We start from the raw sequence: 70,093 nt of genomic DNA on the forward strand, positions 1-70,093 counted from the left end.
ATGGGGTTTTGGTTTGGTTTGGTTTGGTTTTTTGAGACAGGGTTTCTCTGTATAGCCCTGGCTGTCCTGGAACTCACTCTGTACACTAGGCTGGCCTCGAACTCAGAAGTCCGCCTGCCTCTGCCTCCCGAGTGTTGGGATTAAAGGCGTGCGCCACCACTGCTGCTGCTGCTGCAGTTGCCACCACAACACCATCACCACCACCTCCACCACCACCTCCACCACCACTACCCAGCAACTTTCTGGTTTTTAATAGACAACTGAGAACAAAATAAAGGTAAAGAGAAAAATATGGCAATTAAGGTGTCAGAAAAAGGCTGGGCATGGTGAAATCTCAGCACTCACGAGACTGGGGAAAGATTAAGAAGTCAAGGCCAGCTTGGGTTGCATAGCAAGACTCTACCCCCACCCACCAAAAGAAATAGGGTCAGGAAATCAGTGCCCAAATCAGAAAATTGGCTCTTGTCTCCTGAGTGGAAGTTAGGGACACTCCCAGGATGCTGTTCAGGCTGTGGGGCTTTGCACCATCTCCACAGGAAGATGACAAACTTCCCAGGGGAACCTGGTCTGTCCTCAGCCTCGCTTCTCTGCCTCTTTTGTGTTATGGAATCTCTACTTAATTTAGGGAAATGTTCTCTAAAAGATGAGACTGCTGAAGCCAGGTCAATAGATATGGTGCCATATGACACTTCAGGGACTCTTGTCACCGGTCGGAGCTTTTCCTATTTTCCCATCCATCACATTTCAGAACACCCAAGACTCTGCTTATCTACATTTTACAGGTCATGATAAGGCTCAGGAGAAGTTAAAAGGATCTGCTATGATCATATAACAAACTAAAGGCGAGAAAGCCAAGCTGTAGAGTGCATTCCAGTCTGGCTCTCACCATGGCTCCCAGCACTCCGTTCACAGTGAGTGCTCTTCCACTCTGCACAGCTTGGTCTAGTGCTACATGGCCCAAAATTATTTTCAATTTGTTGTGTTAATGTTGCCTGGAGAGACCCAAGCAAGTGTTCTCTCAAGATAGGGCAGCAACAACGGACTAAGTGACAATTCCATCTAATTCCATCTCAGTGAGCCCGTGTTTGTTGGACTGCTTATAGGAGCATGGGTGAGGAGGTTCGAGGGTAGGTGACCTCAGATCGGCTGTGTCATGGAAAAGTCTCACCCCAGCATGGGTAATAACCTCCTGAAAGCTTCATAGAGTCTCTGCTTCTTTTACCCTTCCATCTAGCATACACTCTGCGTGCTCAGGATGGAGCGCAGCTGTGGCAGAACTACAGATAGCTGGGAGGGGGTGGGGATGGGGGCGGGGGTGGGGGCGAAGGCAGAGTGAGGCTCCGATGGTCCTCCCTCACTCCTACCAGGGGCTCACGAGTGAGGGAAATCATGGCTGTTCCGCATCAAATGCCTAGAGGATAGCATCCTACGATGCGTTTGTTAATTGTTGTCCCAGCAGACTCCAGCGAGGCTCAAAGTGCCACATTCACAATTTGGGTGTTGGTTCTGATTTCAAAAGCTTCATCCAGTCTAGGAAGAGGGATGTTGAAGACAGAAGTAAGTGCACGTACCATAATTCCCGCAGGGTGTGCACTTTTGGACTAATTATCATTCCACTGAATTTGCCCAAACCTTCCATTTGACAGGTGAGGAAGATGAAGTTCAGAGTCCTGAGTGACACCACTAATTAGCGGCCAAGCTGAGCTTTTGAACAGACAAGGCCTGACTTTCACTTTCCACCGTACTTGATCGCTCCCAAGAAATCCAGTTTATTCTCGAATTTCAGAAACTGGGGTTTCTAGGGGGCTGGCGAAATGGCTCAGCGGGTAAGAGCACCACTGACTGCTCTTCCAGAGGTCCTGAGTTCAATTACCAGCAACTATATGGTGGCTCACAACCATCTGCAATGGGATCTGACGCACTCTTCTGGTATGTGTCTGAACACAGCTACATACATATATGTATGTATGGTATATGTGTGTACATATTACAGCACCGCGCACAACATGTGTGTGAAGGTCAGAGGACTACTTGACTTGCGAGAGTCAGTTCTCAACTTCTACCGTGTGGGCTCCAGCGATTGAACTCAGACGACTACACTTGCACGGCAAATGTTTCTACCCACTGAGGCATTTCACTGGCCCAGGACACTAACTCTGCTTAAAGTTCTTTTTCTATTATTAAGTTTGAAGTGGCGAGAAGTACTTCATTCTGCCTTCCGCTATCATTTGAGAATCTCTTTAAATGAAAAATAAAAATTACATTTTGAAGATGGAAGGAAACCTGACTCCGATGGCGTTTTTGTACTCTTGGGGTTTTTTTCTGTGTATAAATGCTTTCTCCACATGCATGTATGCACACTGCATGCCTGGTGCCAGCAGAAGTCAGGACTTTCGATTCTCTGGAACTAGAGTTATGGATGGCTGTGAGCTACCATATGGGTGCCTGGAATTGAACTTGGGCCCTCTGTAACAAGTGTTCTTAACGGCTGAGCTATCTCTCCAGCCACTAATGGTGCTTTTAAATTTGAATTTTGTTTTCGACAGGGTCTCACTGTGTAGCCTGGCTGGTCTGGAACTCTCTATGTAGACCAGATTTGGTCTCGAACTCAGAGATCTGCTTTCGTCTGCCTCCTTAGAACCGGGATTGAGGGCATGTGCTATCACTCCTGGCTTACATGCAGTTTTCTTTTGTAATATATGTTAACATATGGCTGCTTAATTTTTGTCAGAGAAACCAAAAAAAAATACTAAATGTTGACAAATTTAATAGATTTAGTGATAGGACCTTAACTTATCTCAATAAGTACTCCATTAATGGAAGTCAGAGTAATATATGGTAGTAACTTTGTTTGTTTGTGACAGGGTCTAGGTAGCCAACTTGGCCTTTTTTCCTTTTTTTAAGGTCTTCATGAGCTGAGCTACTCATGATCCTGAAACACATGATTCTCCTACTTCAATCTCTGAAGTTCTAGGCAGCCTGGTTTACAAAGTAAGTTCTAGGACAACCAGGGCTGTTACACAGAGAAACCCTGTCTTTTTTGTTGTTGTTGTTTTGTTTTTTCGAGTCAGGGTTTCTCTGTGTAGCCCTGGCTGTCCTGGAACTCACTCTGTAGACAAGGCTAGCCTTGAACTCAGAGATCCACCGGCTTCTGTCTCCCAAGTGCTGGGATTAAAGGCGTGCACCACCACCTCCTCCTGGAAACCCTGTCTTAAAAAAAACAAAAGCAACAAAATAATTAGTATTATCTATTTTAAGCTCAGCATAATGGCTCATGTCTTTAATCACAGAACTTCAAGGCACAGGCCTCTGAGAGTTCAAGGTCAGCCTGGTCTATCTACATAGTGAGTTCCAGGACGGCCAGAACGACATCATAAGACCCCGTCTTAACGTCCCTGCCCCCAAATAGTATTATCTATTTTATATAATACTGTGGTATTTTCAAATAGTATTATTTTACATAATATTATATGTGTACCTCCTGATATATATGGTATGTGGTAAAACCAGGGAAACTCCTTTAATAATAGCATCTGGCCATTTCCTCTTCCACAACCCTATCGGTTTTTATATCCGTGTCTTTCTTCAGTTCACTTTCTGCTCTAAATTAAGAATATTTCACTTAAGGTAATTTTGTGCTTTCACGGAGACGTGTGCAATTATGAGACATTTATGAGGGTTGCTCAGTAGGGACAGCCTGAGACCCTAGTCAGGATCCCAACCAGAGAACTGCTGCAAATGCCTAGCCTGCTTCCTTAGAGACGTCCCCCTTTTACTCGCTCCTGTGCGGTGCGTGGTCGCCGCCCCTGTCTTCGAGTGACCCCGAAATTGGCTTTTCTGGGTCAGTACCTACGGCCGAGTTGCCCTCAACCACCTGAGTCCTAACGAAGTTCTCCACTTCAAGGAAGGGGTAGTGCCTCTCCCTTAACTGTGAACGCGTGCGTGAGACCCGCGGCCACAGGGGCGGAGTCAGCGTGCGGCAGGGGCGGAGTCCACAAGCGCTGGGGGCGGAGTCAGTGGGGGCGCGGTCAGTAGGCGGCGGGGGCGGGGCTCGTGCTAACGGTCGGGGACACCAGGCGGTTCGCCCACCGGGCTGTGGGAAGGCCTAGAGCGTGACCGGCCTCAGGTGGAACCCCGTGGGTCACCTAGCTGGCCCGGAAGTATCCGGTGAGCCGCGACCCAGACTGCCTGTTGCGGCATCCGGCCGGCGGCGCGGGACCGCGCTCCGGTTCTGAGAGCTGGTGCCTGAGCTGAAGGGGAAACTCGCGCGGGGTCGCACGCGCCGACGTCCCCAAGGCTCACCGCGGAGCGCGCGGCCCTCGGTCTGTCAGGTCCCTTCCAGTCAAGACTCACTCATTCGGGTCTCTTCTGCCCTGCGGGGTTGCTTCTAGTCAGGTTCTACCCTGCCTGTCCTCTCCTGTCAGCTCCCTCCCAGCCCGTCCATTTCCTGTCAGGTTTCTCGCTGTCGCGGTCCCAGGTTGTTAGTGTCCCAGGTCACCGTGTCTCTCGAGGTCAGAGCCGTACTGTCAGGTTCCATTGCGGCAGATGGCTCCCATGGAGTTGCTTTCGCTCCACATCCTCACCCTGTCAGCCTCCCCAGGACAAGAATGAATCCCGTAGGCAGGCAGGGGTGGTGGACGCCTTTAACCCCAGGCATGCAAGAGGGGAGGCAAAGGCAGGCAGATCGCAGAGTTGCAAACCAGCGAGTTCCAGGGCCGCCAGAGCAACACAGAGAATCCCTGTTTCGAAAAAAACAAAACAAACAAAACAAAATTCCAGAGACAGGCCTTTTTAGTTATTTATTTATTTATTTAGTTTGTTTGTTGAAACAGGCTCTTCCTATGTAGCTCAGGTTAACCTTGAACTTGTGATTCACCTGCCTCTGCCTCCTGTGTTTGGATTACAAGCCAGCACCACTCCAAGCATCAGAGGAAATGGAGAAAAATGTTCTCTTTCTCCCTTTCGCCTCTCCCTGCTTACCTTTCTCTTCCTTTCTTTCTCCCTTCCTCCTTCCTTTTCACCTTCCCGGAATTGTCTGGTTCTTTCTTTCCTTTCAAATCCTTCCTCCCTCCCTCCCTTCTTGAGACAGGGACTCAGGTAGCCCAGGGTGGCTTCAAAATTCACTGTGTAGCTGAGGTTAGCCTTGAACTCTTGATTCTCCTACCTTCACTTTCCAAATGCTGAGATTGCAGGTTTATGTCACCATATCTAACTGGGAGAGAGGTTTTAAGGAGGAAGGGAGCCTGTCAGGTTCTCAAGGATAGGGACAGGATATATCAGAAGCCTACATGCAGTATGCATGTATATCATATAGGATCCTGGAGGATAGAGTATGTATTATATATATATGTATATACACATATATATATATAATGTTATATATATATATTATATGTTAAAACAGCTATATAAAACGAGTAAAACATATAATACCTATATTCCTACAATTACTTTTCCTGACCTCATGTTCCACTTGTTTCCCCTTACTTCTACCTATAACACCCCCTGGTTACCACATTATATCCAGGATTTTGCCTTTTCCAGAATGACACACAGTTGGAATAATCAGAAACATGTTAAAATACTGAGTGGGTGGGAATGGAAAGATGACTCAAGGGATGAATGCTTATTCCAAAGGGATGCAGATGTGATGAATTTGGATCCTAGCACCCACATAAAAGTGGGGCATGGCTGCACTTCTGGGGGTTGGAGATAAGAGATCACTGGTACTTCCTAGCCTTTAGCCCGTCTGGCTTTAGTTTCAGTGAGAGGCTCTGTTTCAAAGAAATAAGGCAAAGAGAAATAGAACTGGCTTCTTCCTCTGGCCTTTGTGTACATTCATGTACACACATGTGCATGTAAACTATACATACCGCACATGATGATGATGTAAAGATGTCAGGTGCCATGATGGATGTGTAGAGGTCAGAGGACAAGTTTTGGGAGCTGATTCTCTCCTTGCATCATGTGATTTCTGGTGATCAGATTCAGGTTGCCAGTCTTGGTAGCAAGAGCCCTTACTCAGTGAGCCATCTTATTGACCACCCCCTAAATTTTTACGTTTAAAATTTTTATTTATTTATTTTTTTGACAAAAGCAGTGCTAGGTACTACCATAGAAAGTTACTAACACTTTCTTCTGTCTCCAGTGTGGTAGCCAGGAGGTCAGCTTTCTAATGGACAACTCAAGAGTGTTTGGAAGAAAGGAGACTTGTTGCACTAAGAGAAACAAATCCTAGTCTTATAAAACATTGTTACAAAACTTGTGGTTTGTGGTGAGAGGTTGCAAAGATGCCCTGTATAGAAATAACATCATGGAGAACTCTTCCTTAGCATAGATCTGTAGAATAAAACAGAGAACAGAGGAAAGTCATTTCCAAAGTCTGAAAGCTTCCTTTACCTAGAATAGCAAGCTATAAACCACACCTGTTCTTCAACTAGAATTCATATTTATCTAAAAAGTTAGCCGTAACAATATTATCTTCAAAATATAAAATGATTTTTGTTTAGGACTTCATTTAATCCAGTCTACAAACAGTAGCAACTATGTGTGATACCCTGAAGTACCTAGTCCTTTGTGGTTACATTAGAGGAAGAGACAAGGTACAGCTCTGATCTAATGAAGCAGCCTTATAAGGAGGAGGCAGACACAGAGAATGAGTAGCAGGAAAGGCCTCATCTTGGGACTAATATAGAAGAGCCTGTCCTTGGAAGATTGGAAGGTGGTGTGACTGGGGGAAAAAAAAGAAAAAGGCAGCTGCTTTTTGCCTAATCCCACATCTTCTCTGGTCTAGGGGAGTAAGGCACTGGAGGGTGGTTTGAAGAGAGGTGGAGACAGTAAAGGCTCTTCACACTGCAGGCTATAGCAAGTTTAGACTTTGTTCTCAATGCTCTGGAAAGGTTTATAAAGCAAGGAAGTGACATGATCTAAAAGATGGTTTGTCATGTGGAAAAGAGACAGACAGATGGAGAAGATCAGAACAGAAGCCGAGTATTGGGCATAATGGGCTAGAGAGATGGCTCAATGGTTAAGATCACTTGCTGCTCCTCCAGATGACCTAGGTTTGATTCTCAGGGTGTTTCACAACCATCTATAACTCTAGTTCCAGGAGATCTGACACTTCTGGTCTCCTTTGGCACCAGACACACAAGTGTTACACAGACATATGTGTAGCAAAACGCCCATAAACATTTTTTTAAAAGCTGGGCATAGCGTCACATTCCTCAATTCCATTCTAGAGGCTGAGGTTGTTGGGGTTGGGTAGATAGAGTTGGGTGTATAGAGATGGCTAAGTGGATAAAGATGCTTGCTGTGGAGCCTGGTGACTTGAGTTCAATCCCTCAAATCCACGTGGTAGATGGAGAGAACTGATTCCCACCAGTTGTCCTCTGACTTCCACCTTCTAGTAAGGAAATAAATATAATTTTTTTAAAAACCCAAAGTCAGCCGGGCATGGTGGTGTACGCCTTTAATCCCAGCACTTGGGAGGCAGAGGCAGATGGATTTCTGAGTTCGAGGCCAGCCTGGTCTACAGAGTGAGTTCCAGGATAACCAAGACTACACAGGGAAACTTTGTCTCGAAAAACCAAAACCAAAAACAACCCCCCCTAAAAAACAAACAAACAAACAAACAAACAAAAAAACAAACCAAAGTCAGCCTAGGATATATGGCCAGAATTTGGTGTGTATATATTTGGGGGCAAGGGTTGCTATTTCTAAGACTGGCCTTGAACTCCTTGTTCTCTTGCTTCTACTTCTCAAATGTTGATATCAAAGGTGCACACCACAGTGATCCCACAAAGGGATAGAAATGTTAGCAATGAAGTGAAAGGGAATGGAACTTTTTGGTCGCAAAGTCTGAGGTAGTTCTAAGGCATCAGTGTAGCTCCTAGTTTTTAGCCTGGAGGACAGTCATGACACTGAAAAGTGCAAGCAGTCCAGAAAGGCATTAGTGTACTCGTGCACACGCACATGCACAGCATGAACATGCTTGGGCTCACTAGCATGATAAATGCAGCAAAGCTCTTCCTTATTTCTACTCTACCACTCCACTCAGTTCACTCACTTAATCCAAGTAACTACATTTCTCAGAATTTGTTCTAGCCTCAAAATTAGAAAATCATGAGTTCAAGAGCTGACCGACAGTCTCAGATGATGGATAAGTGAATGGCAAGGATTTCAAAAAGTGAAATTGCATAATAAATTAGCACAGACCAGTCAAAAGCATAAGAAATTAAAAAACAAAACAAAACAAAAAACAAAAAGGCGTAAGAAATTTAACACTTTAATTGCTAATAGTTTCTTCTGGGATTGGAAGGCCTAGGATGCAAAAACCTTGGATATTATTGAAAAGAAGTGATGTCATTCCTTGAGAACCTGTGAACATCTAGACACACTGTACACAGTTTCTAATTCTTATTATGTACAAGGTAGATAGTAATCACATTTTAATGATCAGGAAATTAAAGTAATGTCAAAATACATGGCCACAAACTAGTGGTGCTGGGATGCAAAATATTTCTTTTTATTAAGTCTACAAGCTTCCTGAATTCCAAGCTCCCTGCAAGTGTTGGGGTTACTTCCTGGTACTGAATGTAGCCAGGACATGAGGACAGTCATAGCATTAAAGATTCAGAATTGGTTACTGTCCTGTTGCTGTGATTTATTATCATAAAAATGCAACATGAGGAAGAAAGAGATAAACAATACATCATGGTGAAGGAAGCATGGTATGGCAGTAGGAGCAGGAACATTTCTAACATCCACACAGGAAGCAGAAAGAGAGAGAGGATAGGGAGAACAGGGAAAAAGTGGGCGGGCAAGCTATGAATGGATGGATAGAAAGATAGGTAGGTAGATAGACAGACAAGCAAACAGACAGAGACTGAGAGACAGACAGAGAGACTGAGACCGGAAAGACAAAAACTAGGCCTAGTGAGAGCTTTTGAAGCCTGTGGGGGCTATTCTCCTTCAAACAACCACAATAAGGACAGTCACTTAAAAATATTTTATGTGTATTGGTGTTTTGCCTGCTTATATGTTTGTGCATCAGTTGTGTGTCTGGGGCCTGTGGAGGCCAGAATAAGGCAATGGATCCCTGCAGCTGGAGTTCTAGACGGTTGTAAGTTGCCATGTGGGCTTATCATGGTGCTCTGGAAGATCAAGTGCTCTTAACTGCCATCCAGATACTATGGAGTCTGAGGCAGGAGGTTGCCTTAAGCTCAAAAAATCTTGGGCAAGGCCTTTGTTATGTCTGTCAGGCTGTTCTGGAACTCTGTTTCTTGAGCTGCAAAGCAGCTAAAATAAGAATGTGCCAATTTGCCCAGGGTTACCTTTGTCATTCTAAAAGAATGCTTTGCACTTGAACAGGGTTCCCTTATTTCTTTTGAGACAGGTTCTCACTATGTAGCCTTGGCTGTCCTGGAGCTCAATACATAGACCAGGATACCCTCAAAATCATAGAGACTCACCTGCCTCTGCCTCCCAAGTGCTGGGACTGTAGGTATGTACCTGCACAGTCAGCTTTATTTTTTGAGGTGGTCTCATGTCCCACAGCCTGCCCTGGGAGATGTTATATGTCAGATGGAGGGTGGAACTCCTGATCATCCTTTAAGGCTGTGCCACCATGCCCAGCTTTATTTAAAAATTTAAGATCTATTTTTATTTTATGTGTATGGGTGTTTTGTCTACTTGTGTGTTTGTGCATCACCTGTGTACTGTGCCTGTAGAGGCCAGAAGAAGGTATCTGATCCTCTGGAAATTAAATTATAAATGATTGTCACGTGAGTGCTGGAACAAAATTTGGGTCCTCTGGAAGAACAACAAGTGATCTTAATTTCTGGCCTATTATCTTTCCAGTCCCCATGCCTGGGTTTTGTGGTTGCTTTGTTTGTTTTTGAGACAGGTTCTCACTGTCTTTTACAGGTTGGCCTGTACTAGAGCCCAGTGGATCTTGAATTTATGTTAATCATCCTGTCCTAAGTTCCCAAGTGGTGGAGTTAAAGAAATGAGCCACCATACCTAGCTTGGACATGTTTTCTACTGTTTTTAAAAAATTCCAAATGATAATTAAAGTTTATTTTGTGAAGTGAGGTAGTGGCATGGCCTTTATAGCACAGGTGTTGAAGTTACAGGACAACCCACTGTAATTGGCTTTCTCCTTCCATTATATGGGGTCCTGAGGATGAGCGCAGATTATCAGGCTGGAGAGCAAGTCCTCCCCCCGCCCTTTTATCTGACAAACCAGTTGTTCAGTGGTCCTGTTGCTGGCACTCCTCCACTTCCTCCTCTTCCTCCTCTTCCTCCTCCTCCTCCTCTTCTTCCTCCTCCTTCTCCTTTTTCTCTTGCACATGAGTGTGTATGTATGTCTAAGATGTGTGTATTGGAATGGGTGCATATGTGAAGTTCAAAGGCAATTTTTGAGAGTCAGTTTTCTCTTTTCACCTTTTTTGAGGTAGGATTTCTTTTGTTTCTCCCTAGCTAAGTACTCCAGGGCAGCCTGGAACTTCTAGGTGGTTCTCCTGTCTCAGGCTCCCATCTTACCCAGGACTGTTGGGACTGCATATGTGACCCACCACCCGTTACTTTTTTCAATGGGTTCCAGAGATCTAACTCAAGTGTAAAGCTTGTGAGGTGCTTTCTCCAATGAACCATCTCATTAGTGCCTGGGGACCTGTCTTCTACAGGTTAAATCTGAATTAGTTATATTTCACTGTTTCAAAAATTTTCAGGAGATAATATCTAGTGCTTCCTTGGTTAATTTTATGTTTGGGATTTATTTTTTAACTATTTGTTTTCAATATTTAATTTATATATATATAAATTATATTTTTAAGACAGATTTAAAGCATGGCAAAGTTCTTTGCATTGCAGAACTTCACTGCACTTTCCGATCTTCATCCAAATATGGCTAATCTGGTAGGTTTTCACAACTATCTTACTGATATTTAAGTATTTGCTCGTGAAATTTTGTGTGACAACATTATATTATATCACCATTAGTGTTACAGCTTGGGTAGAAAGGTATCCTGGAAGTCAGGAACCAAGGAATATCACAAAGTCACATCACACAACAAACCTCACACAAAATATTTACTGCGAGGGAAAAACCCAAGAGGGTGGCAGCCTTTGCTCAGGAGAGTAGCAGCAGAGAACTGGGCAGAACACAAGGTGTAAATAGGGTTTCTGGGGAGGGCCGGCAGAGCTTTCCAGGGTGGCCTGTATTGGAGAGACTATGAACCGATCCTGCCACAATCTCAGGGATTGGTGAGATTTTATTTTTAGGGCAGTGGCTGGCCACTTTCCTGCCTTGAGGGCCTTTACTGCCAAAGTCTAGAGATGGGGTGGGGTGGGAGCTGCTGTGTCTGGCCATTAGAGCTCCCCAGGTGTGGGGCAACAGGCTATGCAAAGACAGCCAGGTCTCCAGTTGAGCTTAGGTCTTGAACCCTGGAGGGACCTGGTGGGTGGTAATTTTTACCTACATGGGACAAAAGGCATTCAATCATATCTCCTGGACCCCTGGCTCCTGTTGAATTACCACCCCCACAGCCCCCACTGGAAAGGTGCGTGGCTATCAGTCACCCACCTGGTCCCCTGACTGTATTTTAAATGTATTTTAAATGTCACAAATTATTGCAAGGTTGAAAACAGTTGCTAGGAATCTTCATTAGAGTTTCATTGTTTTCTTTTCAGAAAGATACTTTTGTTTCTTCTTTGTTTGTTTTTCTAGGGTACTTTTATTTTTAAGGCATATTTTTAATATTTATTTTTTCTTTGGCCTTCACAGAAGAGAGCGTTAAAACTTTTGAGATGTTAGTATCTCCAAGATTTAAGGTCTAGAACTTTAAAATCTAAGTTTGTTACAGTATATGTTATTGCCCAGCATATTTGGATTAAGAAGCTAAGCAGTTTTATGTTCGAAAGCCCTATGTAAAGGAAAGCTTTGAAGACTATGGCAAGTTAAATTTCATTATACATGTGTTTTGGATGAGTTCTGTAAGGATTGATAGCTCCCTCTACTGATTGAAAATAAAGTAAAAACATGTTAAGTAAATGATTATATTTGTAATAGTAGTTAACTGTCTCATTACTTTGTATTATTCCTTGGAGAACTAAATATTTATGAAGATTGTTAGCTGTTTGTCTGGAATAAATGCATTTAAATATTTCCTAGTCAAAAATGTTTGTTAAAGCTAGTAAAATACAACAAGTCCATGAAATTAAATTTGCCATCTACATCTGTGTTTAATATTGGTCTTCTATTATTCTTTTGTTTTTCAGAAAATAATCGGAATAGTTATTGGGAAAACAGATGTCAAAGGCTTTCCAGACAGAAAAAGCTGAGTTCTATTTAACTCTTTCTTAATTTTTCATTAAGTGTGGCTTATTACTGCAAAAAAATTACATTTAACTGACTAAAATTCTAGTGTGTTTAATATCTGAAGGGCAAAGGCCAGGCCTCCTACATATGTGTGTATGATCACACTCCATTCAAGAGTGTAATATGAAGACACAGTGTTTTCAGTGATATAATATCATAGTCTCCAACTATATTTTAAAGGCTTTAACAAATAGTTAATCAAATTTATCAATTCATTAATTTGTAGTTTCATATCATCAGATACAATAGTGTCTAAGAGTATGAGAGTATGAATTTCCAACTAGATTTACTGGCCTTAGTCACTAAGTGATCTAAAATCTCTCAATCTCTCTCTCTCTCTCTCTCTCTCTCTCTGTTGAGATGGGGTTTTTCTGTATCTGTGTGTCCCTGGCTATCCTGGAACTGCTTTGTAGACCAGGCTGGCCTCAAATTCAGAGATCCTCTGCCTCTCTGCCTCTCTGCCTCTCTGCCTCTCTGCCTCTCTGCCTCTCTGCCTCTCTGCCTCTCTGCCTCTCTGCCTCTCTGCCTCTGCCTGAGTGCTGGGGTTAAAGGTATGCATCAACACTCCCTGGCTTCTAAGATCTTTCTTACGTGCACCTATGAAGAGGGAATTCAACTGATATAAGAGTTTGATAATTCATTCTCTCTCTCCCCCTCACCTTTCTTTTTAAAAGAATTCTTTATTTTATGTATATGAGTACACTGTAGCTATCTTCAGACACACCAGAAGAGGGCATCAGATCCCATTACAGATGGTTGTGAGCTACCATGTGGGTGCTGGAACTCAGGACCTCCGGAAGAGCAGTCAGTGCTCTTAAATGCTGAGCCACCTTTCCAGCCCCTTGTATTACTTTTTTTTTAAACCCTTGTATTACTTTTTTCTCTTTTTAAAATATTTTTATTAGGTATTTTCTTCATTTACATTTCAAATGCTATCCCAAAAGTCCCCCATACCCTCCCCATACCCCTTGTATTACTTTTTAAATTAACAAAAGCAACAGAAAAATTTCATTCTGGAAAAAAGTACACTTGCTGACCTCTAGTGGTCCCTTAGTTGCATACAAGTTGTTTTGAAACAACTATTTAGGTATGAATTATGACTTTGGGGAAAGCATTTCTTAATCTTGTTGGGCCTTACCTATGAAATAATTCATACCAAATTAGGTTTTTGTGAGTATAATAATTGAAAAATAGGAAATGTAAGCTAACAGCTGGACTATTCCGGGCTGAATGTCACTTTGTTTTGAATACACAGCTCTGGGAGATAAGGGCCGTAGTGAGATCTAGCTACCGTGGCCCTTTGCTCCACTGTACTTGGAAGTGCATGGAAGCACAGTGCAGTGTAATGTATATTAGGGAATGTGTTAGTTGCTAGTCATCAAAAGTCCACGACTGACTTGCTCTACCCTGTCTGAAAAACAAAGCAAAAATGAAACATGCAAAACCAAAACTAAATAAAACAAAGTAAACATAGGAAATGTCTACCATGTGTTTCAGTAGTCTAAGTATTTTATCATAATAATGATAATAACTGATTATTTTTAAGTAATGATTTGTTCAAAATCATATTCATCTGGAATATAAAAACGTTGGTTTTCCTCAGATATTGGATCAGAAAGATACACTTTCAGTTTCACCATTCGTGACTCACCATGTCACTTTGTGAATGTGTCCTCCTGGGGCAGTGAGGACTACATCCGCTCGATGTCCGAGAGCTTCAGGGTTGCTGAGTGTGGTAAGCGGGCAGGATTCTTTTGTTTGTTTGATTTCTTAAATCCCAGCACTTGGGAGACAGAGGTAGGTAGGTCTCTATGAGCTTGAGGCCAGCCTAGTCCACATAACCAGTTTCAATCCAGCCACTCTTATATAGTAAAACCCTATCTCAAAAACAAACAAACAAACAAACAAAACTGGGGGGGCGGAGAGACAGCAATAGAGATAGAGACAGAGAGACAGACAGAGACCAAATGAGACTTGCTAGGTAACTTCCTTTGAAGTGGTAGCTCTCTTGCCTCGGCCTCCCAAGTGCTGAGATCACAGGCCTGTCCTCTCATGCCTAGCAGCACTTAAAAAGTATTCCTTTTACAGTACTGTTCTTGTGATAAGTTTGTGGCTGAGTGCAGTCATAACAAAGTAACACGCAGTTATTCTGATGCCTATCAAAGAAAGCCAGCATTGACGGAACAGTGCACCACGCCATGCTGCCTTCCACGTTTCCTGGTACAGAAGTGGCACTCTAATTAGATATTTTGCCACCTTTTGTTTATTTCATGTTCCAGCTGGCCTAAGCCCCATCATTGCTATTATAACTCTGTATCTTTCTATAGACATATATTAGGGTTAGTAGTTACTTACACTGTGGCTCTAAGAACAAAGTCTTGTTGGTTTTCACCCATGAAATAAGACCCATTAGTTTTTTTGTGACTGTTAAGGAAAGAGTACTAGTATAAAGTATACAAGTTCACAATAGATGACAATTTCAGCTTAGACAAGGAATAAGAGGCCTGTGTTCCAGTTTTCCCTTATGACAGAAAAAAAGAGGGAAGAGGGGGTAGGGAGTCAGACCACTCATCTCCAATGCTGCAGTGCCAAACACACTGCACATGGCAGGTAACAGTATCCAGTAATGTGTACTCAACCATTGTACCATGTATGCCCCAGGGATGTGAAATGAATAATGTTGCCAAACATGTGACCTATAAAGACAGAAAACCTTGAAAACTTCACCAGCCTAGTACAGTTATAAATATTCTTTGAATGAATGCCAGAACATCCAGTGTACAGAGAAATTTAAGTATTAAAATGTTATAGGTTGATGGCTGTGAGAATAAATAAAGAATTGTTTGTGAAGTTAGATGTGGGGTAAAGGTCAGGTAAACATTGGTTTTTCTGAAGGTTGTGTTGTAACCAAATCAAATGTTGGATGAAAGAAAGTCAATAAAGTAATAGTATAGGTCACATGTTGGGACTTAAAACGCAATGCCCTGCAAATGCTATGTGGTGCTAACTGATGACTACATTCCAGGATCCCTCTTCTCACAGTGACATGAAAAGATGCCTGTGGAGGATGGAACCCCCAGAGTGAAGGTCGTTGTTTTGTATACTTAGCTCTGATTAATCTTCTGGTGATTTTTGTGATGTTACTATACTTTGCCCTCTGTTTTAGTGATAATTGAAAATCCCCTGATCCAAAGAAAGGACACAGAAAGAGAAGAAAAGTTTAGCCCTGCAACTCCTAGGTAAATATCTGTCCACCCAGAGAACAAAAATTTTTGTGCTAGAATGATATTAATAATTTTATATCAAATTAGCAGAAAACTTTCAGAAGTTGCCCTATTTCAATTTGAAAAGAGTTGATGAATTCTTTCTTGGAATCTTTATCTTTAAAAAAAAGAGATTTATTTATTTATTTATTTATTTATTTATTTATTTATTTAATGTATATGAGTACACTGTAGCTGCACAGATGGTTGTGAGCCTTCATGTGGTTGTTGGAAATTTAATTTTTTTTTAGGACCTCTGCTCACTCTGGTCAACTCTGCTCGTTCATTCCCTGCTTGCTCTGGCCCAAAGATTTATTTATTATTATTCATAAGTACACTGTAGCTGTCTCCAGACATACCAAAAAAGGGTATCAGATCTCATTACAGATGGTTTTGAGCCACCATGTGGTTGCTGGGATTTGAACTCAGGGCCTCTGGAAGAGCAGTCAGTGCTCTTACCCGCTGAGCCATCTCACCAGCCCAGAATATTTATCTTTAAGATAATTACATAATTTATAATTTTTATAATCACAAAAAGCTAATTTTCTCTTGGTATCTGTGTAGGGTTAAATCAAAAAGTCTCCCAGGCTACCAAAATCCATGGGTGTTCAAATCCCTTACACACAACTTAAACACAACTTCCTCTATATTTGAAATCATTGTTACACCTAATGTCATATAAGTGCCATGTGAGTAGTTATGCTATATTTGTATTAGTTATAGTGTTTTTTTTAAATTTGATACATGATTGTTTGGGTTTGTGGATGCAGAATTTTCAGATATGGAGTCTGAATGCTTAGGTTTGTAAAAACAAGACTCTAGTTAGAATAAAACTAAGCAATTAGAAGGGCTGGAAAGATGGCTCAGCAATTAAGAGCACTTGCTGCCCTTGCAGAAGACCTGCATCCAGTTCTAGCATTCCTATTAGGCAGATAGGTCCAGGGAAGCTCACACCCTCTTCTGGTCTTTCTGCACACCACAAAAACAAATGGCATAGACTTCCATAGATGAAAACAAATACACACAAAAATAAATATTTTAAAAAATCTCTAAACAAAGATAAACACTGGCAGTATATAATATTGTATCCCGCTCTTAATCCTCTCATATGCCCTTTGTCTTAGGTCAGGTTCCCTGGAGGGAGAACTTGATAGAAAAATTCTTTCCGAGTGGCCTATTGAGGGAGGGCTCTTAGGAGAACCCTGCAAGGATGGGGTTGGGGATCGGCTGCTGCTGGAGCTCAGGAGGAAGCAAGCTCTGGAGTGTGCTCTTCTTGGAGCATAACCTTATGCAGAGGGTCAGAGCTTTTGTATCCTGAATTATCCATTGCCTGTAGTTCATTTCTTATCAGGATGGGGTAGGGAATGAGAGAGGAAGCCTTACTTCCAAGGTGATTCTGTACAGGGGCAATTCTGTGCCAGCTAACTCCATGCTGGTCTATAAATGGCTCTTGACTCTTTGCAGCCACTGAGAATTTTCCTTTTAATGAACACCTGGACTCACTCTGCCCTAAGATACATTCTGCTTTCTAGTCCCTCTGCACAGAACACTCTCCTATCTACCTGAATGTGTGATTCTTCAGGTTGAATGTTAACTCATTTAACCCTTCCAGTCACTCAGCAGGACTTTCTCCCTACTCTTAGTGTTGGAATCCAGATCACATTCTGAGATGAGATGATTTTTTTATGATTCCTGCTCACATATATGAGCTTATGAGATTAAGTGTATTTTGTATCATGTTCTACCCATGCCTAGATTAGAGACAGTCACATAATTGATTGATTTTTAGTAAATATGTATGGGAGGTGGGAGGGACATGTTTGGGAGACCCAACAAATGTGAAACCTCTTGGCATTTTCCAGAATATCTTGAATAATTAACTTTTAGGTTGAGCAACAGCACACTGCTGACATTTAACAAACATTCACCTAAAATAGCAATTTCATAGCCTAATAACCTGGCATAGCGGGACTACAGAGCAGTGAGGAAAGGGAGAAGCAGAGACACTTCTTAGTGATGTTCACTTCTCAGGGAGAAGTAGGAACAGGAAGTCTTTTAGCTGGAAAATAATATCCTGCTTAGGAAGACCAAGTTGGCTGTAATGTGAAGGATGAGTCCCTGAGGAGATGAGTCAGGGGACCAGGGCCAGGACTGGAGGCATGACATCGTGAATAACTAAGGCAAAGAGCTCTGTGAAGGAGGTTTGTGAGAGGATTGGCTACCGGGAAAGGGGAGCATCACTGGAGTCCTCCACACTCTAAAACTCTGAATCTGCTTCAGGTATTAGCGATACAAAAGTAAGCAAACAGAGTTCTTGACTTGAGGCACATAGATAAAGCAATCAGCATCATAGAAGAAATAACAATGGTCAGAAACCCGGTGTTAATAATGCCAAGGTCAAGGCCTTCATATGGGGCTCGACAGATGGCTCAGTGGTTAAGGGAACTGGTTTCAGAAGACCTGAGTTCAGTTCCCAGATCCTGCATTGGGCTCACAGCCATGCACTTCCAGTTCACAGAGTCTGATACTCTTTTCTGAATTCTACTGGTAGAAGGCACACATGAGGTACACAGATAGGCAGGCCAAAAAATATATACACACAAAATAAAATAAATAAATTTAAAAAAAGAAACAATGGGACCTCTGTCTTTTATAATCTGAAGTTTTAGAGTATTTTCATGCCCTATTTAACAGAAAAGAAGACTACAGCTTCAGGTCTTGGGCAAGAACCTACAACTAGTATGATTAGAACTCACAGAAAAAAGTTCTCAATACATGTTCTTAATTAAAAGAACATTATTTCAATGAAGAAATATTTAAAGACTGATGTAAAATTCATTATGGAGAAAAACATTTTATACCATTATTTGATGTTTTAAGAGTAAAAAATATAGGGGCTGGAAAGATGGCTCAGCTCTTCTTGAGGTCCCAGGTCCAATTCCCAGCTCACAGGCATTTGTAACTCTAGCTCCAAGGGATCTGATGCTATTTTTGGGACTCTACAGGCACGACATTCATATTGTACACAGGCATAGATTTAGGCAAAACCTTCATACACAGAAAATGAATATTGTACAAAAATTTAATATTAAAAATATAACTTTCTGGGCTAGAGAGATGGCTCAGTGGTTAAGAGCACTGACTGCTCTTCCAGAGGTCCCGAGTTCAATTCCCAGCATCCACATGGTGTCTCAAACCATCTGTAACTCCCTCTTCTGGTGTGTCTGAAGAGAGCAGCAATGTACTCATATACACAAAATAAATAAATAAATAAATAAATCTTTTTAAAATATATATATATATTTCTTAATACAGTCTAAATTACAGGAAAAGTAATTGAATATGATTTTTGTTTTGGTTTTTTAAATGGTATTATAACTCAGGGTAGTCTGAAATTCCTTACCTATACATTGGTGACCTTGAATATGTGTCAGTACTTCATATGTTTGCCAAATGCTGGGATGATAAGAGTGAGCCACCACACATAGATATATAATTGAATGTGAACCAAAGTATTTTTTATTAATAATAATATGCTGACTTGTTGTGTTTTCCTCATTTAGCAACTATAAACTATTGCTCAGTGAGAATCACTCAATGGTAAAAGTTTGTTCGCCTTATGAAGTGGATACCAAGTTACTTTCTTTGATACACTTGCCTGTTAAAGAATCTCGAGATTATTATTCATTGGCTGACATTGTTGCAAATGGACACAGTCTTGATGGGAGGATTATTAATGTGCTTGCAGCTGTGAGATCGGTAAGTCAGGAAATCAGTAAATTAAAACCGTAGCAAAGCTCCCTACAATTTGGCATGGCACCCTCTGTCACCTGACTTGTGTTAGAATGCCATAAACACCAGCTGGGACATTATCCCTCTTTATCTTGGTAGTAAATTGAATTAAGAAAATAACACTTCTCAAGCAGGGCAGTGGTGGCGCATGCCTGTAATCCCAGCACTCAGCACTTGGGAGGTGGAGGCAGGCAGATTTCTGAGTTCAAGGCCAGCCTGGTCTACAGAGTGAGTTCCAGGACAGCCAGGGCTACACAGAGAAACTCTGTCTCGAAAAACCAAAGAAAGAAAGAAAGAAAGAAAGAAAGAAAGAAAGAAAGAAAGAAAGAAAGAAAGAAAGAAAGAAAAGAAGGAAAGAAGGAAGGAAGGAAGGAAAGAAAGAAAGAAAGAAAGAAAGAAAGAAAGAAAGAAAGAAAGAAAGAAGAAAATAACACTTCTCATTAAAAGGAAATTAGCATTTTATCTGTGGGTCACTAACACAATAAAATCATTCCTGATTGCTAATTGCAGCAGGCACTATTGTACTTAAAAATGTTCCATTATCTATATAAAAGCTGGGTTAAACAAAGACATAAATAGAAAGGATAAGCTGACTGGCGTGAACAGCCATAATATTCTTTAAATAAGTCAAGGAATAACTTTTGTATCTGTGTTCTCAGAGGGACTTTGAGAACAGAGAAGAGGATAACTTGTGTATTCGAAAGTACATTCGAATAATGAGATATTTATCAGTCATTCTTTCCTTGCTTATATTTAGAAGTTCATGTTCAAAAAGAAACTATTTGATTATATTTAAGTGCCTTCACATCTGTAGAAGAGGAATAAGAATTTCCTTCAATTTCTTAGGTTGGAGAACCAAAATACTTTACAACCTCAGACCGAAGGAAAGGCCAGAGATGTGAAGTTAAACTCTTTGATGAAACAGAGCCTTCTTTCACAATGACATGGTACTCTTCCACATTTGTCTTTAACTGTGATGTGCTACTCTCATTACAGAGACAGAACACTTTATTGTATCAAAAATATCATATCAGGTATAATAATAACACTTGAAAAAATGAACTCTCTTGAAGGTTGAGATTTTTCTGTATGCAACCTTGGATGGCATAGAATCACTTAGAGTACTTCATTGTGACAAGTTTTATTATTATGCTTCATAGCAAATAGTGTTTTATTGAAGTCTACTGATGAGGGATAAGTCAAAATTTTTGAAATTCACTAGCACCTTGGAGAATAAGCTATACTCTAAAGTCCTGAAGATTATGGCTCCTGATGCCTGCAAGTGCCATCTGCCAGTCAAGCGCTCTGAGCCATGTATCCATTTGAGACACTCAACTGTAATGGCTTTATGCTTTGGCTTTAAAGATGTTAGGCCTTAATTAATTATTCAGTTCTAAGTAGTACTGGGCAGATAAAGGACTCGTAGAGCAGATACTAGAGATTAGTACATTCTGAAAAACAGCTTTCACAAAGGTGTTAAGTAATCATACCTAATCAGTGAAGACACTTCCCATGCAAGCCTGGCAACCCAAGTGTGATCCCGGAGCCATAGCTAGAAGAAGAAAACTGACTTCACAAAGTTGTCCTCTGACCTCTATGCATGTGTTGTGGCCTGACTGTAAATGTGTGTGTGTGTGTGTGTGTGTGTGTGTGTGTGTGTTGTGTGCATACAGAGTATTAGTAAATTAAATTAAAATATAAAGTCTTAACTGCTTTGGTTCCCTGGAAATTGCAGTTTTTGTTTTTTCTGTTTTGTGGGTTCCTTGAGGGGAGGTATAAATTTGTCACTGATGGATTTTCTAATGTATTCACTTTGTTTCACTTCTTTTTAAACCAATACAGTTGGGATAATGAATCCATTCTACTTGCACAGAGCTGGATGGCGCGAGAAACAGGTCTTACCATTTATGACTGTGTTAAAAATATTTGTCATTTTCATTCCTCATGTATTAACTTTTAAAATGGCTTTCCCCCAAACAGTAATATTTGCCTCTGATGTGAGAATAAATTTTAACAAATTTCAGAACTGCATGGCAGCAACTGTAATCTCAAAGACCATTATCACGGTGAATCCAGGTAAAATGCTTTGTATTTCTCATTCTTTTGGAAGTGATCATAAACACACGCCAATATTTGTACAATGTTTTTAAGAATCAAACTGTGGGTTAATGTTTTAGAATCCTTTTGCTTGGTGGTGGCTGAGGAGCAAAGAGGTAAGGTGGGAGATTCACCCCTAACGACTTCCTCTAACCAGCACCTAGTGGCCCAGTAAGCTAAGATTTCATCAATAGAGGAATGCATTGATAAGGCCAGTGCTCTTATGAACTAATAACTTCTCAATAATGTCACCAGCCTGGGACCAATCCTGCAACAAATGAGGCTTTAGGCAATTTTATATCTCAATATTCACCTTTTTGTGATGAAAACACTTAAAAAGCTACACTTTTAGTGCTGTTTAGGAGCACAGCCCAGAGGCTCAGCATCGAGGAGAGTGTACTGCTCAGTGTGGTTCCCAGCACACACAGCAGGCAACTCCCAGGGGCTGTGACGCCCTCTTCTGACCTCTGTAGTCACCTACATCAATATGCATATACCTTTGCACAGACACTCATACGTGCATATAATTAAATGTTAGTAGTATTTTATTTCTATTATATCCTGACCACAGTTTCTCCTCCATTGTCTCCTCCCACTCCCTCTCCAAACTTCCCCTCTGCCCCTGCATCCACTTCCCCTCAGTTTCTCCTCAGAAAAGGACAGGCCTTCTATGGCTATCACTCCCACATGGCATATCAAGTTGCAGTAAGACTAGGCACCCCCACACACCTTTTTTGAGACAAAGTCGTACTGTGCAGCACTCACTAGCCTGGGACAAAGATCCACCTGCCTCTGCCTCTCAAATGCTAGGATTAATGGTGTACAAAAGAAATCCTTTTAAAGAACTGGATATAGGATAGTATCCTATTACATGGTATTATTATTAGCTATAGACCCATATTGTACAACAGAGTTTTTAAATTTATTTTGTTAAGGACATAAATTTAGTAGATTATTTATAAAGCTGTTTAAACTTGGCTGCTTGTTTTAAATCAAATGGGTTTTAATTTCTTACCTACCTTGTAGAAATGAAGAACCTAAATGGCATAGATATTTATCACAAGTAGCACATTACCTTTTTCCTGATGCTTCTCCTGCCTTGAGAGTATTGATTAGAGTAGGAGGGAATTCCATCCTCCTGCAGACAGTCTGGGCCATGGACTTTGAGGTGCTGACTGATTTGCTTGCTGCAGCCCTTTTAGCAATTGCTCCCTTGATTGTCTAGCAGTTCTATTAGGACATCAAAAACATTCCTTCATTTGCCCATGAATTTACAAGTCTTCACAGAATGCTTTATATACACCAACAGTGTATTCTAGAACAAGACAATCTTCAATCTTTTCTAGAACAAGACAGGAGACTGTGGAAGGCCAATGGATGTAAGGGGAGCCATGATGTTGGATATTGGAACACAGGATGCAAAAGCACAGTCTTTGTTCTCGAGGATCCATCCTCCTTCCGAGAAAGCACATTGATAGGACACATGTGACGGGAGCAGGAGAAAACCTCCTCTACTTGCCCAAGGGAGGCGGAGGAATGTAGACACTATCACAACAAGTAGTGGAGTGTTCAAGTAGGAACTACAACTAAAGACAGCTGTGTTGGAGGCGGGGAGCTTAGGATTGAAGGGCTTTAGACTCCTGTGAGGAGCCTTCTAGGTGACATTCTTGCCTTACAGTATGCCACCTAACTACTCCTGGGGAAACTCATGTTCTAATTTGAGGAACAAAGCTTTAAAATAACATTTAAAAACCATTTCTAAAGCTAGCCACGGAGCCTGGAAGTTCACACCTTTAATTCCAGTACTTGGGAGGCAGAGGCAGGTAGATCTCTGTGAGCTCAAGGCCAGCCTAGTCTACATAGTGAGTTCCTGGATAGCCAGAGCTACATAGTGAGACCCTGTCTTGAAAAATACCAAAAAGGCAAAAACCAAAACATAACAAAAAACCAACAACAACAACAAAAATAAGCTAGCCATGGTTATACATGTCTATAATCCCAACACTTGGGAGTTTGACAGAGAAGGATTCTGAGTTTACAATATATTTATTTATTTTATTTTTTCAAAGCAGGGTTTCTCTATATAGCCCTGGTTGTCCTGGAACTAGCTCTGTAGACCAGGCTAGCCTCAGACTCAGAGATCCACTTGCCTCTGCCTCACTAGTGCTGGGATTAAAGGTGTGTGTCATCACCACCCTAACAAATACAATTTTTACAGTAAATAAAAAGAGAAAAGAAATGAATATAATATTCAAAAAAGTTTGCTGGTCAAGTCTGGTAACCTGAATTCTATCTCTAGAACCTGAGAAAATAGGAGAGGACCAACTGAGCAACACTGTCCTCTTACTTGTACAGGAGAGTAGTGGCTTTGTGCCACCCCCACCTTGTGTGATAGACACCCGCACACTGTAGTGAGAGCAATAAATACATACAATTATGTTTTACATTTATTTATTATTTTATTAGTGCTTTGCCTGCATAAATGTATGTATACCACACATGTATCTGTTGTCCTCAGAGACCAGAAGATGGCATTGGATCACGGAACTGGAGTTACAGTTGGTGTGAGCCACCACTTGGATTCCAGGAAACAAACTTGGGTCTCTACAAGAGTAGCAAGCATTCTTAACCACTGAGTCATGTGTTGGGCTCCTAAAATTATTCTTTTTAATTAAGGAAATGAATAAAATGATGAAAAAATGAAAAACATAAAATACGTTATAATTGTATCACCTAGAAATAATATTTCCCCACATCTATTCTTCCAGGTAGCTTTACATATTCATGTTTTTCAGTTTTAGAGTCTTAGACCACAGCCAGGTGTGGTGGCACACGCCTTTAATACCAGCATTTGGGAGGCAGAGGCAGGCAGATTTCTGAGTTCCAGGCCAGCCTGGTCTACAAAGTGAGTTCCAGGACAGCCAGGGCTACACAGAGAAACCCTGTCTTGAAACAAAACAAAACAAAACAAAACAAAACAAAACAAAACAAAAGAGTCTTAGAGCACACGGTTTTCTAAAGCTGCTCCTCACTATAACATCTCTCCATGTTGATTCACCTTGACTCACATGTTAATGGTTTAATGATAATTCGTTGAATTGTGTTCTTTTGTGGTGTTTTGTTTTACAATTAAGATAATTCTAGATGTTTTGAAGTAATTTAAAAGATAATTACTTGGCTTTTTCCTTATTATGCATTTTCAATTTAAGATACACCAGAAGCCAATATCCTACTGAATTATATAAGAGAAAATAAAGAGACAAATGTAGCTGATGAAATTGACAGTTATTTGAAAGAATCCGTAAACTGTAAGTGACATGGGTGAGAGAGGGAGGTTGGAGAGAGATTATTTTTCATGGTTGGGGCATCAAGCCCAGGATATCATGCATTCTAAGCAGAAGTTGTTTCTTTGAGTTATATCCTTAGCTCCTCTTTTGATTTCTTTTGTTGCATTTTTTAGAATTTTTTTGTTGTTGTTATTTTTGCTTTTTTTGTTTTTGTTTTTTTTGAGACAAGGTTTTACTATGTAGCTCTGGCTGGTCTGTAACTCACTATTTAAACCAGGCTGGCCTTGAACTCACAGATTTTCCTGCCTCTGCCTCCCAGTGCTAGGATTAAAACTGTGAGCCACTACACCTGGCTTTAATTTTTTAAATTTATTATATATATATATGAAGTTTTGTCTGCATGTATATCTTTGTACCTTGTGTACCTGTGGAAACCCAAGAGGGCATTGAATTCCCTAGAACTGGACTTGCAGATGGTTGTAAGCCACCATGTGGGAACTGAGAACTGAACCTATGTCTCTTAGCCACTGAGCCATCTCTCTAGCCCCCATTTTTTAATGGGGGAACTCATATTAATAATGACCAATCTGAGAGAAGTAACAACTCTTTCCTCAGGCAAGTACAGTGTTCACAGAATTTGACAGAAGTATTAGATACACGAGGCCCTGAGTTTAGTCCATATGCGTATTTCAGATGTTCTCCATGAGTCTTTTGCACACCCTAGCCTTCCTACCTTTAATTATTTTAAAATTCTTTTTATTTATTCTTCTCTCATACATTCATCCTGACCACACCCTCTCTCCATCCTCTCCTCTCATCATCCTCCAAACCTCCCCTCTCTCTCAGATCCACTTCTCCTCCATTTCCCTTCAGAAAAGGGCAGGCTCCCAGTGATATTAACCAAACCCATAGCTAGATGCAATAAGACTAGGCACAACCCCTCATAGCAAGGCTGGGTGAGGCAACCCATTAGGAAGAAAGAGTTGCCAAGACCAGGCAAAGAGTCAGACACTCCTACTCCTCCTGTTAGGAATCCCACAAAAACCCCATGCTAAGTCATCACAGCACATGTGCAGAGGATCCAGCGTAGACCCATGCAGGCAGGCAATCAGGCTCTGTGACTGCCACCTCCGTCTCTATGAGCTCCCTGCTTAGTTGATATTGTGGGCCGTGTTCTCCTGTGTTCTAAACCTCTCTGGCTCCTATAGTCCTTCCTCCCCTCTTCTGAAGGGTTCCCTGAGGCCGGCTTAGTGTTGGGGTGTGGCTCTCTGCATCTGCTCCCATCACCTGCTTGTCTATTGGGATGTAAGCCTTTCCTCTATCTTAGAACATATATGAAATTATAATACTTGTTTTTATTATTTTTATTTTTAGTAAACACAATAGTTAATGTCTATACAGTGGAACAGCTAAAAGTAAAAGCTTTGAAAAGTGAAGGAAAAGCAGATCCTTTCTATGGCATCCTTTATGCTTACATTTCTACATTGAACATTGATGACGAAACTACCAAAGTAGTTAAAAATAGATGGTAAGTAAACATTATTTTCAACAAATTCATGAAAAATAATTAGTTAATAAAGTCAAGCTCTATAGTAGTTACAGCTGTTCTTTGTCTTAACAGTGGTTGTATGAAAGAAGATTTTATATAAATAAGCCATAGTTAAATGTTTCTGTGACAAAATATTTATGTTCTGTGCTGTACAGTTTTATGTCAACTTGACAAGGTAGAGTTTTCTGAAAGGAGAGAACCTCAAATGAGAAAATTCCTATATAAGATCAGACATTTTCTTAACTAGTCATTAATGGGGAGGGCCCAGTCCACTGTGGGTGGGGCCATCCCCGGGCTGCTGGTCCTGGGTTCTATAAGAAAGCAGGCTGAAGCAAGCCATGAGGAGCAAGGCAGTAAGCAGCACCCTCCATGACCTGTATCAGTGTCTGCGTATGGGTCTCTTTCTCCTCTGAGTTCCTGTTCTAGTTTCCTTTAATGAGGGACTACAGTGTATAAGAAAAAGCCGGGTAAAACCTTTCCTCCCCAACTTGCTCTTTAGTTATATAGTATTTGTCATAGCACTAGAAACTCTAAGACAGATTCAAACAAACATAAAACGCCAAACAATTCTCAATCAACACAAACCAGGGAACAGAGAAATCTTTCTTATCCTTTGTCCAATGCACCCTGGAAGCCACCTTCTGTAAGGGATGATGCCTTCCTGCACAGCAGGTCAGGACCGTGAGCTCATCAGTCTGATCCTCTTAGCCACGCCCCCCAGATATACACAGAGTCATTTGTGTGTCTATGCTCTAGATTTTCACAGAGTGGGTTTGTAGATCTAGTTTCATGGTAAAGATAAATAACCTGTGGTATTTTAGAACATCTTAGAATATTATTAGAATGTTATGGGATAATTCTCTAGATATCAAATTTGTCACTGAGGCTCATTATCTTTTGAATAACATTTGTTTCTTTTCAGTTCCAGCTGTGGTTATATTGTAAATGAAGCCTCCGATACTTGTACAATTTGCAACCAAGATTCTTCCAGATTTAAATCTTTTTTTCTCAGTTTTGATGTGCTAGTTGATCTTACTGACCACACTGGAACACTCCATTCCTGCAGTCTCTCAGGAAGTATTGCTGAGGAAACTTTGGGCTGCACGGTAAATAGCAGAAAGGAAAAAATAGCTAGCAATATTTCTGGTATTCTTGAATATTCTTCCTCAAAACTATAGATTATTTTGTTGACCATCTGAAGAGATCTTAGGAAAAGCCATCTTGGTTTAAAATACATATTTAAATGTTTTCCCTTTTAAATGTTGTATTTTATGTGTGTGGATTTTACCTGCATGTATATTTGTGTATTACATGCCTGCCTGGTGCCTACAGAGGCCAGAAGAAGGCATCTATCTAACCTTCTGGAATTGGAGTTAAAGATGGTTATGAGCTGCCATGTAAGTGCTGGGAACTAATCTTAATAGTCTCTGCAAGAGGAGCAAGTTCCAAAGATGCCCTTGATCTCATGATCCCCTTGCCTATACCTTGCAAGTGCTAGGATTATAGATATGTGCCACTACACTCAGCTGTGACCTAGTTTTAACAAGCATGTGCCAATCTAAATGTTTCTGCTGCTGTTCTATAGCTGCATAGCAGACAAAATGTGAACCTGCTATACAGCTGGGTAGGAGAGATATGGCCAATACAGACTTCTAGAACAAGCTTTTAATCACTGACCCATCTCACCAGCCTTAAACATAACCTAATTTTAATGAACATATGATCTATCTATTTCAGTTTGACTATCATGAGTAATTTAGTCCTCAGCAAAACAGAGGACTAAATATGACATTTTAGGACAATCTCCTGTCCTATAGCTCAGACTGGTCTTTTCTTTGTTTGTTAAGATAGAGTTTATCTGTGTAGCCCTGCTGAATTTAGAGATCTGCCAGCCTTTGCCTCCTGAGAACTGGGATTAAATGCATGTGCCCACACCACCCAGATTAAATATGACATTTTATATAGTCAAGTATAATGGATAAAACATAGTGGGGATATTGGTCAGGCATGCACTGGCTGTTCTAGAAGTCTGTATTGGCCATATCTCTCCTACCCAGCTGTATAGTAGGTTCACATTTTGTCTGCTATGCAGCTATAGAACAGCAGCAGATACATGTAGATTGGCACATCCTTGTTAAAACTAGGTCACAGCTGAGCGTAGTGGCACATATCTATAATCCTAGCACTTGCAAGGTATAGGCAAGGGGATCATGAGATCAAGGGCATCTTTGGGAACACAGTAAATCTGTAGGACAGCCTGGCCTATATGAATCCCATCTCAAAAAAAAAAAAAAAAAGGAAAAGAAAAGAAAAAGAAAAACAAAGATTATAAAAGTTACTATTAAATGTTGGCTCAGAATTCTGAGCCAATTTATTGTGGGGAATTTTCCCTTTTGAATCCTTGACTAACTAATGATTCTGGTGATAGTTTTTCATGGTTCATCTTCCCTGTCAGAGGAATTGAGCTGTAATGATATGAGTAAACTTGTATCTCTAATAAGCAAGTGCTTCACAGGGTTGTCAAATGAGTCACAACTCTGTTTATTTCACAAACACTTACTTGATCTTTTGTTTTTAACCAGATAAATGAGTTTCTCGCAATGACAAGTGAACAGAAAACAAAGCTGAAGTGGCAACTTCTTTTGGAAAGAAGCAAAATTTATTTAAAAGTGAGTGTAATTAGAGTAGTATTATTTTATTATTTCAAGTAATAAAAAAATCTTCATAGGAGATTCTTTTTCAGAACTGAGGAGAGAACCAAGGGCCTCTCATACGCTAAGCAGCTGCTCTGCCACCAAGCAGTACCCAGCTTAGGAATGGGTTGTCATTAACAGTGTCAATTCCAGATGTACAGAAGGTCGGGTCTGCCAAAGAAACAATGGAAATAGCCATAGAATAAAGGGAGTCAGTTACCAGTGATGCTTAATAATGTCAAGAAACTTCCCTTTAATGAAAACTTCAAGACAAAGCAAGAGACATCACAGTAAAAACGGGGCTGTCCCCAGTCCTGCCTGCCTGTTTGGCACTGTGCTTTGATGAGTGAGAAGTTGTAAAACAGAGTTCAGTGTCTTATGTCTCGGATGAAATAGATGTGGTGTGAGAACAGCTTCACCTGTTCTCAGCCCATGCAACCACTGGATATGAGTTCACTTCACTCAGCCTGTATAGTTATGTGAAGGGTCAGCACCGTCTCCTGAGACATTATCTAGTGTTAGAGAATCAAAGAATCTTAATATTGAAGCTGTGGAGGGCAGGGGAGGGCAAACTCTTGGCTCCTTGCCCAGGTCACTGGTGAGAGGACAACCGCTAGGGTTCCTTCCTTCCTGCCATGCCTTGTAGTGCTTTCTCTTGTAATCTTAGAGGTTACTGAGCTCCAGTTTCTATTTGCTGATATTTATTCTATTAGAATTTCATATTGAACAAAGATGTTCATGAGCCCACACGCCATTAGTAGTCAGAGCAATAACATCCTCTCATACTCTACAAATGACAGAGAATGGGAGTAGAAATGTCCACACTTTGATATAACTATGAGGACTCCTTCTGTGGTCTTGTGAATGCTGTTTCTACTTCACCACAGCCTCATAGAGGCTGTAATAGTTCCAAATGGTCTTTTCTAGGCACCTCAAGATATATCTGAATAGATTGCAGACATGGAGACAGTAATGGCCTCACCAATATTTCTAGAACCTGGGTTTGAGGTTGTAGTAACCATGGATACCAGGCCCTTGGAGAAAAGTTAGTCATACGCTGCTTCTCCTATATCTGTGTGAACCCACAAAATGTTCTGTTCCATCATCATAAGAACACACATGACCTTGCTAATGAGCTTGATAATTTTAAACAACTTATATGTGTGGGTGTTCTACCTGCTCATATATCTATGTAGCATGTGTGTGCAGTGCTTTCAGAGACCAGAAAAGGGCATCTGATCCCATGGGCCTGGAATTACAGATAGTTGTGAGCTACCACATGAGTGCTGGCTAGTGAACTAGGGACTTCTGCAACAGCAGCAAGTATTCTTAATCGCCAAGCCATCCCTCTAGTCCTTTACATTCATGGAAACGTGTATAAAGTTTTACACACGTACAACAAATTGTCCTCAGGTACAAGCATATTGGATGTTTCCAAACATATGCTTAGAAGATTGTGTTTGGGGTAGGGTGGGGTTAATGCTGAGGATATGCCTAGGCTCTTAAGAGCACTGGCTGCTCTTTCAGAGGACCTGAGTTCATTCCTAGCACCCACACGGGGCTAACAGTAGTCTTTTAACTCCAGTTGCAGGGGATCCAATTTCCTTTTCTGGTCCGAGGGCACCAGACATGCAGGTGATGTACAAGCATGTATGCAGGCAAAACACCCATGTTTGTGTAAAACATCTATTTTGTTTTGTTTCTTTTGAGATAGGGTTTCCCTCTGGGCTTGGACATCACTATTGGCTGGTTTTAAATCAAGGCTATCCTCCTGCCTCAGTCTCTTTTTCTTTTTTAGATTTATTTATTTATGTATGTAAGTACACTGTAGCTGTACAGATGGTTGTGATCCTTCATGTGGTTGTTGGGCTCTGGTCGATCCTGCTCGCTCTGGTCGGCCCCGCTCACTCCGGCCCAAAGATTTATTTATTATTATAAATAAGTACACTGTAGCTGTCTTCAGACACGCCAGAAGAGGGCGTCAGGTCTCATTATGGATGGTTGTGAGCCACCATGTGGTGCTGGGATTTGAACTCAGGACCTTCAGAAGAGCAGTCAGTGCTCTTACCTGCTGAGCCATCTTGCCAGCCCCTGCCTCAGTCTTCTAAGTACTGGGATTACAAGCATGAACTTTTGTGTGTGTATGGATTAGTGATGGAATTCCCTAGTTAAGACTCTACCAGTGAGCCACATACCTAGACACTAAAAGATATTTAAGTTTATTCATGAAAGATCTTGGACAGAAACCAGAGCTTGTGAGCCAGGTCTAGTGACTTAAACCTGTATCTACTTGGTAAGGTACAGCAGGAGGTCAGGAGTTGGACAGCAGCAGCATGTGAATGGAAAATCACAAGACTCTGCCTCAGACAAGCAGAAACTGAATATGAGAGTTTATATTACCTGAGAAGTTTGGTCAAAGATGCCAGCTAAATAATCTTAGCCCCTGGGTGGTGGCAGCAGAAATGCCAGAAGTTCTTGTTTATTCTCAAGTGTTTGATGAGATTCTACTTTTTAAAAATCCAAAATAAATCTCTGTCTATAAAGACAAAACACTTTCTATAATTCTCATATCTGAAGTAAAAAGAATTGGTACTCAGAGTGACTCCAAGCTGGGCCCAGCTGCGTACACCTGTAGTTCAGCAGTCATGACATTGCGGTAGGAGGACCATGAGTTTACAGTCAGCAAGAGTCACACAGCAGGGCCCTGTTTCAGAAAAGCACAAACAACCAAACAACACCAACAACAAAAACCCTTGCAGTTCTTCCTTTGTGGTCACTGGTTTTCAGCTTGGTGTACGAGGTAATATTTAACTCCAACCTCTGTCTCTTTTTCTCCTTCAGTTGATTTTATCACACAGAGCAAGGGGTGGACTGAAAGTCACCATACTCTCCTGTAAGCTTGCAGATCCTACTGAGGCAAGCAGGAACCTGGCTAGACAAGGACATACTTAAAACCAGATTTTGCTCCAAATTCTGGGAAAATATAGACATTTAACTCTTACGATGGAATGTTAGCTTGAGAATTATGTGTAAAATTACATTTTGCCTAAATGTGGTAAAAGTATTTCTTAGATTGTCACTGTTTCCTTCTAGAGTTAGCTCAGCCCCTGGAATACCATTTCTATTAGCCTTACCCTGTCTTCTCTCACATGGGGAAATGTTTGCTTATGTACAGAAATAAACATGCTTGGTCTTCCTCCCAGATATGAATGGTTTCTTTGTCTCTGGAAGAAGGTTAGAAGCCCCCAAAATGTCCTCTCCGTAGTGTGGTGGCAGATATCACTTGACAGGACCCAGTGAAAGGTTCCTGATATTGGAGAGAAGGCAAGGCCGCGCAGGATCTGGTCTGGCTTTGGTGATGACAAGCTGGAGCTACCTGGTGCAGGCTAAGGCTTGCTGATGCAGGCTTGGCACGTATGAATCAGCAGGGAGGGGACCAACTTCAAGAGCTATGGGAGTGATGTGTGAGCCTCAGGAACTTTGAAGAGGGAATTTTCTCAAGACATTGGCGTGGCAGCTGTTTCTCAGCCCACTGCTCCCTGCAGCAGCACAGGGTGAGCACAATGCTCAGCCCCACACAGATCTGAGCTACTTGTTCCAGGCACCGGCCCCTCTACAAGACCCACCCTAGTTTGGCACCAATTGTGAACCTCAAATCTGATCCATTGTCCTGCAGAGGGCAGGACACAAGACAGAAAAGTGAGTATACTGAGCTTTCATATGAAGCTGGTGTTGGAAGGGACATGTGTGTTATCCAATGTTTTCTATGGTTTTACTATATGTACAGTTGTGCAGACTTGCCAGGTGATCCTGGTATGTCCAAAGTGAGCTAGTAAATGAGATAGTGAGGGACTTGATTTAGACAAGCAAGATGGAATAGATACAGGGCCTCCTCCCATTCTCCTTGAGGAGGGAGAGATGGATCATGTAAGCAAGATGAGTCATCATGGTGACAGGAAGGAGATAAAGAGTTGGAGCTGCCTGCCTGGGTCAGGGCAGGATAACAGTTGCTGGTAGCTGAGAGTGCATATGGGCTTGTTAGCTTTCTGTTGTAATAAAACTCCAGGTGAAATACACTTAAAGGGAGAGAGATTTAGTTTGGCTCGTGATATCAGACATTGTCCCTTGCCCATCACTTTTACTTGAGGCTGAATATCATGACTGGCAGCACATGGCAGAGCAAAGCTGTGACCTCATAAAGACTAGGCAGCAGAGAGAGGATAAGTTTCCCACGAACAACATATGTCCCAAGGACCCCTTCCTTCTCTCGGTCCCACCTCCTAGTTCCTCTTTTTCTCTGTATTCAACAGGGTTTTCCTCTGTGGCAGCTGGCCTTGAACTTTATAATCCTTTTGCTTCAGCCTCCTAAGTACTGACATCATAGGGATAATATTAGAACTTACTATGTACTGAAGGTTCATTCCTTAATGCTCCTGTCTCTACCTCCCAGGTGCTAGGATTAGAAAGGTGCATCACCATGCCTGGGTATGTCTTTATTTCACATGACTCCCAACAGCCCTTCAATGAACTAATCCATTGGTGATGTCAGAGCTTTCTTGATCCAGGCAACCAAACAGCTTTGACGCAAACCACAATGATGCGCCCTCACTGGATCCCACTCTGGCATGTCAGGACTGCTGGGTCAGGGCAGGTCTGTGAGCACCAGCCTGGTTCCTGTGCCAAGGGTCTTCAGCTGTGCCAATAGTCTCACCACTACTTTCTACCACATAATAGAGAGATCCTCCTGGTGGCTGCCCTGACAATGCTGTTCCCTGGCACAGCTGAGGATCAGTGTGGCCAGCAGAGGGCTCTAAATTACCTGCTCACAACCCAGGTGAGCTTATCTCTCGGGTTTTTGCTGGTGGCATAGGAATCAGAAAGGGCCAGTGACACCAAATCAAAGGTATGTTTCAAAGTTTAACTTAACACATTTATGTTAACCAATTCCTGGAATTGGTTTCTGCCAAGTTTTGGGTTCAGTCTGGGTGATGAGACGACTTTTTCTTTGTAGACTATGCTTTGTCCTGTACATAATGCATTCCTGTATGTGTGTGTATGTACATAATACATTCATGTATGTGTGTGTGTACATAATACATTCATGTATGTGTGTGTGTACATAATACATTCATGTATGTGTGTGTATGTACATAATACATTCATGTATGTGTGTGTGTGTACATAATACATTCATGTATGTGTGTGTATGTACATAATACATTCATGTATGTGTGTATGTACATAATACATTCATGTATGTGTGTATGTACATAATACATTCATGTATGTGTGTGTATGTATATAATACATTCATGTATGTATGTGTGTACATAATACATTCATGTATGTGTGTGTATATGCACATAATACATTCATGTACGTGTGATGCATTACCCCGAGGAATCCTGCATGACTTTATATTTCTCATAGAAAATAATACACATCAGAACATAACTGTAATCTCTTACATTTTAAAACTGGAGTCATGTTTTTAAATGTATTTTTGTTTTATATCCTGATAAAACATAATAGCACCAGGTGCACAGCTTCAATCCCAGCACCCGGGAGGCAGAGGCAGGTGGATGTCTGTGAGTTCAAGACCAGCTTGGTCTACAGAATGAGTTCCAGGATAGCCAGGGTTACACAGAGAGCCCTGTCTTGGACCCCCCTTCAAATTCATATCTTAACCATTTTTACATATATCATTCATTGAAATTAGTCACATTTATAATGTTGTGTGCTTATGACCTTTCCAAAATCCTTTACTTCCTTGAAAACCACAACTTTACCATTTGACCATTCACCCTTCTTCCCTTCCCACAGCTCAGGTAAGTTCTGGTCTACAGTTCATGTCTGTGAATTAGGCTCTCCCTGCCTGAGGGGTCTCACAGTATTTGTCCTTGTGACTTCACTTAGTACAATGATTTTTTTTTAAGTTCACCCATGTCATATGATTTTGAAGTTCACCAAGTATGAAGCATATTATGGTGTGAATTACTTGTAAAGTATGTGTTTATTAATGGGGTATGGTGGCACACACCTTAAATTCCAGTACTTGGCAGGTAGAGGAGAAAGTATTTCTGTGAGTTTGAGGCCAGCCTGGTCTCATAGTGAGTTCCAGGACAGCCAAAGGTACATAGAAAAACCTTGTCTCCAAATAAAACAAAACAAAATAACAACAAAGGAGTTTTTCTACTTTAAGCTGTTACAAACAACAAGGAAACATTTATACATCTTCTTACTCATTGCCTTGAGATACATTTCTAGATATTAGCTTTCTAGATATTAAGTGTGTATGTGTGTGTATGCTTATGTATTTTGTTGTTGTTCTGTGCATCAAGCTGGCCTCAAATTCACTATACACCTTAGGCTGTCCTTGAACTCATGATCCTCCTGCCTCCACTTTCCATGTACTAGGGCGATAAGCACGCACCACCATGCTCAGTTCATATATTGCTATATTTTAATATTTTAATATTTTATTATTTTATGTCTAGTCTATGGGTGTTTTTCCTGCACGTATATTTGTGCCCCATGTGCCTGGTGCCTGCAGAGGCCAGAAGAGGGCATCAGATCCCCTGGAACTGGAACTGGGTACTGGAAACCTAACTCAGTCTTCTCCAATGCTGTAAACACTGAGCCATCTCTCTAGCCCCATACGTTGGTATAACATTAATAGCTGACAGTACTCAATCTTTCTCATGTAACTTAGAAATAGCCTTTTACTGGTATCATCTCATATGTATGAGGGGCATTATTTTGTCCATTTCCCAGATGGCATATAAAGGCTCAGACAGAGGCTGGAACAAAGGTAGCTGAGTGGGCAGACTCTGTGGCTGCAGGTTCAAGCTCCATCTGGGGTTCCCAGGCCTCCTGTTCTAAGTTTCTGCTTTTGTGACTCTTAATTCCAAATTCTCATAGCAATTGGGAAAGCTAGGGGTTAATTCATGCAAAATACATAGACTTATAAGCTTAGTCTATGATTAGCAAGTACCAACTATCTTTGTGTCCTTATCACTTGTTGGTAATATTTTTAGTAATATTTTGTTGTATGAAAAATTTCTAGTATATGACATTTATAGTTACTTTTAAAATAGAATATAATATTTTGTTGAAAATATTTTTTCACATAATATATTCTGATCATATTTTCCCATTTCCCAATGCCTCCTAGACCTTCCCCACCTCCTTACTCACCTAACTCCAAACAGGCAAACAAAAATACCAAATAAGCCAAAATTTAAAAAGAAAGACAGAGCCAGGCAGTGGTGGCACATGCCTTTAATCCCAGCACTTGGGAGGCAAAGGCAGGTGGATTTCTGAGTTTGAGGCCAGCCTGGTCTACAGAGTGGGTTCCAGGGCAGCCAGGGATACACAGAGAAACCCTGTCTCGAAAAAAGTAATACTCCATTGGATTAAATAATTTTTGTTTTGCAAGCAGCTGTCAAATAGAGAGAGGATCCCTCAGTTAGGGATGGAAGCCTGTGTCCACTTCCCCCTCTGAGGACTGGGACACTGTCTGACTTAAACCTGGAAGGACCCATGGATACTGCCACACTGAGTTTATATCTGCATCAGTACTATTGTTTTTGGAAGATACTCTTTCCTTGGTCTCATCCATCCACTCTGGCTTTTACAGTCTTTTGTATAGCTCCCTGAGGCCTGAGGGACACTTATAATTACATTTTCCTTTCCCTTTAGAACAGACTAAAGTTTTAGTACATTTGATTGGTGTTCTTACTGAAAGGAAATATAAAACCAACCTGACAACCTAATTGCTACAATATAATTTGCATGATGTAGCAGATAGCTATTTATGGTTTTTGTTTGTTTGGTTGGTTTGGATTTTTTGAGCCAGGATTTCTCTGTGTAGCCCAGATTTTCCTGGAACTAACTCTGTAGACCAGGCTGGTCTCAAATTCATAGAGATCTGCATGCCTCTGCCTCCACAGTGCTAGGATTAAAGGCATGTGCTATTGAAATGCACAGACAGCTTGCTTCTGCACTTTCTCGAAGAAATTCCCTTTCCCCCACTCTACGGTTCTCTCCCACAGCAAGCTTTGTGGGGTGCACAGGCAGCTTGCTTCTGGCTTTCCTGCAGATGTTCCACTTTCCCCAACCCCTGCTCCCTCCTGCAGCAAGTTCGAGGCTTCCTCCCTCTCCCTGGCCGTTCTGAGAGAACTGTGAGAAGCCACAAATGCCAGCTTGAGCAAGACAGATGACAGTCCCCCTTGCCTCTGTGTCTCCGAGGCTAGCACTGTCTGTAATAACTGGCTGGGCACTTCCCAGGTGCAGCTGGTGCCTGTCCTTGGAAAAAGGAGATTAGGGTCCCATGTTTAAAGCATAGAAGGAAGGTGATCAGAGGTCATAGACAGTTATGGCCAGTCATATAACTAGTTCCTGAGAGCCCCATAAAGATAATCCTTAGGTCGGAAGAATCCCCCTCTCAGCCTCACAATCCCGCCCTACCAATGGTATCGTGTTTGCATTATGACTTGCCTCATCCGCCTCCCCCATCACCCTACGCATTCAAAGAATCTCTAACGACGCTGTATGTAAATGCCAAGCCTTCCAAGCTCGGGGTCGCACTCCTGTCCCGAGTTGTGAGAAGGTTTGCGATCCGAGTCTGACTTGAAAATAAAAAGACTTTTATGCAGGATCTCATCGGACTGTGCAGTTCCTGAGCTCCCCTGGGTTTCCTTTCTTTCTTTCTTTCTTTCTTTCTTTTTTTATTTTCTTTCTTTCTTTCTTTTTTATTTTTTAAGATTTATTTATCATATGTAAGTACACTGTAGCTGTCTTCAGACACTCCAGAAGAGGGCGCCAGATCTTGTTACAGATGGTTGTGAGCCATCATGTGGTTGCCGGAATTGAACTCAGGACCTTCAGAAGAGCAGTCAGTGCTCTTAACCGCTGAGCCATCTCTCCAGCCCTCCCCTGGGTTTTCTGAAGAGTCGGGGCATAACACTATCACCACCCAGCTTTCAGAGAGCTATTTAAAGAGATGCAAACTGTCACCCTAGCCGTGGTACTTGACCTTGGCTAGAATTTGTAGCTTTGGGAGAGACATTTTGAAACATTTAAGTTGTGTTACACTCACTCCTCAAACATCTATTCCTGTCAGAGAAACCAATGACAGACCAAAATAGGGTATATCACCAGAATCTAACTTGAACCACTGAGTTTTACTGGGGTTTCTTATAGGAGTGCAGGTATGAAAGTACTTATCAGAGCATAAATGAGTCAAACAGCTCTATCACCAAAAGCCCATCCCAACATAGGTGAAGTTGCATGAAAGCTGGGACCTCAGAATTCACTGCAAAACTTGTAGACAGTTTGACTGGTTGGAGACTGTATCTTACAGGCAACTGAATTAGTCTGAGTCTCTTGCCAGGCAGTTCTGCCTGCCTCCTTCAGGACCTTCTCAAACAACACTGCCCCTTACAGAAAAAAATCCCTTCAAAGTTGGAACTAATGGGGCCAGAGGGGCCCCTGCCTCTTCCAGGCAGTTCAGCTTGTCTGAGACTCTTCTAAGCAACTCAGCTGTCTAAGTCTATCTCGTAGTGGTCCTTACTGTTTTTATAAGCTTGGGAAAGGAGGGGCTTAGACCATCAGAACTTCCTGAAACTGTTGAGCTGTTTATTTCCTGAGAGTTTAACTAGCTTCTCCGAAGGACTAAATGTTTCCATTCTCTTCAGCACATCCTTTGTCTTCCAGAGAGATGGAATGGTCTTTCTTGGAGGAAATTGCTACATAATACTTGTTAAGTACAAATTTGTATATTCTTTTTCATACACAAGTTAACAAAATGTACCTAAAACTTTTAAGTGTAAGCAACTAATGTTTCATAGCCATGTTTTTCCCTTAGAAAAAATGAAGCCCGCTGTGGTCTCACCCCTTTAATCCCAGCACTCAGGAGGCAGGCAGATTACTGAGTTTGAGGCCAGCCTGGTCTACAAAGTGATTGCCAGGACAGCCAGGGCTACACAGAGAAACCCTTTCTTGAACCCCGTCCCCCGCCCCCCGAAATGAGTAACTGTTCCATGTTGTGTATGAAAGCTTGTTCTTTCCCTTGTTGCCTCCTAACAGTTTAAGCATCAGAAATAAAACCTGTGGAGAATGTTGTCTGAAACTTGGACCACAAGTTTGCAGGGGTCTCCTAGCTTCTGTGAGGAGCAGGGAAGTCTGATAAGGCCCTGAAGGAGGCAGAGTTCACCATGATTGCAGACTCCCTTAATTCTCCCTCCAGTTGGAGTCTCTCCCCACTGGGTCTCACTCCAGCTCTCTCCCACTTGCTTTATAGGTGTTGCTCTCTGCCCTTTCTGTTCCTGATGATCTGTTTATAGGATTCTGGGATCAAATCCAAGGCAGCTATAATTATAGGCCTGTGAGACTGGGACTGGCCTATTGCTCACTTTTTATAGATGCCCAATGAAATATCTATCTATCTATCTATCTATCTATCTATCTATCTATCTATCTATCTATCTATCATCTATCTATCTACCTATCTACCTACCTACCTACCTACCTACCTACCTACCTGCCTACCTATTTTCCTACCCACCTATTTGAGTCAGGGTCTTACTATGTAGCTCTAGCTGATCTGGAATTCCCTCACTTTTTATAGACACCCAGTGAAAAGTTTATTTAAGAAAGGATGTCACTATGTAGCTCTGGTTGGTCTGGAACTCCCTTTGTAGACCAGATTGGCCTTGAACACACAGAGGTTTACCTGTTCCTGCCTCTTGAGTGCTGAGATTAAAGGTATGCACTCCAATACATTAAAGCAAAAACAAATATCTGTAACAGGTATGAAGAAATATTCTGGCTAGACTAACATTATGAAGTTATTTTCATATGTGATTAGCAAATTATATTATTGGGTGTCCTGAAATGTGTATAGACCACACTACAGAGTGCTGGGATTAAAGGTGTGTACCACTATGACTGGCCAACAATTTGTTGTTTTTAATTTTCATTTTATGTTCATGGGTGTTTTGTCTGCCAATATGTCTGTGCACCATGTTCATGCAGTGCCCACAGAGATCACAGGGTGTTGGATTCCCTTGGAGTTAGGCAGTTGTGAGGAGCCACGTGGTTGCTGGGGTTGAACTTGGATCTTCTGGAAGAGCAGACAGTGTTCTTAACCTCTGGGCCATTTCTCCATATCTGAAAATTACAGATATTGAATCTACTGAAGGGTAGTTTGACTTCACTGACTGTATCTTTTAGCTGTTTCATAGGTCATATCTGTTTAAAACAAGTAGAAGGGATATGTACCTTCTTGTGTTGGGGTTACTGTTATTTTAGCAGGAATTGAGAACTGGATTGGATTTGATTCCTGCATCCAAGGCTTTGTGTAATGCTGATGTCAGATGTGTGTTCCAAAGCTCATTCTGCTGCTTGATGGACATTGCCCCGTGGCCATTGTGCATTCTGGGCACTAGCTTGTGCCCTCAGATTGCTCAATTCATCTGTTAACTTGGTAGCTATCTCAGCTCAACCTTGCACTTGCTAGCTAGACTAACAGTACATTGCAATATGAACACACCCTTTGACTTTGGGAACCCAGCCACAGCAGTTAGAAATTAACAGCGTGTTGATTCCACAAGCAAATCCTAATGTCTAAAATCAGAGGGCTAACCTGGAATCCCTCATGATCAATGAAAATCATATTGCAGAGGCGCTGACGGATGTGGAAGTCACAATAGCTAGGATAAGCATCAGGGAGGACAATGGTATGATGTAGTACTTAGCTCTTCTTTCAGCAGCAGTCAGGCAGACAGGGAGAGGATCATGAGTTACAGGCAAGCCTGAGCTACACAGTGAGACCCTGTCTTTAAAAAAAAATGTGGAAGCAAATTATCTTAAAACAATATTTATATAGACTTGGAAGAATTTATATCAAATGTTTAACTTCGACTGTCCCTGAGTAGATGAACCGTAGGTGTTTTGTTCCTTTCCCACCTAAAATTCCTCACTCATCTATAATAAACATTGATTGCTAAGTAATTCAATAAACACTAGAGGATAAAAAAAATGGAAAACTTAGGTCAGGTGGTTTATGAGTTCAAGGTCAACCTGAGCTACAATAGTGAGACTCTTAAAAATCATATTTCATATTTATTAAATAGCATTATGGGACCTCATAATAAATAATTAAGCATGGGGCTCACAGAATACCTAAATGCTTAAATGTTCTTATATATCTACTTATATGACACTACCTATGCTGTAGTTAAAACTTCAGGTTCTGAGCTTGTGACAATTTCATTACAACTTGGCTCTACTTCAGTTCTATCTTCTAAGTCTGCATTGTCATCAGAAATAATAATAATGCCAGTGGCATAGCTTTGCAAAAACAAAAACAAAACAAAACAAACAAAAAACCCAGAATACACAGAAATATGGAATGAACTATGGTTGGCATATTGCTTTACAGTAATGATAAACTACTAACAAGATGTAACATGCCTTCTTAAAGGGACCAACAGGCTCCTATGTACCCTCTCAGCAAAAGCCACTATCTAATTCTACAAGACTCCACTAGGCCCTGACAACTGTGCTGTGCATCCTGACAGGCATTTTATCAGGGAGGGGTGCAAGCATGAACACACACAGCATCTCCAAGCTTGTCAGTTCCCTAGGGCCTGTGTCTTTGAGGTGGAAGTATTGCTTTATGTGTGGTTAATAAATTAAAGAGGCATAGTGCTCAGGAAACCAAAGGTCAGGGTCCTAAGTCCCAGAGGAAGAAGTGCTCCCCACCCTGGGAAAAGAAAGTGCACTTTTCAGTCACACAAGAAATGGTCTTTATTTGGAAAACAATTTCAAAATTATCTTCCAAACTCAGAAGCCACACCCAAAGTAAACAAGGCAGGGCTGCAGCAATAGCTCACTTAACAAAATTCTTCTCTGGCTTTGAGGTGGAGGACTTTCCCAAGTAAAAATCAACTGGAGTGCTCTGTACAAACAGGTTTCCTAAAGGCCAAAAGCATTAATGAATCACTTCCTTTGCACTTTTAAGTCTCGAGGTACAGACTTCAGAATGATTTACTGAAAGTCTTATTCAGTTCAGTTTTCGAAAAGAAAACTACAACTTCTCAAAGTTTAGTTTAACATTGCCCTCTTGGGAAGCATTCTATAGCCTTTAGCTTCGTTGCTCCTATTTCTATTTCTGACCCAGCTCTTTTAGATCACGTTATTTTTTAAGGATTCATCTTTTTTGACATGTCTAGCAATCTGATGGCATAGTTTTTAGATTTTCATTATGAGTGTCATTTATTTCCCTTGCTTCTGTCTCCCTTCCCCTTTGGCACTCTACACTCAGTATTCTGACCTTTTCACCTTGAACCTCATACTAACCACCCCGTCTATGCCGGCCTCGATCTCATCGTTTTCTTTAACTGGCCCAACTCCCTTTGGAGTCCCGGTCAAGATAAGATCTCCTTCTTCCAAGGTTATTATCTTGGAAACATAGCTGATGATGTAGGGGATGGAAAAGATCATAGATGATGTTTTGCCCTCCTGCCTGAGCTCTCCGTTGACCTTGAGCCACAGTCTTAGGGCATGAGGGTCAGGAATCTTCTCCTTGGGCACGAAGGCACTGACAGGGCAGGAGGACGTAAAGCTCTTGGCCAGGGTCCACGGCAGCCCCTTCTTCTTGCACTCCTCCTGCACATCTCTGGCAGTCATGTCCAGGCACAGGGCATAGCCGGCCACGTAGTCCATGGCTGCAGCCTCCGGGATCGCTTCACCACGCTTGCCCAGAAGCACTCCCAACTCCACCTCGTGGTGGAGGTTGCGGCAGTAAGCGGGCATTAACACCGGTGAGCCCTCGGGAGCGTACGCGGTGGACGGCTTCAGGAAAAGCACAGGCTCACTCAGCACGGTGCTGCGCATCTCTTTGACGTGATCTGCGTAGTTCCTCCCCACGCAGACGATATTCTTGCCCCACTCCCAGAAACGAGACAGCGGCTTGGTGGAAGCCATAGTACAGCCTTGGGTCATGTGACCACCGACTACCTCGGACTACGGCGGCCTCCAGAGGACTGGCTTCGGATGCTGTCCAGGCCGGAGGGGCCCCGCCCTTCCTTGCGCAGCAGCGGGACGCTGAGGTCAGCGAAAGGTCTCTACGTACAGGCGACTGCCCCAGAGAGACGAGGAGGCTCACGCTCAGCCTCCCACCTCCTCCTACACCCACTTCCAGACCGAGTCTCCAGGCCAAGGCTGCTAGGGCAGCTAGGGAACATTTTGGGGGGGCAGAAGCTACTACTGATTGGCTAGGGACGGCGCGGCGGTGCGAGACAGGCACTGGTTGGCTGTGAACTCTATGGGCGGTCACTGATGGATTGAGGGCGTGGCATTTTGGTAAAGAGCAGGAGTTGGTTGGTTGGGAGCAGTAGGAGGACGACACTGATTGGTTGCAGTCGCCAACGCCAGTGTTGATGCCCACGACGCTGGTGTTGCGGACTCCGCGACCCGGCTGTGCACCCCGTGGGTCATGGTGCTGGGTCGCGGGTCGCTGTGTCTCCGGAGCCTGTCAGCGCTGGGAGCCACCTGCGCGCGCCGTGGTCTGGGTAAGTGTGTCTAGGCACTGACGCGGCGCGGCCGGGTGCCGGAGGCCGATCGTCGGTTGGGCGAGCCCTTGCTGTCTCCAGGCGCAGGTGCTGAGCGCCGCCGGGCGGGCGAGAAGCGGGGCCGGGCGTGTTGAGGGCCTTGGAATAGGCATCTGGCACTGGAGGGGTTCGTGGCCCGGGATCGAGGCAGAGGGCTGGCACCCGCTCCCTCCTGGCCAGAGTCCGACTCCAGTTTTGGGGTTGCGACTTCAGTTTCTAAGTCGACTTTTCCTCTTAACGTCTGATGTGGCGACAGTGGGTTGCCAAAGCCCCGGAGCTGGCCAGCCTGAATTCAGCTAGCCAGGAACTTTGGAACAATCGTGATTGAAAGTCTGTGGACCATCTTTATTAAGAAGCCCGCTCGTTGAGAACAGAAGTATGGGTCTCCATTTAAGGGATACCCCTTAGTGTCGCTGCGGAAGGCTGTTTAAGAGCTAGGCGATTTAAGAGCTAGGTACAATTACTACTGAGCAGCCGCTCAGCTTTTGGTGCCGCAGAAGCCCTTCTGGTGAGAAGAGGAAACTCTGAAACGTTTTTTGACGTCTGAGCAAATTAAAACGTGTCTGTGGATTTGACCTCAATTCAAACAGAATGTCCCTAGTTGCAAACTAAGGAGCTGGGAGCGATGAATTCCTTCCATAGGAGTGATCGCATCTTCTTCAGAGCAGTCAGGCTCTCTTCCGACCTAGAGTGGGTTGAGCACTGGTAATAACATGATCTTTATCCATGCAGGTTTGTTGTGTTTTGCCAGGAAGTACATAAAAGGGCTCCTATTCACCTGTTTCTCACCCTCCGCTGTCCATCGGTGTGGATAGTGCTAGGGCTTAGAGGAATTCAAATATTACAGAAACCTGATCTTACAGAAATGCTTATTTTGCTGAACATGAGAAGGGGGTCTGGAAAGTGCCCAGCTGTTGTGCCAAAAAAGGAGAAATGGGGATCAGGGTTGTGACAGAGCACTTCCCTAGAATGCTTAAAGCCCCAGCACCACAAATTCAGACAAAAGTACAGCGGAGTCCCTCCTTGGCTGCCTCCTTGGCCCACTCCAGGACAGTCCTTCGGTGATAAGTTCTCTGCCCCTCATGCTTGAGTCCCAAGCAGCAGTTTCTTCTTTTCAGGAGCTTGCACTGTGTGTTTTCCATTATGCTGGCCATAGCTGAGAAAATACTGTTCTCTCCTTGGGCTGGAGGCCTGAGAAGGGCTGAAAGCTTAGAGAATTTAACTCCGTTAGTGCAGATGCCATGACTGGAAAGTGAGCAGCCATGCTCTGGTGCCTTGTCCTGCCATCTTTAGGCCTGAGTCATACCACAGGCAGGTAGCACAGCCTGTAGGAACTCTTGAGAAGAAATACCAAGCTCCCAAGTCTAGGGTGAGGTGTAGATCTTTCAAGTTTCGAGTAGGAGCCCCCTGCTTGTGGACGTTGTACATCGTGGTGCGCACTAGGCTCCGCACCACGATGTACGGGTAAGAGCACCCGACTGCTCTTCCAAAGGTCCGGAGTTCAAATCCCAGCAACCACATGGTGGCTCACAACCATTTGTAACAAGATCTGACTCTGTCTTCTGGAGTGTCTGAAGACAGCTACAGTGTACTTACATATAATAAATAAATAAATTAAAAAAAAATCAACCAATCAGGCTGGAAAGATGGCTCAGCGGCTGAGAGCACTGACTGCTCTTCCAGAGGTCCTGAGTTCGATTCCCAGCAACCACAAGGTGGCTCACAACCATCAGTAATGGGATAAAGGGCACTCTTCTGGTGTGTCTGAAGACAGCTACAGTGTACTCATATACATAAAAATAAATAAACAAACCTAAAAATATCAATCAATCAAACCCCAAACCTAAAAAGTACCCCCCAAAAAACACCCAAACTAACAATTCTGTACCTGTGAGAGGCTGACTTACGTGGTCTCTGCTTTCCTGAAAGATGGAGTGAAAGGATATTCCCTCGCCAGAACTTCAGAAAGCCAGCTGTTGAGCCACTGGGTACGAGGGGTCTGGCCGTTCTGAAGTCTTGGTGAGGTGTCTGAGGTTCCTCCTGTGTGTTGCTTCAGGTCAGGCCCTGCTGGGACTATCTCTGTGTCACACAGACTTCAGGAAGAATCTGACTGTGCAGCAAGACATAATGAAGGTTGAACTCCTGCCTGCCCTGACTGACAACTACATGTACCTGATCATTGATGAGGACACCCACGAGGCTGCCATTGTGGACCCAGTGCAACCACAGAAGGTGGGTGCCGCTCTTCCTGCCCCCTGCCCCCTGTCACCTAGTTCAGTGTTCATCCACTGGGTTACGACCACAGTCTTTATGGCTTTGTGGAAGCTAGGTGGAAATTAATTTATCCAAAACAAAGTTGTCAGCTGGCAGTGGTGGTGTGTGCCTTTAATCCCAGCACTCAGGAGGCAGAGACAGCTGGAGCTCAGAGGTCTGGCCAGCCTGGTCAACAGAGCAAGTTCTAGGACAACCAAGGCTACACAGAGAAACCCTGCCCAAAAAAAGGAAGAAAAAAAGAAAAGAAAAAAATCCCTAAACCCAAACAAACAAAAGCAAAAACAAAACAAGAGAAAACAAAGTTGTCTAGCCTGTAGTAAATGTGGTAGTGAGAAGGGCACTAGAGACCTCAGGCTGCTTTGGCAACCCAGACACCCACTGTTAAACCTCTGTCGGAACGAATGTGAGTCCTTAGATCAGGCTTCTCTTCCATGCATCTGCCCAGTGCTGTGGGAGCCTCGTTCGGAGCCGCTGGGGGTGGGTAGGTTTTAGGTGATATAAGTTGACAGAGAAAGGAAAAACCTTTGTGCCTGGAGCGTGGTCGGTCAGCAGAGGTGGCTGCCTGGGGGCTGGGCACCCACTCTGCAGGCAGGTGAGCCAGGCCCAGAAGTGTGACCGGCCTCTATTCCACCTTCCCCATGGCTATAGGTTGTGGAAGCTGTGAAAAAGCACCGTGTGAGACTGACCACAGTGCTTACCACTCACCACCACTGGTAAGTGCTCAGCCTGCAGAGATGCCTGCGGGTGGGGCCTGGCATTCACCTGCGAAGTTGCTGGACTTAGATGGAGCAGACCCTTGAGCAGGAAGGATTCTGAGAATACACCAAAGCTCCTGCCTGTAGCTCATCTTTTGGCTATTTTGTGAGTTCTTCTTTCTACCACCCTTCACCTTTTCTTCCACCCTTTCAACTCCCTGACACTAGGTAGGAGAGAGAAAGGGTAAAGGGGCAGAGGGTGAAGTTGTTGCTAGACTGCTTCCTGCTGATTAGGGGCATCGAGTTCCTGGGGCAAGTTTGATCTCTTAGCCTACAGAATATCTAATTTCATCTTCTTGTTGTTTCGTCTTTCCATGTGACTACTTAACAAACCATGACCAGGGCTGGAGAGATGGCTCAGAGGTTTAGAGCACCGACTGCTCTTCTAGAGGTCCTGAGTTCAATTCCCAGCAACCACATGGTGGCTTACAACCATCTGTAATGGGATCCAATGCCCTCTTCTGGTGTGTCTAAAGACAGCTAGAGTGTACTCATATACATAAAATAAATAAATCTTTAAAAAAAAAAAAACCCATGACCAACAGCAGCCAACAAACCACCTACCAGCAGCAATCCCCCCAAACATTTATACACTCTCTGAAAAGTTCCCAGAATCCCAAACATTACCCACTCATAGAAACTGCTGCGGGAAAATCATGCCTTTGATAGAGCACGAGACAATCCTAGTCACCCTCTGTGAACAGTCTGAAGCAGCCCTGTATCTGACACCTGGGATTAAGACAAAAACACAGTCTTACAGTATTTGTGTTTTTCAAAAGAAACCAAAAATTTCACTACACCTGCCTTCTTCCTCTTGGGCCAGTGACCTCTGGGTTCCACTAATGCGGCAACTTCCAGGGAAGGTACTTGTGACCTGTGAAGAGCAGAGGGTGTGACTAGCACCCTTAGACACAAGTGTCCACTGCAGTCTCCATAAAGCCAGGCTTCTCTGGTCACAGGAGGACCCCCCGATGGCCGCCTTCACATACTTAGGCTCACAAAAAGTAAAGAGAAGGGGGGGGGGTACCAGAAGGGGCAGGGATTGGGATGTAAAGTGAATGACGAGAGAGAGAGAGAGAGAGAGAGAGAGAGAGAGAGAGAGAGAGAGAGAGAGAGAGAAACATGTCATCCACATCAGAGAGAAAGAGTAGGTAGGCATCATTATTTTCTTAATAAGTAAAACCAAAAACCAACAAAATGGGAAGACAGAGGCAGGTGGAGCTCTGTGAATATAATGACTGTGGTCATTGTATAGACTGTAATCTCTATAGTGAGCTCCAGGCTGTGAGAGGTGTGGTGGATTGGCTTCTGTTGTTTGGTTGGTTTGGTGTTTTGAAATAGGATTTCACTCTGACACAGGCTGGCATTGAACTTGTGACTTTGGGATAATGTTGCTCAAAGAAGCCCTACTCCGACTTTTATTCTTTTCTTTCTTCCTTCCTTTGTTTCCTTCTTTCGTTTTTTAGTTTTTGCTTGTGTTTTGACCCAGGGTCCCTGGCTGGCCTAGAACTCGCCTTGGGTCTTTAGAGGTAGAAGAGGTGTTTGCTTGCCTCTTGTTTTCTTTTCTAAACGATGCCATGAAGAAAGCCAGAGCCTCTCTCTTTGACCCTGTCCTGGGAACTCCCAGTGATTTCAGTGATGTAAGGCTAACCTGTGCCTCCCTGTCACTCTGTCTTTGTGGCGGGCTTATCAGGGTCTCATGGCCAGGCCTCTGAGGCCTGAGGCTCCTTGGGGATGGGGAGTTTAGCCTTAGTCTTGGCCTGTGCCTCACAGCATGGCTGCTGTTTTTCAGGCTCCTTCCCCGGGGCTCCCTGTGGCTGTCACTTATCCCTTTGGGGATCTTGTAGGAGCTGCCTCACAGCCCCCAAGCCCTTCCCACACTTTGCCTTTTCTCTTCCACCTCAGTAACTATTATTTCCGATGCCTCTTTCCTGATAACGTGGAGGGTTCTGGATTTTTCTATCACCTTCTCTCAATGCCACCATTAGGTTTATGGCTGGACCTCAGGTTTGGCCTGTGGCCCACAGGACTATCAAATTGTGTTCTTACTTCTTGGTGGTGACAAGGTGATGAGGCCATGGGTCATCCTGGCCTGTGTGACCACTGTCCTGGAGGCAGTGGAGCAGAGGGCCGAGTCACATGTTCCTTCCTGTTAAGGAGAGAGAAGCCTGCTGCTTCGTGAGTTGTTTTGGAGTAAAGTAGCCAAGGGGCTGACAGGACATAGGTTTTTCCATTCCTCATCTTGGAGCTGAGGGTGACTCACAGTGTGACTCACAGTGTGGGGATATTCCTAGCTGTACCTGAAATCATGGCCCTGCTCTCTGCTGCTGTCTTAAAGGTGAAAGGGCTCCCTGGTGTCTGTCTGGGAGGTGCCTCCACCCTGGCTGGCCTGCACTCTGCATGCCAATCTCCCCAGGTGGGCAGTGCTGCGCTACAAGTTCCCAGCATAGCCTTTGCCAAGCGCTGGCCCAGACTGGGCTGTACATTAGGATTGCCTGGGGGAGCCCTCCCTGTGCTTCTGTGTACCTGGGAGCTCTCCAGGTGATTTCCTGTGCCCCACATCATGTGACACCAGGCCTGGGACTCTGTATAGGTTCTGATTTCTCTGTCCAGGGGTGTGCTGGGCACCTGAGGAAGTTGTTTTCAATGCCAACAAATGGCGCGTAAACAGTGGTCCCAGGTTGCCTGTTTCTACTGGAAGATGTATAGGCAAAGTGAAAAGTCCATTTGGTCAAGGGTTGAGGGCAAGCAAGCAGCCTGCTCCATTTGAACATGTTACCCCAGGCCTCCTGTCTGACTTCTAGGGACCATGCTGGTGGGAACGAGAAGCTGGTGAAGCTGGAGCCTGGGCTGAGGGTTTATGGAGGTGATGACCGCATCGGGGCCTTGACTCACAAGGTCACACACCTCTCCACACTGCAGGTACACACTAAGCCAGAAAAGAAGTATCTTTTATAGAGAAGTGCCTGGTTTCAATTTGACTCAGTTATGGAGGCAAAACCAAAATAGGCCGGTTTGGGTTTTTTCCTTGAGCACACCCCCCTGAAGCATCTGCACCTGCTAGGGCCATCCCCTAGCAGAAAGCATTGGCCCCTCCGTGTGTGTCCTGAGGCTACAAAGCCTGGATGGCTCTGCAGGTGTCTAGAATGCAGATAGATCCAGGACTGAGCACATCCAGGTGGTCAGCAAGGGGAGGGTCATAGGAGCCAACAGTGCTGCCACTTGCGATGGTCCAGCTCATCCCAGGACCTCTATTTCAGGTGGGGTCTCTCAGTGTCAAATGTCTGTCAACACCCTGCCATACTTCGGGACACATCTGTTACTTTGTGAGCAAGCCTGGGAGCTCAGAGCCTTCTGCTGTGTTCACAGGTGAGTGGGGGCTGGGAGGGGTGTGTGTGTGTGTGTGTGTGTGTGTGTGTGTGTGTGTGTGTAGACTCTGCATTGGCTGTGTGAGGAAAACTCCTGTGCAGAGAAGCAGGGGTTTCCCTGTCAGACCTAGCAGGGGCTGCATCTTCTCCAGCCCCACATCCCACATAAGGAAATGCAAAGGAGTCTGAGTTGTGTGTGGGCTGCTGCCCCGGGGGCCTGAAGGGGACAGCTCCATTTGTGGTGGTCACCCCTCTGCAAACTCCACCCCTGCCCTGTAGCAGCCAACTGATGGGCGTGGTCCTTCCTTCAGCCTTGCAGAGAGGCTTGGGATCTGGGCGAGGCCAGCACAAGGCAGTACCTGCTTCCCCGGCTTGGGTGACGTGAACCCAATGGCCCCTGCAGAGCCAGAAGCCTAACTTTTCTGTGGGCGGTTCATGAGACCGAGCCAAACCCTGGGTTAATGTGTGCAGCTCAACTCAGTCCACAGTAGGTTTGTCCAGAAGTCAGAGGAATTTTCCACATTTGAAGAAAAAATGGAATCCTCACTGGTGCTGACTGGGAGCCCGTGAAGCAGAGCAACCTCGGGACAACAGTGCTGAGCAGCCTGGGCCTCCTGACCGCTGGGACTGGCGTGTGCAGGGGCCCGGCATGTACAGGGGGCCTCCTAACCACTGGGAGCAGGGGCCAGTGTGTGCAGGGGACCGTGTGGGGGCCGAGACCGTGTGGGGGCCTCCTCCAGTTGTGATGCGGTCCATGAAGATGGGCTGCCATCCCATGACAGTTACTGGGGCTCTGAGCCTGGCTGGAGGGCAGGTCCGCTTGTCCTTAAAGAGGTCCTAGTAGGGCTTTCAGGCGGGAGAAGTGGGGTGGAGGCTTAGATCTCCTTTGGGAAACATGAAATTGCCCAGGAACCCCAGCTTGTTTTTAAACATGATACAGAAGGGTTTTTGTGTTGGATTTTGGTTTTTTTTTTATTTTTTAAAGATTTATTTATTTATTATATGTAAGTGTACTGTAGCTGTCTTCAGACAGACCAGAAGAGGGTGTCAGATCTCATTACGGATGGTTGTGAGCCACCATGTGGTTGCTGGGATTTGAACTCTGGACCTTCAGAAGAGCAGTCGGGTGCTCTTACCCACTGAGCCATCTCACCAGCCCGGATTTTGGTTTTAGACAGGGTCTCTGTAGCCCAAGCTGGCCTGGAACTTGTGGCAGTCGTCTGCCTTAGCCTTCTGGGTGTGTGGGTTACAGGTGAGAGCCAGCACACCTGACTTGAAAATTTCCTGTCTCCATCATGGCATTGTGTAGTTCATGCTCAGGCCCTGGGCTCACCTCCACCCTGCCTAGCACTGGTTCTCAACCTTCCTAATGCTGCGACCCTTTAATACAGGTCCTCATGTGTGGTGACCCCCAACCATAAGATTATTTTCATTGCTACTTCATAACTGTAACTTGCAGCTCTTATGAATCTCAGTATAAATATCTAATATGCAGGATATATGATATGCAGCCCCTGTAAAGAAGTTGTGACCTACAGGTTGAAAACTGCTCTATAAAGTTGAGCGCTGTAGCATGGAACAGGACAGCACCTCTGAGCGCGCCTGCTCAGTTGTGATTGGTGGCTTTGGCTGGGGTTTTCTGAACTGCAGTGCTGCTGTGGTGAAATGGTGATAAGCATCCGGCCCTCAGCTTGTGACCACCAAGGTTAATCGAGGTGTAGACTCAGCTGGCCCACCTCTGTGGGCATGGCTGTGTGTGTGCCCTGCGACAGGCTCTGTGCCAGTGTCTGTGAGAGCAGATGGCAGCCCCTCTCTTTCAAGCTGTCATGGACTGATAACAGGAAGCCACATCAGGACATGCCAGCCTTGGGAGAAGGTGTGTGTGTGTGTGTGTGTGTGTGTGTTTTGGCTGTCATTCCCCAGGTACACTGTAATGGTTAATTTTTTGTCAACTTGATACAAATTAGAGTCTTCTGGGAAGAAAAAAAAAGCTTGAGAAAAAGGCCTCCATTAGGTTGGCAAGTCTGTGGGGAATTTTCTTGATTAATAATTGTGGGAGGGCCCAGTCTTCTGTGGGCAGTGCTGCCCCTGGGCAGATGTGTCCCGGGTTCTATAAGGAAGCAAACTGAGCAAGCCAGTAAGCAGTCATCCTCTGTGGTCTTGGCTTCAGTTCCTGCTTCCAGGTTCCTGCCCCTTCATGGGAGCTGTAAGATGGAGAAGGTTACCAGGCAGGGTGAACTAGCTAGCATGCCTGGGTTCTTACATGAGTTCTGGGCATGAGGCTCAGTTCCTGAGGCCTGAAGGCAAGCATTTTCCAGCTAGCCAATCTCCTCAGCCCCGTTCTATGTTGACACTGGATGGAGTCCAAGGCCCATGTGTCAGGCAGGTTCTGCGTCCCAGCCCCAGCTGAGCTTAGGGCTGGGTCCCTCATGACTCTCTCCTGACAGAAGGTACTCGGTGTCATGGTGAGTGCCACAGGATGTAGGGCCCGTGATGTCCTGCCCTTCCCATGACTGTTGGTGGGCAGCACCTGGCCTGTGATGCAAGGTTTCATCATAGCGAGGTACGCTGGGGCGCGCTCTGGCATCAACAGTGAGGGCCGGTGGTGAGGCATGTACTGCTCAGTAGCCCACAAAAGTTGAGCCAGCTGCCACTCCAGCTGACCTGATGGGAGCTGGAGTGGAGAGTGGAGGCGGGCACAGCCTTAGAAGGTGTGGTGGGAGGGAGGGCCAGACATCTGCAGCTGTAGTCTAGGATAAAGCCTGCCAGGCAGAGAGAGGTAGACTGGGCACTGAGAGGCAACAGGGGATAGTACTGGGGACTGAGGTGTTTAGAGCTTCAGATTTGGAATCCCTCCTTGTGGCGCCCAGGAGGAGTGTGGTGCCTGGCACCATGAGAGCCCACTGAGCTAGCCACAGTGGAAAATCCAGGGGTCTGTAGGGAACAGAATCAGTCAGGTTGTCCCACCAATGCTGGGCAAGGCCAAGAGCAATGCTAGTCTGGATATGGAGGAAGAATGCCTCAGATGTTCTCAGCAACAAAGAGAGAGTGTCAAACATGGATGCCAGGAGGAGCGGGGCATCCGAGGATCTAGGGAGGGCTGCTGCGAGATGGGCGTGGACTGGGCTTGTGGTGATTTCAGCTAAGGTCAGGGGACCCTGGGTTCCAGGCCCAAACAGTGGCTTAGTGGCTGTGGTTGAAGCTGACAGGATGGATTGTTGTGGACAGCCTTGTGCCATGTTGGCTGAAGATGCCTTTTGGTGTATGGGTGCCAGTTGGGGGGCTGGGGGACTAGGGGCCTGAGGGTTATGTCCTGTTGCCTGTCCATAGGTTGGGGCTTAGCTCTAGGTGCAGCAGGGCGGTGTATGAGCTGACTGTGAGACACTGTCGCTGTGTTTTTCAGGTGACACATTGTTTGTTGCTGGCTGTGGGAAGTTCTATGAGGGAACTGCAGATGAGATGTACAAGGCGCTGCTTGAAGTCTTGGGCCGGCTTCCTCCAGACACAGTAGGCAGTGCCTCCCTTGCCCAAAGGACCCGCATGCTCTAGGAGCATAGCTACTGCATGCTGGGCCCACCCTTCAGGCCCCCAAACTGTCTCTGCTTCCCCGGCTGGCCTGTGTGTGGTGGATCCTCTGAGCAGCCTCAACTCTAAGCTGAGGGGAGAAGTGGGCAGAGCCATAGCCTTAACAGCTCGTAGTATCCTCTAGTGCACACACTGTGTGGGCTGCCAAGTCAGGCTGAGACATGACATGGTCCTGTGTTGTCTTTTTCTTCAGAAAGTCTACTGTGGTCATGAATACACCGTAAACAACCTTAAGTTTGCACGCCACGTGGAGCCCGGAAATGCTGCCATTCAAGAGAAACTAGCCTGGGCCAAGGTGAGTGAGCATGGCTTAGGTCTTGTCATGGCACAGGGCCTCTCCAAGGGCCTGGATGTTGACACACAGCACAGTCCAGACAGCAGGTGGAAGCTAGGTGTCACCAGCTCAGTGCTTGTCACTGCAGTAAAATCTAACTGGAGGACACACACAGTGCAGGCCTTAGACTCTGCATCTTAGCAGAAGGGGCCCAAGCTACAGGGTCCAGCCTTGTTCCACACACACTGAGCCAGTTGATCCTCATCTGAAGTGGTTTAGGCACCAGTGAGCCCAAGGCAGTGGCAAGAGCTTTGTTGGAAACCAGGCTCTGCCTTCCTGTGGTTCACTACAGATGTTATGGTGAGCTGTGCACACCTGGGAGGTGCAGCTTTCTCTGCCAAGTTCAGGAAGTGGTGCTTCCCTGCATAGATGTCCTGTGCCATTATTTAAAATAAACACTCTATCCAGCATCTTTTCCAAATAGCGAAGCGGGTTACAAAGTAACACTAGAAAGTTCCCCATACCTGCAGTCCCAGCACTTGGAAAGCTGCCTGGTGAGAGAGAGTCAGGAGTTAGACTAGTCTCAGCTACTTTGTGTGTTCTTAGCTAGCCTGGGCTACATGAGACTATCTCAGAAAAACAACAATTCAGATGCTGAGTCAGGTGCAGTGGCACACATCTAATCTACTTAAGAGGCTGCAAGTTCGCTGGGCAGTAGCGGCACACGCCTTTAATCCCAGCACTTGGGAGGCAGAGGCAGGCGGATTTCTGAGTTCGAGGCCAGCCTGTTCTACAAAGTGAGTTCCAGGACAGCCAGGGCTACACAGAGAAACCCTGTCTCGAAAAACCAAAAAAAAAAACAGCCAGGGCTACACAGAGAAACCCTGTCTCAAAAACAAAAACACAAACAAACAAACAGGAAAAAAAAAAAAAAAAAAGAGGCTACAAGTTTAAGGCCGACCTGGGCAGCGAAGTGCATCAAAGCCATCCCCTCAGAAAAAAACGTCAACCCTCATAATTAGTTAATCATATTCATCTTAAGAGGATGCATTTAGTATTCTCATAAAGGCCACACTGTGTGTACACTGTCCATACCATAATACTGCCCGGCAACTTATTTTACTCCTTTATTTCCCCTTGGTGCTGGGGATCAAAAGCAGGGCCTCACAATGCCAGACCAGCAACTTTGAGGGTAATTCACACGCATGCGAGTGTCTTGGATGAAACCTGTAGTTAGATGAGCTTTAGACAGCACACACCCACGTATCCCTGCCATACCTGAGCTAGACCACACTGCCGGATCCCCTCGGGAAGGCACTTTTTAAAAAGCTTTGATTTTTCATATATGAATGTTTGACCTGCATGTACCTATAAGTGTCACATGCATGACTCATACCCATGGAGGCCAGAAGAGATCATCAGAGCCCCTGAAACTGGAGTTACAGGTAGCTGAAGGTTCCCACGTGGGTGCTGGGAACCGAACATACGTCCTTTGCAAGAGCAGCCAGCGCTCCTAACCACTGAGCCACCTTTCCAGCCTCTCCCCCAACAAGGCACCCTTGACTCTCAGCACCTTGTGTTGGCAGCTGCCCTTCTCTAGAGGGTCCTATAACAAAACCATGAGCTCTTCTCGCCTCTCTAGCTCCTGCTCAGTCTGTGTCACATGGCTCGGTCCGGGAGTTCATCTGTTAGCTGTGCTTCCTGAGTCACGAGTGCAGCTGCTGTGCCTGCTTGTGCGTGTCATTTTATTCATGCTTTGTTGTTTGTTCCCGCCTTTGGGACTGTGTTTAAAACTGGACTTGCTGAGCCATACAGCCAAGTGCATGTTTAACCCTCAGACTGGTTTTCAAAGTTGGAAAACGGATCCCGCTGTTTAATGCTTCCCTCTTGACGACTGTAGTTCCTGATGCTTTGCGTGGTGACGGAGCATTAGTGTTAGCAGTCTTTTTATAACCCCTGGTTTTGTGTGTCCTGGCCATGAGGAAGATTCACGTGGGTGGCTGCAGCTCTTGTCGCAGCTCTGTCCCTCAGGCCTCCATGTTAGCCAGCAATAGTTGGACAAGAGCTACATGGAGAGCCCTGCGTGTATGAACTCCTCAGCTTTGGTTTAGCTCTGTTAGCATCATCTCTGCGCTACTCAGGAGCAAGGCTATCCATGTGAGGTGGTGGCCAGTGCCCTCTGGCAATCCACTGCTCGGTGCTCCTCAGGTACTGTCTGGGAGCTCCTGACACTGTGCTGGGAGCCCAAGTCACCCACTGCCCCCTGCCACGCTGCTTCTCTTGTTGGGGGCCTTGCTCTCTTTGCTTTTGTTTTCATTGTGTGGAACACAAAGCTCACAGTAATAAAGACAGGACTAACCTGCCCCTTGGAGGCAGCATAGAGACAGGACTGGCATAGTAGGGCAGCAGTTGACCCTCGGGGACATCAAGACCACTGCTGGTCCCTCACATGAGCTGTCTGCCCTGGCCACTCTTGCTGTGCCATCTGGGATACACTTGAGTTTCTAGATCATTGAGATATTTGAAAGGTGAGACTCATTGAGCCCTAAGCGACAGTGGTATCTTTTACAGGAGAAGTATGCCATCGGGGAGCCCACGGTGCCATCCACCCTGGCAGAAGAGTTCACCTACAACCCCTTCATGAGAGTGAAGTAAGACGGTAGTGGGGCTCTCTCTTGACCGCACCCCTCCTGTGGTAGCTCATGCCTTATGACACGAGATGAACCAGGGCTGAGCCCATCCTGAAGTGTGTGGGCCTGACCCTCATACCCCAGCTTTATTAAGAGTACCCAAGAGGCAGGCTTTGTCCCATAAATATGATATGCTTTTCTTAGCATCTTGCAAGGATGTGAGGGACCCAGGACCCATTTGGGAAGTGGCTTTGGAGGGCTTCTTTAAGGATTGGTGAAGCTCTGGGCCTCTGGGCTAGGTAGGCAGTGTAGAGCTGGCGGCTTCCATTTGTGTTTTGCTGGGAGCGCCTGCTAGGCTTGCTTAATCCCAGCAGTTTTCTTCCTGCGGTCGTCCCAGGCTCTGGGAACGGGCTGTTTGTGTGTTGCCTGCAGCCTGTTCTCTTCTTTCGCCGTCCCAGGGAGAAGACTGTGCAGCAGCATGCTGGTGAGACAGACCCTGTGACCACCATGAGGGCCATCCGCAGGGAGAAGGACCAGTTCAAGGTGCCTCGGGACTGAGGCACACCCATGCCGGGACAGGGACTTTTAACCGAGTGGCCTGCTGCTAATGCAGGACGGTCTACTTTTCAGTTAATTCAGAGCCCTTAGCTTGTGTTATCAAATGTTCTAATGCATATTTATAAGAGAAAAAAGGTTTAAAGTATTTATTCCCATAACCTCTGCTTATGGACTCTATATTACCTCTGGCTCTCCTGGTCTATAACCTCAGGGTCCTGTGGTCACATGACATCCAGTTTGCCCCAGTTTGTTAGAGGTGCTTGCTCTGGGAGGGACTGAGCCTGGGTAGGCCTCTTGACATCCTGGCTCTTTGGGAAGGAGATGACTGGCACCTCTCTGGGCTTTTCCTCCCTTTTCGACTAAGCCTCACGGGTAGCGACTACTTCCAGGAATTAGTACCTGTGTGTGTCTGTGTTGACATTTTCATGAGATGCTTCTGTGTCAGTGTGAATGGACTTGAGTCTTTGAGAGCAAGTTGGGGCACAGCCTGGATCTCAGGTTGCCCTGTCAGAGGCCTGAAGCCTGGCCTCAGCGAGGCAGGCTTCTGATGTGTGTGAAGCTGGCCGTTTGCCAAGGCCCTTCTTTGGGTCAGACTGCTTCTGGGTTGGCCACCATGGAGGCTGTGCTCAGCGTTGTGAATTCTCAGCAAGAGTTACTCTGGCACCCCTGCCCTGAGCAGCCTGGAGCCTGTCATTAAGCGTGTCAATAGTCCCTGTTGGCCTCCACCTTGTCCTGTCTCCTCCTGGGAGAGGTTGGATCTCTGCATTTGCTGAGTTGAACCAGTGTGGCTGTCCTGGGAAGCTGCCACCCGCCGTGGCTCTGCCTCTGTCCCCGCATTACAGCTTTTCCTCTTCTGCTCCCCTCCTGCCTCTCCAAGGCTTTTCTTTTCCTTCACACACCCAGACCGTATTCCTGTAAAGTGTTTCCCTTATTCCTGGAGTCTGGTGGCTTGCTTCAGTAGACCATCCTGTGTCCATGCTTTGATGGCCAGCTTGCTGTCCTATGCCAGCCCCACAAGCCGTTACTTTAGTTTTATAGTTATTCGTTGCCAGGGAGACAGAGTCCAGAGCATCCTGGCATCCATTCACATCAGAATGGGGAACTCTGGGATTGAATTTGGAGGTGCAGCTCTGGTGGGGGAGAGGCAGCTACAGCATGGCACCCACCATTACCCAGCCACGCTGTCTGTCCAGCTGCCTTGCATTGCATTGCTGCTCTGTAGTCCTGACGGCTGCAGCCTGAGCAGACAGAGTCCAAGGTTTAGGACACAACGTGCCCTCACCTCTTCTGACCAACTGGCTCTGGACTCAGGACTTTTTCTCCCCCAGCCATTCTCCTAGATTCCTAGGGCCTCACGGCACTTAGGAGAACTTTATTATAAAAGAGAACAAAAGCTGGGCATGGTAGCATATGTTTTAATCTCAGCATCTGGGAAGCAGAGGCAGGAGAATCTAACTTAGTCTAAGAGTCCCAGCTGGTTGGCACCTGGTATACTGTGTTCTGTGTTCCTATCCCTCGTGATCTGAGCTTCTAGTCACTGGTGTCTGTCCAGCTGGAAGAGGCAGGCTTCTGGTCTACCTACCAGTGTAGATGTGTGCCTTCAAGGGAAACAGAGGCCAGGGTGAGAATAAAGAATTGGATGGGTGGCACAGGGTGGGGGTGGGGACAGCACTAGAACCTAACCTGCTCAGGGGTAGCCAGCTCTTTCTGTCCTAGGGCCCATCCCTCTGTGTGAGTGTCAGAGGCAGGAGACCCATCTCTGCCCTCCGATTTATGGTCTGCGTGAGAGCAGCTGACACGCTGGGCGTGGAAGAAGACATTGCTTTCCTCTTCCTACCCCTCAGCTCCACAGCTCAGAGTCTGTCTGCTCTGAACACCTACCCTGGCTGCAGCCCTGTAGGCTCTGCCTCCCCACCCCCGTTTGTCACCAGTCATCAGTCTCCTGCCATACCCTGGGCATGGGTAGAAGACAGGGCCCAGTGCCTGGTGCTCAAAGACTCACCAGCCACAGTAACTGGAGATGACACTGTCATCCGACTGAATCAGAATCACCACTCCACGTGACAAACGCTCTTTGGGACAGATCATGTCTCATATGCCAACTCACAGAGCCTAAAGTATTTAGTGTGCTCTCTAACCAAGTACAGTTAGAGAACCGGGCGCAGTGAGCATTTCCAACACTAAGAGAGTCAGGAAGAGAAGGGGGTACACAAAGCAACAAGCACCATGCTGGGTGGAGAGACATCTTTATATAGAATATATATTTATATCTCATGTATATGTATATATATATTATAGGGAGGCAGGGCAGCCGGGGAAGGCACTGGGAGTGAATCTAGGGCCTCACACACCCCAGGCAATTATTCTACCCGTAAGGTTTACTTTTAGCCCTAACAGTTTTATAGCTTTAAGCACCTACTTGAGAAAACAAAAAGTCTCAAAAATGCAGGCTGTACCTTAACAAGAAAACAAGTGAAACTCGAATGACCAGAAGGAAAGGCTGGGGTACAGAGCTCAGAGATAGACACTTACTGAGCATGTGCAAGGCTCAGCCCATCCTCAGAGATAGACACTTACTGAGCATGTGCAAGGCTCAGCCCATCCTCAGNAGAGATAGACACTTACTGAGCATGTGCAAGGCTCAGCCCATCCTCAGAGATAGACACTTACTGAGCATGTGCAAGGCTCAGCCCATCCTCAGAGACAGACACTTACTGAGCATGTGCAAGGCTCAGCCCATCCTCAGTGAATGGGCGTTTAAGTCAACTCAGTGCTCTGGTCCACAATCGCATCATGGCAAAGGCTAAGGAGAAGCATTGCTTAGGTTTGGGGCCAGCCTCAGGTACAGAGTGAATTCAGGGATACACTGGGCTACAGAGTAATACCTGTCTCAAGAGAGAGTGGAAATTCATAAAACAGAAAAAAAAGCTCTTTGAAGGGATGAACAAAACTCTGACCTACCCTGGATCAAACTTAAAGATATAAATTACAAAAGTCACACAGACAGAAATCACTCTTGCTTGTATGGAAGTCACCAGGCTTTGTTTATGAGGACGTTCTAGGAGAAACTGAAACTGGAATGGATAAATCCTTAGAAAGACATGAATCACTGCAACTGGCTAGAAAATAATGAGCTGGGGTGGTGTTTATGTGCTTCTCAACTCCTTGGGAGGCTGCAAATTGCTTGAGGCCATCGTGGGCAACACAGCCAGATGTGGGGGTGGGGTTATTTGATTGACACTAGGTCTCTGTAGTTGAGACTGGTTTCAAACTCCTGATCATTTGTATCCGCATAAGATTGGATTTGGAACACATCTATACCAACTGAAGTCTTCCATGGAGAGCAGAGGCCATAGAGCTTCATCGGTGTATTCTGTCAGTTACATCAGACACACGAATGTTTCAGAATACAGAGGTACTGCTCCCAACCCACTTACCAGGTGAATATTTCTCTGCTACAAAGGGCCAGGAAAGATATCACAAGACAAAAAAATCCTTGATATCACCAACCCAGATTCAAGTTCAGCAACATTATATGCCATGGCCCTGTGGGATCTCCCTCAGCAGTGTAAGGTTGAACATCAGCCAGGATAGCTAGTGGACTGTGTGACTAGAGAGCAACACGTACAGGATCTCAGAAGAATGATGGCATAGTCCACCATTAATTTACAGAATAGCTCCACAAATACCGTTGGGAGCTTTCTTTGCTGACAGAATGCCCCTGTGTGCTTAACCTGTGGCCACGAGAGACCCACAGCCCTAGCGACATCAGACCACACAGTTTACCATCTTACAGTTTGGAGGTTGGCAGCTGACATGGCTCTCATGGGGTGTCAGCAGGGCTGCACTCCTGAAGGTTCTAGGAACGTGTCCTTGACCTGTCCCACTTCTTAGAAGCCTCCTGTATTTCCAGCTCACAGCCCCTTTCTCTGCCTGCAAAGCTGGAGACCCTGGTTGAGTCCTGATTCAGCCTCCCCATCACCTTCCTAATCCTTCTTCCTCTCCAGGACCCCAAGTTTCCCTTGGTCTCACCCGGGAGCTCTCACTAAGGTCAATTCCCTCTGCCGCGTAAAGGTCACCGCCACTCGTGGCAGTCATGGGTTCTAGGGATCAGGACATGGGCATCTCTTATTTATTATATCACCTTCTAGAATTTGTGAAAATGGTGCACCCAGCACCAGAGTTAATGGTGTATGGCTTAATCTTTCCCACGCGGGCAAGGGAGAGACATCCACTATTGCCGTGCCGTAGGGCACTGCAATAAGTCATTAAAAGGCTTGCCAGGGTTTTATAAAAAAACTAGAAGAAGGTAAGCGAACGGCACAGCCCCACACAGCAAATCCTAAGGAGTCCTGTTTCCCACTGGACTTAAGGTGTTCAGAATCCTTGGGTTGTAAGAGGAAAGTAAACTCATTGCGTCCCTACATACTAGTTAGTAATCCAAGAGTGAAATAAAAGCAGTTCTTCTCTCAAGAGCATCAAACTCATAAAATACCAAGGAAGCACTTTATCAAAGTGTAAAGTTTACACAGGGACGATGGCAATGTTAAGGGAAATGAACAAGCAAAGGCAGTGGGCAGGATGGTCAGGCTCATGGATGAGACCACTCACTAAGAGGCTGGCTCTCCACAAGCTGATCCACAGATAAAGTGCAGCCCCCAGAAAAATCCACACAAAAACATGTTTGAGAAAGTGACAAGCAGGCTTTAAAATTACATAGGGCTCAAAGACTCCAGATGATCCAAAACAACGTTGGAAAAGAGCAAGGTTCCAGGACCCGTGGCCACCTAAAACTAGAAAGCACGGCCATGACGTGCAGTGTGTGCGAGGACAGGGCTGACACCAGGCTCGGAAGCTGAGTGAAGAATAGACCGTTACGCTTGTGCCCCGTTGGATTTTCCTTTGTTGGATGCCAAGAGCAGTCTTTCCGACAGATGGGCTGGGCCACTTGGGCTTGTTCAGAGGAAACATGAATGAACGCACATAACGTGTAAATGGAGAACTAAAGAGCTCTGGACTGAAATTTGGAGAAAGGAGTAGTACAAAATATAGGTTCCTGGGTTAGGCAGTGTTCTTGGATGTGACATGCAAGTCTTGAGCCAGAGGAGAAACAAATTGATATTCTTCAGAATATCAGATATTCCGAAACTTGCAATAAAAAGACATTCTAAAAAGAAATAGACAAGTTTCAGACAGGGAAAATTTACAAAGTATACATCTGGTAATATCTAGTGACATCTAGTCTCACGTCCATACGAAGTCTTAGAAAAACAACGACCTTAGCCCAGGGCTGGAGAGGTGGTCCTGTGCTTCAGAGCCCTGACTGCTTTTACAGAGGACCTTGGTTCACTCCCCAGAACCTAAAGGTGCCTCACAGCTGTCCCTGCCTCCAGTTCCAGGGCTCCAGGGCTCTCTTCTGGCTTCAGCAGGCACCAGGTTTGCATGTAGTGTGTATACATACATTCAGGCAAATACTCAGACATTTTTTAAAAAAACAATTAAGGCTGAGAGATGGTGCACACCTTTAATCCCAGCACTTAGGATGCAGAGGCCAGTGGATCTCTGTCGACTTGAGGCCAGCCTGGTCTACAGAACTAGTTCCAGGACAGTCAGCCCCCCACCCTTCTACCCCCACAAATCCTGTCTTGAAAACTAAACCAGCCAATCAATTAAAAAAAAAGCAAAATATACTTTTTCAGAAGAGATGTTAGAATGGCCAGTAAGGTACACGAGAGGGGTTGGAGAGCTGTGCAGTGATGTACTCACCCTGCAGACATAAGGGTCTGAGGGTGGACCCCTCGCCCACATGGATGCTGTTTGTGGCCATGCATGTCTATAGCAGCAGCACCGGGGCACGGTCATGCACACACACCAAGCTCTCTGGTTTCCTGGTCAGCCAGACTAGACAAAGAGTGGGCCACGGGTTCAGTTTAAGACCTTGCTTCAAAAAATGTCAGAAAAATGCTAACTGATGGCTTCCACATATTTGCATACACACATCACACAAAAATATGAACCATCCTGATTTTTAAGTTATATTACCAAACAATAATATCAACACCATGGTACTGGCATAAAACAGACATATTTATCAATGGAGTAGAAATGAACACCCAAACATAAGTCCACATAGCTACGACTGCCTGATTTTTTTTTTTCATAAAGCCAGAACTACACCTTTAAACAATACAGCATCACCAGTAAACAGTGGTCAGATACTCACATGAAACATGATTCTTACTCCTTATCCTGCACAGCCTCTAGATGGAACGAGGATCTCCACCTAAGACCGAGCCCTCGAATCAGAGGACAAAGTAGACAGGGAATACACGTTAACTTTCAGGCCTGGGAAAGGATTTTCAGAACAGGCCCCTGATGGCACAGGCATTAAAACCAACAACTGACAAACGGGACCACCTAAAACTAAAAAGTTCATGATCAGAAAAACACACTGTCATGTGTGTAAAGAGACGTGCTGCAGAGAGAGCGCATCACCAGCTCCACATCGGCAGGGTTAGCATCTAGAATCTACAGACGACAACAGCAAACCCTGAACACAGCCAGAAAATAAGCAACCCAGCTAGGAAATAGGGCAGAGAAGTAAATGTATCCCAGAGGACAAGACGCGCATGGCTGAGAGACAGCGGAAAAGCTTGCTCACCATCTCTAGACACTAGGAAAAGGCAAACCAAAACTACTTCAAGATTTCATCTTAACTGAGTCAGAGGGGCCAAGATTTAAGAAAACGAACAAACAAACAAAAGCAGATGTCAGCATCCATGTGGGGAAAGCGAGGCACTCGCTGGTGGGAAACCGAGCCATTTGAATCCCAGTGAGATAAAGAAAACCCCCAAACCCCAGTACACGGGATGTCAGTCAGAGGAGAAGTTCCTCAGAGAGCTAGAAAGAGCTTTGCCCTGTGACGTAGCTCTCTCATGCCTGGGCAGATACCCAGAGACTAACGGTAGAGACACTGCTTGCTGTACCGTTCCCAACAGTCACAAAACAGAAACACCTAGGTGTCCATCAGCTGATGCACGGATAGTGAAGATGTGGCCCATTTACACAGCAGAACATTATTCAGCTTGTGACAAATAAACTGGAGCTGGAGAGACGACACTTGCTGTTCTTCCAGAGGACCCAGGTTTGGGTCCCAGCAGCCACATGAGGTGGGGCAGGACCACCTGTAACTGCAGTTCCAAGAGATAATCCTCTGGCCTCTGAGGCCACCAGCACACATGTGGCCTACACATATACATTTTACAAGTTGTTGTTTTTTTTAAACTGATCAAGAACTTCACAGGCAGCTGGGTAATGGTGATGCACACCTTTAAACATGGTACTCGGGAGGCAGAGGCCGTCAGATCTCTGTGAATGTGAGGCTACCCTGGCTTACAGAGTGAGTTCCAGGACAGCCAGGGCTACACAGAGAAACTCTGTCTTGGAAAAAAGAAATGAAGGAAGGAAGGAAAGAGAAAGAGAGAAAGAAACAAAGAAATTTGCAGGCAAATGGATGGAATTAGAAACATTCTGGGCTTTAACTGCTAGGTTTAACAGGCCTCCACCCAAAAACAAACAAGAAACCATTCTGAGCACGGTACCCTGGATTTGGAAAGACAGACGCCATGTTTTCTCTCACTTGGGGACGTTAGCTTTGAATCTTCAGATGTGTGTGCTGACCTGGAGTGTTTGCAGAACTCAGGAAGTTATTAAAGGCCTCAGAGGGGACTTCAAGCTTTGGAGAAGACAAAATGGTTCACAAGGTTGAAGGGGGATAATGAAATAAGCAGAGTCTCTGTTGGGGACTGGTTCTAATGGTTTGTCCTCATTCAGCTCCCCAAGTCACACAGGAATCTACTGTCCAGATGCTGAAGGGTCCCTGTCCCCAATTGTTTTTGATTGGTCAATAAAGTTATTAACAGCCAATGGCTGGGCAGGGAAATGGAGGAGGGACTTTTAGATTTACTATACTAGGGACAAAGGGAGGAAGAAGGAAGAGTGTAGCAACCAGCATCCACGGGTTACTGGATTCCTGAAAGGAAAGCTGGGGATGGATGGGAAGGACGGCGAGAGAAATAACAAACCAAGACAAAGTTCTCTGATCAAGGCTCAATGTTTTAATTCTAGGGTCTGAATTTAAAGGGGGGGGACCCATCCCCCCACTTTGCCAGGATCTCATCAGGAAAACAAGCTCAGCTGCTCAGCAGGTCGTGGCTTCTTGCAGGAAGCTGCAGATGTGGCAGACAATAGACTGCACCTAGGTCAGAAGACCCCACCCTAGGTGGGCTGGCAACTGTGGCAAGCAAGGTCTGGTTCAGCCCGCTCAAGGCTGGGGGGAGGGCACAGAACAGAATCGCTGGGGCTGGCTTACAGTTTCAGAGGTTTAGTCTTATCATCATGGTGGGAAGCATGGCAGTGTGCAGGCAGACATGGTGTTAGAGAAGGAGCTGATAAGAGTTCTGCATCTTCTGCCGGGCGTGGTGGCACACGCCTTTAATCCCAGCACTCGGGAGGCAGAGGCAGGCGGATTTCTGAGTTCGAGGCCAGCCTGGTCTACAAAGTGAGCTCCAGGACAGCCAGAGCTATAAAGAGAAACCCTGTCTCAAAAAAAAAAAAAAAAAGAGTTCTGCATCTTGTTCTGACTGTAGCCAGGAGAGAAGACTGACTTCCAGGTAGCTAGGAGGAGGGTCTCTTTGCCCACACCCGCAGTGACACACTTCCTATAACAAGACCACACCTCCTAAAAGTGCCACTCCCTGGGAGATGCATATTCAAACCACCACAAAGGGATGAATCAGGGTGAGGAATGGGAAGTAAAGAAGAGACTATAGGGAGGGGGAACTAACCCTAGAGGCTTTGGGGCAATGGGCTATGTACCTAGTCTATGTTCCTCGTTTCCAGTCGAGTTGAGAGGTGGAACCCCGGTGAAACCCAATGGTGGTAATTCTCACCTACATGGAATGGAAGGAGTTCCCTCATGTCTCCTGGACCCCTGGCTCCTGTCGAAGTTACTGCTCCCACAGCCCCCACAGGAGAAGCTCACGTACACAATGTCCCAAGCTTCTGACCTCCTAGACTCCTCCCAGTTACCTAGCAACAGCAAGATACAAGCCCACTATAAGAGGGGCTGCTTGGCCCCACCTCACTCTCTCCTCATCCTCTCTCTCTCTAACCTCTTACTCTCTAGCCTTTCCTCTTTCCCTCTCTTTCCCCCTTCCCTCCTCTTGGCCATGGCCGCTCTCTCTCTTTCTTTCTACCTTTTCTCCTTTCCCCCTGCCTTTCTACAATAAAGTTCTAAAACCATAGACTGTCTCTGTTCAAGGCCAGCTGTGCTTGGATGATGGGATAGGCTTTCTCTTAATGAGCTGTGCCTAATCTCCCATCAGGTCTTCCTACACTCCAGCCATGGATCAGACTTAGGACTCTCGCCTGCATGGGAACCTCTCTCCCTCTGCCCTCTCTCCAGGGCTGAGAGTGTTGCCCTGGGGCCCCTGGTATCAGAGCTGTCCCTTGTCCACCCCCCATGCCTCCCCCTGTCGAGTGGGGTCCAGTGGCTTCACACAGCCAGATGCCCACCCGAGGCCAAGTGGAAAGTGTCCGGCAGTCCTCCCACATCTGCCTGCCCAGAGCACAGGAACTCTGGNTGGACATGGGCATTCTCTCCCTCCCCTCTCTTTCCCCCACACTCCACAGCCCCACAACAGACCTCTTGAAAAAGCCACATGGAACCCTACTGCCATAGAAGATTCCTGAAATATATACAGAGTACTGGCTATAGCTCAGCAGTTGGAGTGCTGACTTCTCCCCAGAGGGTTCATTGCCAGCACCTACCTGGCACTTCACAACTGTCTCAACTTCAGTTTTAGGATAACAGCTGCCATTTTCTGGCCTCCACAGGCACCAGGCATGCACTTTGCTGCACAGACATATCTACAGGCAAAACACTCACACACATAAATTAAAACAATTAGTTTTAATGGAGCTGCCCATTAAAGGGCACAACACCCCAACTAGATACTGTTTGCTAGCAAATGAAAACTCCAGTACCAGGGATGCGTTTGTGGGTTGTTGACCAATAAGGCCCCATAGCCCAGCACTTGGGAGACAGAGGCAGATGGATCTCTGTGAGTTTAAGGCCAGCCTGGTCTACAGAGTGAGTTTCAGGACAGCCGTAACTACACAGAGAAACCCCGTCTTGGAAAAAACAACAAAACCAAGAGACAGAGAGAGAGACAGAGAACTCCCCCAAAGATACCCAAGCATTCTATGCTATTGCCAATACCCTTTGCTACCATCCAGAGCTTGACAGTAAGGCCCCGTCACTGAAGACACCACATACTGGATTCAGTCTGGAGAAGTCAAGCAGGTTACTCACTGGGTTCTTTACCCCACCACCTAGATGTCCGCATGTATGGTAACGCCTGTAAAACCAGCAGCTGCACAGAAGACAATGGAAAGTCCCAGCTCTGAGGACTCAGGTGGGAGCAGCAGTGACTGGGCTAGGAGAGCCTGGTGCATCTGATCCTGGTGCTGAGGCAGGGAAAGAATGAAAGCTGAGCTCTCCCTGAGTGTGGCAGATGGTACAATGTGAATTGTGGAAAGCGACATAAAAGATTATAAAAGTACCTAAAGGGAACATGTTTAGGTCCAAATGTAAACAGGACTCAAAACTCTAGTTTGATCAATCAAACGACATTTCAAAGCTGTGAAGGGTTAGCCGGGGTGGTGGATGGCTATGAGCCCAGTGTGCTGAGGACTGGGCCAAAAGGATCATCCTGAATTTGAGCCCAGTCTGGACTACGCAGTGAGATCTTGTCACAGAAATGTAAAATCAGCCTCAGCAAGGTGACACAGGCTGTGATCCTAGCACTTGGGAAGTAGAAGCAGGAAAAGCAAGAGTTTAAGGCCATCCTTTACAATATTTCAAGTTCAAGGCTAGTTTGGTCTACTTGAGACCTTATCAAAAAAAAAAAAAAAAAAAAACAAAAAAAAAAAAAAAAAAAAAAAAAGAAGCCAAGTAGTAGTACACGCCTTTAATCCCAGCACTTGGAGGGCAGAAGCAGGAGGATATGTGTGATTTTGAGGCCAGCCTGGTCTACAAAGTGAGTTTCGAGATACCTAGGGATGTTACACAGAGAAACCCTATCTTGAAGAGCCAATAAATATCCACAGTCTCTGTGTCTGGTAGCTGGACAGCTTCAGGGTGTTTGGCCTCACCAGAAATCCAGAAAACAATGAACAATGGACAGGCAGGCATCTACCAGTCAGCAGCGAGGTACAGGGACAAAAGTGTTAGGGAGGGTGTACACTTCCCTGTGGACACTCAAGTGCTGCCCCCACAGAAACACTCACAGGCCCTTCAGGCCTCAAAAGTCACCATTCACAGCTTCACTGGGTGTGGTCCAGGAGGGAGGCGCTGAGTGTCCAGCCAGGACGATTGTACCATGATGGCTGCATTTCACTTGGATGATGCCTGAAGAAACATAGGCTCTGTCTGTTGGCATATTCCAGGCTAGACACAGGGCCCAGGGAAGGCACCAGGAGGTAACCCTGGATAGAGTAGTGGGGTTGTCAGGGATTACGGCTCTTCAGTGGCTGAGCCTTGTGTTCCTGTGTGGTGTGGTGTGGTGTGGTGGCAGCACTTCACTTGGGGGAAGCAAGGCTGGTAAGGCTTCCACACCACATGAAGCAGGGCTTGGAGACAGGAAGAGATCCTAGTCCAGCAGGGCCCACAGGGACTCAGGCACTGCTGCTGGCCCCTGCTCTCAGCAGAGGCTGGCTACTGGCCCCGCAGCTCTGCTGAGACCGCACTTTTGCTGTGTAAACTGCTCTGTGGCTCTGGGCGGAGACTCGCTCCCTGCCGATCTATAATTTCTCAGAAAAGAGGCTGAGGAATAACATGGAAAATGCCCTAGACATGGGGCGGCATGGTGGGAGCCACAGACCCTGACCCTCCCAGCCCTGCCTACTTCCTCTGCTTGCTTAGAGATGGTTCCCAATGTCCCCCAAGCCCCTGAGAAGCTATCCTTTCTGAAACCCAGCACTGCCTTGCCTGGCCCCTCCCGTGTGCATTCCCCCCATCCCGGGCAGGGCAAAGGGACAGAGCTCAGGCAGGACAGGCTGGAGTGTCCGTCAGGTCATAGGTCTCAGGCCCTGGAGGAGGAAGCTGAGATGTGGCTCCGGCAGGGTGAGTGGAGCCAGGGCCAGGTTGAGGGCCCCACACGTGGCCCTCCTGCCTCCCCCTGGGGCAGCATGTTTACCTGGGGTCTTTGCACACAAGGAAGTAGTAGGTTGTTAGGCCCTCCATACTGTTGAGGCCAGCAGAAGCTGGCTCTGCCCCTGAGGCTGCAGTGCCCCACTGTCTTCCTGCCAACCCTTTCCTAGGAGGACTGTGCTGGGGAGAGCAAACACGAGGTAGCTGGTGGCTCTGCCAGGTGTTCCTAGAAGAGGCCCTGGGGGAGGGGCGGTAGCCAGCCGTCAGCTGACCTATAGGTCATAGGAAGACTGAGACTGGGCCTTAGACAAACCCCTGGACTGGGAGGCACAAATGGTGGGCCCACTTAGGCCTAAGAAATCCCAGGTCAGAGAGCATTCGAGAAGTATAGGCAAGGCCTTAGGAAACAGGGCAAAACTGTTTAAGTCATCTGCTCTGTATAGAGGTGAGTGGGGGGATTCCCAGGAACCCCCGAGCTCCCTCACCTTAGTTGAACCTACTGGGAGACAGGGCCCCCTACACCTACCTTGAGCACCAATCCCGTAGGGCTACTCCACCAAGCCTCTACCTCCAACACCAGCAGAGGTGGCTTCCAATTCCCCCCCCCCCCCCCCCCCCCCCCGCCACCCCAGACTGTGGGGCAGACAAAGTGCCCCTCCCCTGCACCACCCGCATCCAGAGGAGCTTCTGTTGAGACTTGTTGCCCAGCCCTAGAGGGTTAAAGGAGCCAGAGTGTGGGGCAGGGCCAGCTGAGGGC

General features: G+C 45.2%; 4 protein-coding genes across 10 annotated transcripts in view; 3 read left to right on the top strand and 1 right to left on the bottom strand.

Annotated features, from left to right (window-relative positions):
- The first annotated feature begins 4,101 nt into the window (after positions 1 to 4,101).
- On the top strand, positions 4,102 to 32,264 carry Meiob (meiosis specific with OB-fold). 4 transcript variants are annotated; one of them, XM_021149016.2, is made up of 14 exons: positions 4,104 to 4,322; positions 10,836 to 10,917; positions 12,280 to 12,337; positions 13,983 to 14,114; positions 15,546 to 15,618; positions 19,206 to 19,401; positions 20,281 to 20,381; positions 21,277 to 21,329; positions 21,415 to 21,510; positions 24,741 to 24,839; positions 26,193 to 26,346; positions 27,290 to 27,473; positions 28,950 to 29,036; positions 31,902 to 32,264. In XM_021149016.2, the coding sequence occupies exons 2-14, from the start codon at positions 10,849 to 10,851 to the stop codon at positions 32,010 to 32,012; spliced, it is 1,413 nt and encodes a 470-aa protein (XP_021004675.1). In that variant the 5' UTR covers positions 4,104 to 4,322; positions 10,836 to 10,848; the 3' UTR covers positions 32,013 to 32,264. The 4 variants fall into 4 exon arrangements, with proteins under 4 accessions (XP_029327539.1, XP_021004675.1, XP_029327538.1 ...); XM_029471678.1 differs by having other exon boundaries at positions 10,840 to 10,917; XM_021149014.2 differs by having other exon boundaries at positions 4,104 to 4,167; positions 10,840 to 10,917.
- A 9,584-nt stretch (positions 32,265 to 41,848) lies between these two features.
- Fahd1 (fumarylacetoacetate hydrolase domain containing 1) lies at positions 41,849 to 43,317 on the bottom strand. The gene has a single exon (XM_021186154.2). It carries the CDS (start codon positions 43,068 to 43,070, stop codon positions 42,387 to 42,389), a length of 684 nt encoding a protein of 227 aa, XP_021041813.1. The 5' UTR covers positions 43,071 to 43,317; the 3' UTR covers positions 41,849 to 42,386.
- A 148-nt stretch (positions 43,318 to 43,465) lies between these two features.
- Hagh (hydroxyacylglutathione hydrolase) lies at positions 43,466 to 57,280 on the top strand. Of its 2 annotated transcripts, none has more exons than XM_021186152.1 (9): positions 43,466 to 43,639; positions 45,735 to 45,910; positions 46,601 to 46,665; positions 49,512 to 49,629; positions 49,968 to 50,076; positions 53,479 to 53,582; positions 53,854 to 53,955; positions 56,506 to 56,585; positions 57,023 to 57,280. In XM_021186152.1, the coding sequence occupies exons 1-9, from the start codon at positions 43,564 to 43,566 to the stop codon at positions 57,120 to 57,122; spliced, it is 930 nt and encodes a 309-aa protein (XP_021041811.1). In that variant the 5' UTR covers positions 43,466 to 43,563; the 3' UTR covers positions 57,123 to 57,280. The 2 variants fall into 2 exon arrangements, with proteins under 2 accessions (XP_021041811.1, XP_021041812.1); XM_021186153.1 differs by having other exon boundaries at positions 43,638 to 43,726.
- Positions 57,281 to 69,224: 11,944 nt separating this feature from the next.
- The window catches only part of Igfals (insulin like growth factor binding protein acid labile subunit), a 4,119-nt gene continuing 3,250 nt past the window's right edge, over positions 69,225 to 70,093 (top strand). Inside the window, exon 1 of one of the 3 annotated variants that reach the window (XM_029471706.1) lies at positions 69,225 to 69,309. In XM_029471706.1, coding sequence (XP_029327566.1) covers positions 69,294 to 69,309 — 16 coding nt within the window. In that variant the 5' untranslated portion in view covers positions 69,225 to 69,293. The other 2 variants (XM_029471707.1, XM_021186462.2) reach the window with 2 other exon arrangements.

Source organism: Mus caroli, chromosome 17, assembly GCF_900094665.2.
Source record: "Mus caroli chromosome 17, CAROLI_EIJ_v1.1, whole genome shotgun sequence".
In the NCBI taxonomy this organism is placed as follows: Eukaryota; Metazoa; Chordata; class Mammalia; order Rodentia; family Muridae; genus Mus; species Mus caroli.

What these genes read in the sequence shown, in the direction of transcription:
- Fahd1 (XM_021186154.2), bottom strand. Translation starts at nt 43,070, where the DNA reads ATGACCCAAGGCTGTACTATGGCTTCCACCAAGCCGCTGTCTCGTTTC.
- Hagh (XM_021186152.1), top strand. Translation starts at nt 43,564, where the DNA reads ATGGTGCTGGGTCGCGGGTCGCTGTGTCTCCGGAGCCTGTCAGCGCTG. An exon ending in GCCTTCTGCTGTGTTCACAG is followed by an intron (nt 50,077 to 53,478) that starts GTGAGTGGGGGC and finishes TGTGTTTTTCAG; the next exon opens with GTGACACATTGTTTGTTGCT. An exon ending in GCCGGCTTCCTCCAGACACA is followed by an intron (nt 53,583 to 53,853) that starts GTAGGCAGTGCC and finishes CTTTTTCTTCAG; the next exon opens with AAAGTCTACTGTGGTCATGA.
- Meiob (XM_021149016.2), top strand. Translation starts at nt 10,849, where the DNA reads ATGGCAAAGTTCTTTGCATTGCAGAACTTCACTGCACTTTCCGATCTT. An exon ending in AGGCTTTCCAGACAGAAAAA is followed by an intron (nt 12,338 to 13,982) that starts GCTGAGTTCTAT and finishes GGTTTTCCTCAG; the next exon opens with ATATTGGATCAGAAAGATAC. An exon ending in TGCTTGCAGCTGTGAGATCG is followed by an intron (nt 19,402 to 20,280) that starts GTAAGTCAGGAA and finishes TCAATTTCTTAG; the next exon opens with GTTGGAGAACCAAAATACTT.